This window comes from Hibiscus syriacus, unplaced genomic scaffold (genome assembly GCF_006381635.1).
Source record: "Hibiscus syriacus cultivar Baekdansim isolate YM2019G1 unplaced genomic scaffold, ASM638163v2 tig00117005_pilon, whole genome shotgun sequence".
In the NCBI taxonomy this organism is placed as follows: domain Eukaryota; kingdom Viridiplantae; phylum Streptophyta; class Magnoliopsida; order Malvales; family Malvaceae; genus Hibiscus; species Hibiscus syriacus.
In genome coordinates this window covers 2,708,237-2,769,184 of record NW_024063519.1, presented here as the reverse complement: position 1 = coordinate 2,769,184, position 60,948 = coordinate 2,708,237, and the positions used below count along the sequence as shown (strand labels likewise).

Here is a 60,948-nt window from a genome sequence, read left to right as displayed (position 1 = left end):
CCACTTCGAGCTCAAACATGTCATGTTTAATATGCTGAACTCCATAGAGAAATTTGGGGGCATACCAAATGAAGATGCCAGACAGCACATTTGTAACTTCTTGGAGGTGTGCGATTCCTTTCGCCAATAAGGAGTGCACGAAGATGTTTTGAAACTAAAGTTATTTCCTTATTCTCTGCGTGACCGAGCAAGGGCTTGGTTGAGTGGCGTTCCAGCGGGTTCAATGTAGTCGTGGAATGTTTTGTGCAAAAAAATTTTGCTGCGATATAATCCTCCGAACATGAACACCCAACTGAGGAGCGACATAGTTTCTTTTCGTCAAGCTGATGACTAATCAATGTATGAGTGCTGGGATCGATACAAAGCATTGCTTTGCAAATGTTCAAATCATGGTTTTGAAGATTGGACGCAAGTGGTGATGTTCTATAATTGAGTAAATGCACCTACGAGGATGATGCTAGATGCCTCGGCAAACGGGACGTTACTTGACAAATCACTAGCAGAAGCATTTGACATTCTGGACAGGATTGCCACCAACAATTATCAGTTCCCATCCACAAGGCTTGGACTTGGGCGCAAATCACATGGAGCTTTCGAGCTAGACTCTAAAGATAACGTGTCCGCCCAACTTTTTGCTATCACCAACATGTTGAAGAATCTGCAAAGGCCAAGTGAGGTGAGAGAAGTGAAGGTAGCCATTTCAACATGTTTATTATGCCACGATAATCATAATGAGAGTGACTGCCCGACCAATCAAGAATCCATCAATTATGTAGGCAACTTCAACCGAGGCAACAACAACCCCTATTCTAACATATATAACCAAACTTTTCGTGGGGAAACCAAGGAACCAACAATGCTCATCAACCAGTTCGGTAGCAGAATTTCAATGACTCCCAAGGTTTTCAAGCGAATATGCCATGGTATAATTCTAATAAGGGAGGTCCATCTTCATCCAACACATGTTCTTTGGAAGCTACGATGCAAGAGTTCATAGCAACAACGAAGACAATATTGCAAGACCATGCAACCTCCATAAAAAACCAAGGGGCTTTGCGTCAGAGCCACAGTTCGTCGCTGAGGGCATTGGAGAATCAGGTTGGTTAAATTACCGCGGCATTACAAGAACGACGACCAAGACATTTGTCGAGTGACACTGAAGTCACAAAACCTCATGGCAAAGAGCACTGTAGTGTGCTAACTCTATGAAGTGGTATACGAATTAATGTCGAAGACAAGTTTAGGGGAAGATCGAAGCATAATTCACCCCCAGAGACTATACAAGCTGATCAAGAAGTGCTAGAAGAAGTACCAGAGGAAGAGGATAAGGATGAGAGTTCATCAAGTAAAATAATTGAGGGATCAAACAAAAATACCAAGGCAAATTCTGTTTCTACCCCGTCAGTATAGGAAGCCAGACCCCCACCTCGTTTTTCGTAAAGACTGAAAAAACATAACGAGGATATTCAATTCAGAAAGTTTGTTGACATTCTGAGTCCACTTCAAATCAATGTTCCTTTTCTGGAGGCTATGGAACAAATTGCCACCGAAGAGACATGATCCGGGCAGTTTTATCATCCCATGTTCGATAGGAGACAAATTTATTGGGAAGATACTATGTGACATTGGCTCAAGTGTGAACTTGATGCCTACGTCAATTTTCGTAAAGCTTGGGATAGGAAATGCGAGATCCACATCCGTCATGTTGCAATTAGCCGATCATTCACATGTGTGTCCTGAAGGGCGAATTGAAGATGTCATCGTGCGGGTTGACAAGTTCATTTTTCCTGTTGATTTTTTTATTCTGGACTGTGAGGTCAATACCACAACACCGATAATCTTGGGGAGACCCTTTCTAGCTACCGGTCGTATTCTCATCGACTGCGAAAGGGGCGAGCTGACCATGAGAGTGGCTGACAAATCTGTTACTATGAATGTTTTTCGATCTCTCAAGTATATAGATGATTCTGAAGAATGCCAGAGCATTTTAGAAGTGGATACAGTAATCGCAAGAGAAGCAGATTAATTTTGCCATGACAACTTCATTCAGCTAAGTCTTGATGAGAGGCTATTCGATAACTTAAAGGCTGAAGAGCCTAATGATTTTTCTATCGAGGAATAACAAGCTAGCTTTCTCAAAGCTAACCTAGGTACGCGTTTTGAACCTTTGAATTTTGATGAATTTGTTCCTCCCAAGCCCTCATTACATCATGCTCCTACCCTAGAACTTAAGAATTTTTCACAGCATAAGAATCTAGTTTGCTAAGTGTTTTGTCATAGCATAAGAAAGCGTTAGGATGGACGATGACATATTTGAAGGGAATAAGTCCAATTATTTGCATGCACAAAATCCTGCTGGAGAAATGTCATGGCAAATCCATAGAGCCACAATGAAGATTGAACCCAATCATGAGGCAAGTTGTGATGAAAGAGATTCTCAAATGCCTTGATGCTGGAGTGATTTACCCCATTTCGGATAGCTCTTGGGTGAGTCCCATCCAATGTGTACCAAAGAAAGGAGGCACGATCGTGGTGACAAGCGAAAATAACGAGTTGTTACCTACACGCACAGTCATCGGGTGGCGAATTTGCATGGACTACCGCAACCTCAACAAGGCCACCAAGAAGTATCATTTTCCTTTGTCATTCATTGATCAAATGCTGGATCGACTTGCTGGCAAGGTATTTTATTGTTTCTTGGACGGATATTCGGGGTATAATCAAATTTCCATCACACCGAAGGACCAAGAGAAGACAACATTTACGTGTCCTTATGGCACGTATGCTTTTCGAAGAATGCATTTTGGACTCTGTAATGCCCCGATAACTTTTCAGCGCTGCATGCAAGCCATAGTTTCTGACATGGTTGAGGATTTCCTAGAAATTTTCATGGATAATTTTTCTGTTTCTGGAGATGATTTTCAAAAATACCTCGGTAATTTGGCAAAGGTACTGAAACAATGTTAGGAGGCTGATCTCGTGCTGATTGGAAAAAAATGCCACTTTATCGTGACCGAAGACATTGTTCTAGGCCAAAAGATTTCTGCAAAGGGCATTGAGGTAGACAAGGCCAAGATCGAGGTGATCGAGAAGCTACCGCCACCAACTTTTGTCAAGGGCATTCAGAGTTTCCTTGGACACGCTGGATTTTATAGACGATTCATCAAGGACTTCTCCACAATATCTAAGCCCTTGTGCACCTTGCTGCAACATAACCAACCGTTTGTATTCGATCAGAAATGCCATGGCGCATTCGAAGAGCTGAAGAAAAGACTTATCTCTGCACCAATCGTAGTTCCCCCAGATTGGACGGTACCGTTCGAACTAATGTGTGATGCAAGTGATTTTGTCGTGGGAGCTGTGCTTGGGTAACATAGAGGTAAAATCTTTCATGTTATATATTATGTTAGTCGTACCTTAAATGAGGCACAATTAAACTATACCACCACTGAGAAAGAATTAATTGTCGTGGTATTTGCATTTGACAAGTTTAGGCCATACTTGATAGGCACCAAAGTCATAGTTCACACCGATCACTCAACTATAAAATACTTAGTGAAGAAGAAAGATGCCAATCCTAGTCTCATTAGGTGGATATTATTATTGCAAGAGTTTGACTTAGAGGTAGTTGATAGGAAAGGTACAGAGAACCAGGTTGTAGGCCATTTATCTAGGCTAGAAAACATTTCTTAATGCCATGACATTTTTGATATTAAAGAAGAATTCCCTGACGAGAAAATTTTATATGCCACAGCAATTTCGTGGTACGCTGACCTCATTTATTTTCTTGTTAGTGGTGTTTTTCCATATGAATTGAATAGCCAGGGCAAAAAGAGGTTTCTGCATGATGTCAAGTTCTATTTTTGGTACTAGCCGTACTTGTTCAAGCAATATGCCGATCAAATGATTCGACGGTGTATCCCTGAAGAAGAGCAACGTAATATCTTACACCATTGCCACACAACACCCTGTGGTGGGCATTTTGGAGGTGAGAGGACTGCTGCCAATGTCCTGCAATCAGGCTTCTATTGGCCATCGCTATTTAAGGATGCCTACGAAGTTTGCAAGGCCTGTGATAGATGCCAGCGTACTGGGAACATTTCCAGACGACACGAAATGTCATTGTAAAATATTTTGGTGATACAACTATTCGATGTTTGGGGCATCGATTTTATGGGACCGTTCCCATATTCTTTTGGAAACTTATACATTTTACTCGCGGTGGACTACGTATCCAACAGGTTGAAGCGATTGCAACACCAAGGAATGACTCGAAGACAGTGCTCAAGTTCTTTCACAAGAACATTTTCACTCGATTTGGAGCACCAAGAGCCCCATTATCAGTGAAGAGGGCATCCACTTTGACAACAAGCTAATTGCAAAGGCATTATAGAAATACGGAGTGCACCATAAAATTGTCACGGCATATCACCCACAAACAAATGGGCAAGCTGAAGTGTTCAACTGTGAAGTCAAGCAGATTCTCGAGAAGGTGGTGAACCCCCGAAGGAAAAACTAGTCCCAAAAACTCGATGAAGCGCTCTGGGCATACCGGGTCGGCATTTAAAACACCTTTGGGAATGTCGCCCTTCAATATGGTATTTAGAAAAGCCTGCCACCTGTTAGTTGAGCTAGAACATAAGGCATATCGGGCAATCAAGAAGCTGAACTTGGACCCAACTCTAGCTGGGGAGAAACGGCTTCTCGATCTGAATGAGATGGAAGAGTTTCAAGCACAAGTATATGAAAATGTCAAGCTCTACAAGGAAAATAACGAAGAAGTGGCATGAAAAAATTATTTTGCCACGATATTTTTATGTTGGAAAGAAAGTGCTCCTGTTTAACTCTAGGCTCAAACTCTTCCCTGGCAAACTGAGGTCACGATGTTCAGGACCATTCGAAGTCCACCATGTTTACCCGTATGGCGTTGTGGATATCAAGAACATGGACGATGGTTTTGTATTTAAAGTCAATGGCCATCGCCTGAAGGCATACCAATGAGTCTCACCATTGCGTGACAAGACTGCACTTTTCTTGCATAAAGTTGATACTGGCCCAACATCTTAAGGATGTCGTGACATTTTAAAATTACTCATGTGCATAAATAAATGTTTATTTCGCTTCTTTTTATTTGACTATTTTATTTTTCTTTGTAAGGTTAGGGTACATACAACTTTCAACCGTACCAGCATCAGATTCTGAACACTCCAGCCTCACACAATTTTGGAAGCGCACACGTCGCACGATCACCACACCACCACAAGCGTAAAGTCAATGTACCTTGCATTGCATTTCATAGCATTTAGTTTAGTTTTACTTAGTTTTTAGTAAGCATTGAGGATAATGATTCTCTCAAGTTTGGGGGAGGTAGGGTTCTTAAATCATTGCATGATAGTATTGGTAGAATGAATATGCTATGACATTAGTAAGTGGTTGAATTTGTTTTCTGGAATAAATTAATGATGCCCGATGATGATGAATTATTGATGGCTAGAATTGAATGTACATGACTGTTGAGGATGATAGAACCAACTCTAGGACTTGTTTCTTTGAAACCTTGAATACACGATTGTATGCTTTCCATGCTTACATAACTTAGAAATTTTTTATAAGAGAATTCTTTCATGTTTTGGCATAAATGATGAAAACCCCACTTTTAAAAAAAATGAGAATGTGAATAAATGCTATGACATAACTGTAGAGGGACACTCCGTTATGCCATGGCATTTCCTGTAAACTGTAAATAAATAAATGGTAGCTATGATATATGAGTGAATGCAAGTAGTCACGGGATGACTCTACCTGACTAGCTCGGGGATGGAATGTATGCTCCCTTTCACTTAGAGTGTGGGATAGTAGGTCTGATGGGCTGACTCCCTTCGTAACAGAATAAAAAAAATGTGGGAGTAAAATTCATAAATGTCGTGGCAAAACAAGAAAACTTACTTAGAAAATTATTAGGTTTGTTAAGTATGGACTGGATACAAACATGCACACACCCACACAAAGAATCTTGCCCTAGGGGACAATACTTGATTTCTCAAACCAGTCTAGCATGTTGAAGCCAAATGTTCTGAGGGCTGAAATTCTATCCCATATAACTATTCTGTTTCTAAACTTGCCATGATATTTTTATTTTGCTTAAATACTATCAATTGCTTGAGGACAAACAGTAGCTTAAGTTTATGGATGTGATAACTCCGTAAAAAGGTCATATTTTGGGACCTTTTCACTTAAGTTATTGAATGTTTAAGAGCTCATTTAGGACCACATAGATGCATTTAGGAGCATATAGTTGCATGTGGTGGAATTAGGTTTGTCGCGGTATTTTAATTTGTCATAAGTGTTGCCTTATATGGAATGTGTTTGCTTAATTATGTGCAGGATTTGAGAGCAAGGAAAAGATAAAGGAAAATGCCGTGGCATAAGGAGATTGTTGAGCAGAATGAAAATGCCGAGTTGGATTGGCATTTTGAGAGTGAAGAAAATGAAAGAATATATTTTTGAAGCCAGTTGTCCCTATTTTCACAGGATCTTTAACTATGACCGAGAAATCCGCCTGAATCAGTGATGTCTGTTGGGTGCTCAGTCAACCATCCAGGCTGGACCATTGCCAGCTGCCTAGCAGCACCACTGCCAGCTCTGTCCGGTCCTCATGTGAATTAAGCATGATTTGGGGTATCTTTGGAATTTTGACACAAATCTTTAGGATTTTTCTCCCCTATAAATAGAGGATGAAGCCACAATGTTATACACTTTGGTTCAACCCAGATTTTAGCTTAAAAAGTTGAGAGATAATGTCTCATCTTTCTCCTTCAATCCTACTTGTCGTGGCATTTCTCCTTGACAAGCCTGAGGGAGTGGCGTCCTGAGCATCCGAGAGGAGCTAGTTTGCTAGGAGCAGTTCTTGGTGGCCGAGGGAAGCATTGGACAGTGCACGTCGAAGGCTTTCTCTCCTCCCATTAGTTATTTGCTTTCATATTTTGTTATTGGGTTGTAGGGAATGAATGAAACTTGCTTTGTGCTTGTTTATTTCGAACCCCACCATGAACTAATCCTATTTGGTGGGAGTTTACTTAGATGCTTAAGTTTTTATTTCAATGAATGGTTGTTTTTCTATGCTTCACTCTGTTTTGTTTATGAGACTTAATGCCTTAAGGTTGTAGGAGCTACCAGAGTAACCTTTCCTTAGGAGGTCTTGAGGGTTCGAGAGAATGCCTTGGCAAAATATCCTTAGTATTCGAGAGAAACTAGGGAAGAACTACATAAACAAGGGGTTTTAGGTAGTAACTAGGCCTAATCCACATTAGAGATAAGGTTAGGATTTCATTCGACTAAAAGGAGTTGTGCAAGAACGATAGGTTAGATGTTAATGTTGCCGCAAAAAGGTATTGCCGAGATATATCCTGTTATCTGAACCAATAGGATCACTGCAGGGGTTTACTCCAATCGGTTTGGCCAGGGTATCTTTAATCTGTCGAGTCCCTTGCTAGAGATAGCATAGGGCACCTCAATAGACTCTGTTGGGCAGGCTAGGCATAGAAGAAATATCATTAAGAGAAATAGACGTAGATTTTCCTAGTGACTCCTATCACTCATTCTCATAGTTGTTTTTCGTGTGAGAAAACTAAAGTCCTATATTTTAAATCCAGTATTTACATTTTAATTTGCCTTGACATTTTCATTTGTTTGCACTTATCACAATTAAACTTGCCACGACATGTCATCCAACTTGCCACGACATATTCAATTGCGACCACACTATCACTATTCCATTTTCACATCAATCATTTCATTTTGCCACAACATTCTCATTTGTACATACCATCTCTAACTTTACTTAGGTGACAAAGTAAAGTTCCTTGACAAACTTATTTGATTTCCCCAATTCCTTGTGGAGATGATACTCAACTTATCATTGTATTACTTGTTTGATTGTGTATACTTGCACATATATCTGCACTCATTCACAAATAGCGGACACTAACAAAAATGAGTCAACAAAATTATAATTATTTACTAACCGCAACACCAATGGCGATAAATAGCAACTCAAAGGGTCCATCTCTATCTGTTTTGATATGAGTTACCGACCCAGGATTTTTCAGCTTTAAATTGTGACAATAAGCCGGCAGTTGGGCAAACGATGCTTCTGGTGACCCCCTCAACAATTCCAATGCATAACATTTGGCTCTCCAAGATTGAGAATATGAGATACTAATCTTGAACCGAGCATTCATGTCAGTCATAATTTCATGTCCCCGATATACCCTTCTATTCAAAAACATTAACTCAGCCAGAAAACCACCTAACATATTTTTGTTTGCCTGTTTATATTGAGGAAAAACTTGGGTTCTTGAACATGTATGTTTATCAATAAAAGTCCTAACTTGAAACATTTCGCAATCTTTTATCCTCTTTGCAATCATACGTCACGTACAGTTTTTGTCAATTCTACACTTTGTTTCAAAACGATCTTTGCTTGATTTGTTAACTTTTAGATGATAGTCATCTTCCACACATTTTGTATAAAAAGCTATCTTCAAGTCTTCCTTTGTATCAAAACAATCATCTTTCTTGATACAAATAACTTTGTGTTACAATCAACTGCTATCTTTACCAACTCTTCTTCTGGTATCGAAAGTAATTCTGGCATTTTCCAGTTATACTCCCGTGGCTCTTTTTTAACAACCTTTATATTGCCATGAATTTTCTTTTTCTTTTCTTCGGGGACTTTTTTTTCTTGTTTAGAGTTATATGAATTACAGAATGGATGTTCAACATGTTCTTTCACAGCCGTAACTTCCTCCTCATTATCATCAACAACATCTTCCTCGACAACGGCTGTTTCATCTTCTTCTTGACTTTTACCCCAAATCTGATATGAATCATCATCAAAATCAAGGTATTGACCAATATCAAAATCATTATTATAATAAGCATGGTATGTTTCTTCTTCTTTACTTTTACCCCAAATCTGATCTGAAACATCATCAAAATTTGAGTATTGACCAAGATCAAAGTCCGGGTATTTACCAAGATCAAATTTCGAATACTGACTAGTGCTCACATTTTTATCTGTTGGCTCATCATCGTCTAACTGGTCAATACGAAAACCTGAATTTGGGTCTGTAAATTGATTGAGATTTGGATTAGGGAAAAGTTGTGGATTTTGAGATTGTGTTTGATATTGTGTTTGGTATTGGAAATGTGGTGAAATAAAAGTTTCTTGGTGATGAAATTATGGTAGAACCATGAATTTTTTAGGTTGATAACAACGTTGTACATTGTGAGCACCATAAACTGGGGCTGAAGAACTTAGTTGATTACTACCCGTTACTGACCCAACTTCACTACTTCTTGGTTCAACGACATACAATGCAACATCATCTTGCGAAACACTAATGCAAGCAATGAATCGTTCAACATCTTCATTGTCGGTTAACAAATAAACTTTACACTTTCTCTGATAAGATTGCCTAAATCCACTTAGAGGCTCTAAACTCAATTTCTTTGAAACACGTAACATTAGATTTTCATAAGTTAACTTTTTTAATGACAGTTTTAGTTGAAGATTCATAGGTAAAAGCATATATTGTACAACACCATTAACATTCTCCCATGGCACTCCATAACACAAATCTATCCAAACATGATCAACATTAGATGATTTTATTCTACAAATTGTAAATAAAGTAATTTACTAAATAAACGAGCTATAAACTAGATATCATCACTAACTTAGAGAAAAATATACATTTATTAAGTTGATACTAGATAATTTGGGAGAGAAATCATTGAAAAATTATATAGAAATAAAATTATGTTGAAAAGATTAGAGATGGGGATGAATTTTGTCAGAATTGAGACTGATGTCGTCGGAGAAAGTGAGAGATGGAGATGAACTGAGTTGTGATTTAGGGGTTTAAGTTATGATTTGTTGTTGCTGCGTAGTTTATATACCCAAAATATTTACGTTGCGAAATTAAAAGCTAAGTTACGAAATTTAAATTCGCATTGCGAATTCGAAGAATCGAGTTGCGAAAACAAAATTCGTGTTGCGAAATTTAACCCCGCGTTGTGAATTAGAAAATCTTGTTGCGAAAAGGAAACTCGTGTTGTGAATTTAAAAATCGATTTGCGAAAAAGAAATTCGTGTTGCGAAATTGTCAAATTCGAGTTACGAATTTGGAAACGGTGTTGCAAAATTGGCTTTCGTGTTGCGAATTCGAAATTGAGTTGTGAATTCATTGGTTATTTTTGTAAATCCAAAAAATGTTGGTTAAAATCGTATATTATAAGACATTTTGGGTCACTCAAGTTATTTTCTCTTTATATAATATGTTAATTTGACCAAGCTTTGGATGCCTGAATGGCCAGCCTAATCCAGGGATAGAAGCAACTTAGGTCACATTTTTTATTCTTCTTTTCAAATTTATACTTCTTAAATTTAATTTTAATTCTAATTCACTTAGATTTAGAATTATATTTTGTATGATTTTATTTTAAATCATACAATTTATATTAATTAAAAATTATTATTATTATTTCCATGTGCTATAATGATTTATAGTATAAAAATTATTATTATTTAGGTTTAAATATATAATTACACCTTGAATTATATTTTTTTACCGATTTGTCTCATAAAGTATTTTTCGAGACATTTTATCATTTCAACTATAAATTTTTAACCAGTTAACCCCAAATAATTAACACCATTAAAGAAAAAAGTCATAACTAATCAAAACAAGACACGTCACAACTTCATTTTAATTTTTTTTTCAAACTGAATAAATAAAAATAAATTAAATAAATAATATTTTAATTATTAAAATAATATCAAACATTTCTCTCACCACTCCCTCTCCCTCACATGTTACCTTCGCCGCTTGCTCTCCTCCATCACCGGCCAACTCCGCCCAATGCTTATTTGAATGCACTCAAACAACGTTGTCCGTTCTTTGTGAGTACTTAATATGGGTGCAGATATGTGTGCAAGTATACACAATCGAACAAGTAATAAAGTGATAAGTATAGTATCGTCTCCACAGGGAATTGGGGAAATCAAATAGGTTTGTCAAGGCACTTTACTTTGTCACCTAAGTAAAGTTAATGATGGTACATGCAAATGATAATGTTGTGGCAAAATGAAATGACTGATGTGGAAATGGGATAATGGCAGTTTGGTAAAAAATGGATATGTCGTGGCAAATTGAATTGTGAAACATGCAAGCAGATGAAAATGTCAAGGCAAAATACAATGTAAATACTGGATTTAATTTATAGGACTTTAGTTTTCTCACACGACAAGCAACAATGGGAGTGATGAGAGTCACTAGGAAAATCTAAGTCTATTTCTCCGAATGGTATTTCCTCTATACTTAACCTGCCCGACAGAGTCTACTGAAGTGCCCTAAGCTATCTCTAGTAAGGGACTCGACAGATTAAAAATGCCCTGGCAAATCTGATTGGCGTAAACCCTTGCAGTGATCCTATTAGTTCAGACAACAGGATATGTCTCGGCAATACCTTTTTGTGGCAACATTAACATCTAACCTATCAGTTATGCTCTACTCCTTTTAGTGGAATGAAATCCTATCATTATCTCTAAGGTGAATTAGGCCTAGTTACTACCTAGTACCTGTTGTTTATGTAATTCCTCCCTAGCTTCTCTCGAAGACTAAAGATAAACTACCTAGGCATTCTCTCGAACCCTAAGCACCTTCTAAGGAAAGGCTACTCTCGTAGCTCCTACAACCTCAAAGCATTAAGTTTCATAAACAAAACAAATTAAAGCATAATAAAACAACCATTCATTGAAAATAAAACTTATACATCCAAGAGAACTCCCACCAAATAGGATTAGTTCATGGTGGGGTTCGAAATAAACAAGTTCAAGACAAGTTTCATTCGTTCCTTACAACCCAATAACAAAATATGAAAGAAAAGAACAAAGGGGAGGAGAGTAAGCCTTCGACGTGCACTGCCCAATGCTCTTCTCGGCCACCAAGAACTGCTCCCAGCGGACTGGCTCCTCTCGGATACTTAGAACGCCACTCCCTCAGGCTTGTCAAGGAGAAATGCCACGGTAAGTAGGATTGACGGAGAAAGATGAGACTTTCTCTCTATAACTTTTTAAGCTCAAATCTATGTGGAACTAAAGTCTCTAAAAATATGGCTTCATCATCTATTTATAGGGGAAAATTAACCCTTGAACTAAGAGTTGACTTTCCCAAACCATGGTTAATTTTGCTTGGGAGTCGGGCAAGACAGGTGATGATACAACCTGGGTAGCTGGCATGAGTGATCGACATAATCCCGTTGTAGGCGCCCAAGGGCAGATATGATATACAGGGTTAGGCGGCGTCATCAGCAGAACCGGCGGTTGCAGTGCCGATCCCTCTAGGCGTATCTTCGAGGTGGATTTCTCGGGCAGAGCTCTCAGACAGTTGGATATAACTGACTTCAAAAATATCTTTAAGCACTTTCGAAATGTCGGTTGAACTTGGAAAATTCATTTTTCTCAGCAATCTCCTTATGTCACGAAATTTTCTTTCCTCTTTTCCTTGCTCTCAATACCTGCACATCATCAGACAAGTACCTTTCCCATAAAGCAACACCACTGTAAAAATAAAATGCCTCGACAAACCGAAATCCACCACATGTAACTAAATGCTTCTAAATGCCTCTACATGGTTCTAAATGAGCCTTTAGACATTCAATAACTTAAGTTAAAAGGTCCCAAAATGTGGCCTTTTACAGAGTTATCACACCCCCAAACTTAAGCTATTGTTTGTCCTTAAGCAATGGATTGTAATAAGTAAAACAAAAATACCATGACAAGTTCATAAACCATATATTTTCATGGAATAAAATTTCAGCCCTCAGCACATATGGCTTCAACATGCTAGACTAGGTCAAGAAATCTAGTATTGTCCCATAGGGCAAGATTCTTTTTGTGTGCGTGTGCGTTTTTGTATCTAATCCATGCTTAGTAAACTTAAAAATTTTCTAAGCAAGATTTCTTACTTTGCCATGACATTTTCAAAATCTACTCCCACCTTGCCTTTCTTTTCTTTTATTAGTTCTGCTACGAAGGGAGTCAGCCCATCACTCTATCATCCCACACTCTAGGTGAAAGGGAGCATACATTCCACCCCAGAGCTAGTCAGATGGAGTCATCCCGTGACATCTTTCATTCACTCATATGCCATGGCATAGCGGAGTATCCCTCTACAGATATGCCTAGGCATTTATTCAAAACTTCAAACTTCTTTTCTTTTTTTAAGCATAGAAACGGGGCGTTCAACAGTCAAAGTTTTATGCCACGACATTTTAAGAATTCTCTTATAAAAGATTTATAAGTTTCTCAAGCATGGAAAACATACAATCGTGTAATCAAGGGTTTCAAAGAAGCAAGTCCTAGAGTTGGTTCTATCATCCTTAACCAGACATGTACATTCTATCCTAGCCATCAAACTCATCATCATCTGGCATCCTTAATTAATTCCAGAAAACTATTCAGGCAATTACTAATGTCATGACATATGTATTTTACTACTACTATCATGAAGTGATGCGAGAACCCTACTTACCCCAAACTTGAGAGAAGCATTGTCATAAATGCTTACTAAAACTAAGGAAAACGAAACTACAACTATGAATGCAATGCTAATGCAAGGTACATTGACTTTAAGCGGGTGGTGGTGTAGCGGCTGTGCGACGAGTGCACTTTCTCAGCTTGGCGGGGCTAGAATGCTCAGAGTCAGACACAGGTGCGGCTGGAGGAGTGCTGGGTCCTTCTGGAACGGCTGGGAGCGGGGGCTCCTGATGCTGAGATGCCTTCCTAAGGCGACGTCGACTCCTACGCAAAGGAGCTTACTGTGGCATATCGAATTGTGGCTCATCGGTTGACTCGGTAGGGAATAGTACTTCAGGGTTCTCTTCTTTTATTGGTGCAGCAAGTTGCGGTATATCAGGGTGTTTTGCCGTCAAGGATTCAACATGTTGGGGAGATTTTGGATAATGAGCGAGTTGGAGGTTGACTTCTTGATCGGCATCGGGTGGTATAACATGGACAAGATCAGGGTCTTTGGGCTCTTCAACGTCAGCAGGCTCTTCAGGTTTAGCAGGCTGGGGACTCTCTATACCATGCGATTAAGGGGCATCGGTATTGGCATGACGAGGTGCTTCTGCATATGCCTCGGCGTCCTCATTCTGTGGCACGAGTATGCCAGGGAAGACATGAATGGTGAAGTTTGTGTGCGGGAGGAATTCCATCAAGGCGCTGGTGAGAAATTCATCTCGACGTTTGGCATAGGCGAAATATGTCATCAGTTTGTCAGACAACTGCCCGACATGCTCTTGAGTGCACTGGATTGCCTGCTCTAGGGCATCTGAATTTGCCTTGGCATGTGGAGATGGTAAAACGCGAGATGTGAAACCCTCTTTTTCCTTCCCCTTTGATTCCTTCAATCCCAACAACAAAAGGATCTTCACTTTGGTAATTCCAGCAATACCCGGTAAAATCTCATCAAACACTTCTTCATGAACCTTCTTCTTTCGGCATAAGGCGGTGATGAGATTCGAAAATACCAAGGCACTCGCAGGTCGCTTCAGGCACAGATGAGCCTATTCCACGATAATTTTCCCTACATCAATGGCTCGTCCGAATATGATTGAATGCAACAAGAGCATCCACTGGCAGGACACGGTAATGTTGTAGGACGTGGGTAAAAGTTTGTGCTTCATGAAATGATTCCACAACTTCACTTGCGGGAGCAGCCTCTCATGGTCCATGGTCTTACGGCTCATTTGCTGACCGTTCTATTGAGAATCGGGAAAACAAAGGTCTTCCAGGATGCCTTGGTATGTTTCATTGTCAGCTTCTTGAGCGAAACTGGCATGGTGGTCTTCAGCAACCTGCAGTTTAAAATAACGATTAATGGCAGAAGGAGTAAACGAATAGAAATGCCGCGAACCGTCACAGTATGCTGGTTTGGCTCGGATATATTGGAGTAAAACTCTTTCACTGGCATGGTGATCACTCTGGTATAGCACATCGCTTGGTCAACACCTGCTGAGTAGAGCACCGACGACCAATAAACAAAAACCGTAGGCAAACGCATACTCCGCCATTGTTGTCAACAAAGTCTTCACTGTTAACTTCTCTTCTCCATCTGTAATGGGATCATTCTTCTTCTTCTTCTCTTCATCATCATCATCATCTCTTTCCTTGATTCCTATCATTTTTCTATCTCCGGGGCTTCTTTTTCTGAATTTATCTACCCAAACTTCACTGCTTCACACTTCATTTTCATTGAAAACAATGGATCCTTCTTGTTCTCCCGTAACGGAACATTCAAAGCTTCCATCTAAAATCCAAAAACTCAGGAAACCAACTTTTACTTATGCATCATACACGTTGAATCCAACACCATCATCTGGTCAGCCAATCGTGATTCTTCCGTCTCTAGCTCCGGTGAAAGGATTTTTCTGTGACAGGAATTAGCGTTACTAATTCAGATGATGATCTTAAATGGTCAACCCCACTGTTACAAGCTACAGTTTGTGCATTAACGTTGACTGATATGGGAAATCTTGTTTTGCTCGATCAATCCAATGGTTCTTTATAGAAAGCTTCCATTATCCTAGGGATACGATTGTGTTCGAACAACGGCTCTCGGTCGGTACGAATCTGTCAAGTGTTATCTCTGTAAGTAACTTGTCGACCGACGAATACAAATTAGTTGTGACTGGTTTTGATGCAATATTGTGTTACAAAATACGACTATCAGATAAAGCAAAATCACAACTGATAATTTGGAAAAATAAAAATGAAGATAAAAGAGACACAAATTTTACATGGAAAACCCCTAAATAATATAGGGTAAAAACCACAGGCAACGGTAAAAGAATTTCACTATGAGAAAATAGGAATTACAATTTCTCTCGATCTACCAAGGAGAAAACAATAGCAATTCTCTCTTGATAAAAAGGAGAAAACAACTCTCAAGAAACCCTCTAAATTCTCTAGTATTGGGAGAAAGCTAGAATGATTTGGGATGATTTTGAAGCTAAATGAGCTAGGGTATTTATAGTTGAAGCTTAAGGACTAATCTTATAAATATCTTAAAGTCTAGGGACTAAAGTTTATGATTATCTTATTTAATTTTATTCAACAAAATCAAGCTCTTTTTGACTATACATCATTCGGTGCCTAATTGTTGAAAAATTGCCATACCTTTTTTTTCAAAGTTGCACTTTCGGTGCAACTTATATTTTCAACAATCTCCCACTTGAAGCTTTGATTGGAACAATCTGCTATGTTGTCTTTGGTATGGATCTTCTACATATCTTCCGTCCCTTCTTCCAGCTTTTCACGAATGAAATGGTATTGAACTCATATGTGCTTTCTCCTTGAATGAAATATTGGATTCATTGCTAGATGTAAGACACTTTGACTGTTACAAAATAAAGAGACATACTCTTAATTGTGTCCAAGCTCCTCCAATAACATCTTCAACTAGATTACTTCTTTACTGGCTTGTGTAGCTGCTACATATTTTGTCTCTGTTGTGGATGTAGCCATAACTGACTGCAATTTTGAAACCCAGCTTACAGCTCCACTAGCAACTTTGAACACATATCATGTAGTAGATTTGCTTTTATCCAAATCTTCTGCATAGTCAGAATCGACATACCATTTGATAAGTAAGTTTGATCCTCCGTAACATAATGTAACATTTGAGGTCCCTTTGATGTATCTCAGGATCCTCTTTACTGTATATCAATGCTCTTTGCCTGGATTCGCCATGTACCGACTAACCACTCTCACTGCTTGTGCAATGTCTGGTCTTGTGCATATCATAGCGAACATTAAACTTCCCACTGCCGATGTATACATCACTCGAGACATCTCCATCCTCTCTTCTTCACTGCTAGGACTCATACTGGAGGATAATTTGAAGTTAATAAGAAGAGGGGTAGAAATTGGCTTACAATCTTGCATGTTGAATCGTGACAAGATTTTCTTCAAGCAATTCTTTTGTGAAAGCTAAATCTTCCTATTACTTCTGTCTCGGTGTATTTGCATACCTACAATCTTGTTTGCTGATCCCAAGTCCTTCATTTCAAATTCCCTAGCCAGTTGTGCCTTCAATTCTTCAATATGATCTTTGTTGGGTCCTGCAACCAATATGTCATCCACATATAACAGCAATATAACAAAATCGTTATCACCAAACCTCTTGAAATAGGTATGCATTAAGTCATCCAAGGCACATAATGAAGGAATCAAATCTTATAACCTTGGCACCTATACTATACAGAGATTTGTTCAACTTGTAAACCAAGTTCTTCTTTTCTTTTTCTTTAAAACCTTTAGGCTGGAGCATGTAAATCTCTTCTTCAAGATTTCCATGAAGAAAAGTTGTTTTAGCATCTAGCTGCTCTAGATATAAATTCAATTTAGCATACATTGCCAAGACTACTCGAACTGTTGTTAGTCGAACAACAGGAGAAAAGATTTCATTGAAATATATACCTTCTTTTTTAGCATATCCTTTGACCACCAGTCTTGCACGATATATCTCCACTTGATCGTCCATTTCGCTTGATTTTGAAGACCCATTTATTTCCAATTGGCTTCCTTCCTTGTGGTAGTGGCACAAGGTCACATGTATTATTTTTATGAAGAGCTTCAATTTCTTCTTGCATCGCCATCATCCACAGTGAAGCATCTGAGTTGTTTATTGCCTCCTGGTATGTTGATGACTCACCGTTCTTGTTATAAGGCATTATGCAATATTACCTTCTATAACATAATCTGAGTGCCAATTGGGAAGTTTTCTCACACTATCTGATTGACGAGTTTGGAGCTTCAGAACTCTCTGGTTCTTGTTCATCATGTGCTGGTTCTGCTTCAGAATAATCTCCTTGTTCAACCTCCTTTTCCACATTATGTGTAGTCTCTGACTTTTCAACGTTATCATCATCTTCTTTTCTTTGTAGTTTATCTTCTACAAAGATAACATCCCTGTTGATGATCACTTTGCGGACAGTGGGATCCCACAAGCGATACCCCTTTACATCATCAGCATACCCCAAGAATTTGCATTTCCTGGATTTTGGATCTAGCTTTGAAATTTCTTGGAGTGTATATCACGTACACAATACTTCCAAATACATGGAGGTTTAAATAATCAGTTGGTTTACCAGTCCACATCTCCATTGGTGTCTTCAGCTCTATTGCAGTTGATGGAGCTCGATTCACCAAATAACAGGCGGTATTGACTGTTTCTGCCCATAATGATTTTTCTAGGCATGCATCCCTCAACATTGCTCTTGTTATTTCTAAAAAGGTTATGTTCATCCGCTCTGTCACTCCATTTTGTTGAGGAGTGTTCGCCACTATGAACTGTCTTTTGATGACTTCTTTCCTGCAAAAGTCATCAAATTCTTCACTTATGTATTCTCTCTATTATTTTTTCTGAAACACTTGATCTTATTTCCAGAATCAAGTTCCACCCACGTTTTGAAGTTTTTGAAAGTTGAAAACACGTCTGACTTTTTCTTAATAGGGTACACCCAACATCTCTTGGAGTAGTCATCAATAAATGAGACAAAATATTTTGCTCCGCCTAAGGATGTAACTGGTGCTTGCCATATGTCAGAGTGAACCAATTCTAGAACACTTTTGCCTCTAGAATTTGATGTGTTGAATTTCAATCGGTGTTGCTTACTTGTTATGTAATGCTCACACAAAGTAAGTGATACCTTTGTTAAGCCTGGAAGTAGCTTTTTCTCCACAAGGACTTTCATTCCTTGTTCTGAAATGTGTCTAAGTTTCTGATGCCATAGCATTGCAGAATCTGAGCTACATGAGGCAACAGAGACTTCTGCTTCTAGCAAAGTCTCTCTCTTCAGCATATACAAGTTTGCTGCTATCTTTTCGCCTTTCATCACCACAAGCGCTCCACGAAACACCTTCATGATTCCTTTCCGTATTTCAATCTTTCTTGCATTATTATCCAACAATCCGTAGGATAATAAATTTTTCTTCAGGCCTTTCATGTGCCACACATCTCGAACAACTTTAATTGTTCCATCATACATCTTCAATTTGATGGTTATCACGCCAACGATCTCTAAGGCATGATCATTGTAACTATACACAGATCCTCCTGAGACAGGTTCATAATGATGGAACCATTCTCTTCTTGAGGTCATGTGATATGTTGCTCCTGAATCAATTAGCCATATATCTACAAAATTTTTTCTACCTTCCACGGTGGTTGACGCTTCACAACATAACATCTCCATCATCTGAAGTGTTTGCGGTATTACCTTGTGGATTGAAGTTTTTATTTAGACTCCAACAATCATTCTTCAAGTGACCATTCTTTTCACAGTTGTAGATATTACACACTCAAATCTGGCTCGGATACCAATTGTTGCGGAATACGACTATCAAATAGAGCAAAATCGCAACTGATAATTTGGAAAAAAAAATGAAGATAAAAGAGACACAAATTTTACGTGAAAACCCCTAAATAATATAGGGTAAAAACCACGGGCAACGGTAGAAGAATTTTACTATAAGAAATAAGAATTACAACTTCTCTAGATCTACCAAGGAGAAAACAATAACAATTCTCTTGATAAAAAGGAGAAAACAACTCTCAAGAAACTCTCTAAATTCTCTAGTATTGGGAGAAAGCTAGAATGGTTTGGGATGATTTTGAAGCTAAATGAGCTAGGGTATTTATAGTTGAAGCTTAATTACTAATCTTATAAATACCCTAAAGTCTAGGGACTAAAGTTTATGATTATCCCATTTAATTTTTTCAACAAAATCAAGCTCTCTTTACTATGTACCATTCGGTGCCTAATTGTTGAAAAATTGCCATACCTTTCTTTTCTTTCAAAGTTGTACTTTCGGTGCAACTTATATTTTCAACATATTGTAGTGGCATCAACAGAGGTATTAGCAACTGTCGATGGATACCAGTGCTTATATTAACTTGAACTATGTTGTTGAGTACATGGCAATAAACGAAACAAGACTTTATCTCCTGGGTCGGAACGGATCGGTTGTTGCAATCTGGGTTAACTTATCGACGACCCACTTTCTGATTTCCAAGTTAGGTATTTCAGGTCAGTTTTATGTAAGCAGTTTTTCTAGTGGCAAATGGGTTCAGGAATTTTTTTGGCCCCATTGATGGTTGTCAAATTCGACCAGTTGTCATAAAATGGGATTATGCACCTCTACTTCAACCTCGATTGCCCCCGATATTCATGTCCCTTGGTTTTCATCCAAGCTTCACAAAATATTAATGGTTGTTTTCCAAATAATCTCTCTTATTCTTTGCTAACTGCATGTGATTCAACCAATAATGTCACTGTTACCAAGTCAAATTCCTCAGATATTTCATATATGAAACTAGGCTCTGGCATGGAGTATTTTTCTATTATTTTCTCTCACCCTGAAATATACGGTGTAAACTATTCTATTTGTCAAGATTTATGCTCGGGGAACTGTGCATGCTTGGGAATTTTCTACAAAAATTCTTCCATTCTTGTTATGTGCTTGAAAATGAATTAGGCTCTGTTATATTAAGCAATACCGTTGAAGATGATCTTCAAGGGTATATTAAAGTAGTCGTTGGAGTTGGACTACAACAATGATAGCAATCGAAGCTAAAACTTCCCCATGGCTGCCATTGTGCTCTTACCTTTCACTGGCATTTTCCTCTTAGCTGCTCTGATTTTCCTCTGGTGGAAAGTTGGAGATTCAACAAGTCTGAAGAGATAAAATTAGGCCACCAAAACTCGTTTGATTCAGATGATCTGGATGGCTTCAGCATTCCAGCTTGCCCCAGAAGTTCAATTACAAAGAACTCGAATTAGCCACCGAGAATTTCAAGACCCAAATAGGAGCAGATGGCTTCAGTGTTGTATACAAAGGCACACTCCCTGATAAAACTATATTTGCAGTAATAGGGAACATTCACCATGTCAATTTGGTTAAACTAAGAGGATTTTGTACCCACGGAAGACAAAGGTTTTTGGTGTATGAGTATATGGACCGAGGCTCATTGGATCGACCCCTCTTCGAAAATGGTTCGGCCTTGGAATGGTAAGAAAAACTCGATATAGCACTCGGGACCGCTCGTGGGCTCGCCTACTTGCACGGCGGTTGCGAGCATAAGATCATTCATTGCAATGTTAAACCAGAAAACATTCTTTTACATGATCATTTCCAAGCGAAGATCTCTGATTTCGGCCTCTCAAAGCTTCTAACACCGGAACAATCCAGTCTCTTCACAATAATGAGAGGCACTCGAGGCTATCTTGCACCCGAATGGCTTACAAAGTCCGCCATTTCCAAGAAAATCGACGTTTATAGCTTCGGGATGGTTCTGCTTGAACTGATGAGCGGTAGGAAAAACTGCTCCTTGAGATCAAACAACCTACAAGCAATGGAATCAACAGCGGTGGAGCCAACAACTCCTCATCATCATCGGTAATAGGATTGGTTTATTTTCCGCTATTTGCACTGGAGATGCATGGACAAGGTAGATACTTGGAGCTCGCAGATCCCAGACTCGAGGGGCGAGTAAACAATAAAGAAGTGGAGAAATTAGTGCAGATTGCTTTGTGTTGCGTTCATAAAGAGCCTGTACTCCGGCCGAGTATGGCCACTGTCGTAGGGATGTCAGAAGGTGGACTTCCTTTAACTCAGCCGATAGTTGAATCATTGATATTTTGAGGTTTTATGGCCGCAGATTTACAAAGGCTTCCAAGGTGGGCGAGGAAAATAGGCAAAGTGATGACCAGTTGATGATATATCAACAACAAAATGGTACCCGTAGTAGCATTGTTACAACTGCTTCAGATACTTTTCTTTTATGTCTTCACAGCAAATCTCAAGCCCCATATAATCTATGAATGGTTTTCAAACTTTAATTGTTGTTGTATAAACAATATTTTGTATGTTTGAAAAAGAAAAGAAAATCATACACTAGGGGGGCTGGTTGTATTTGATTCGGCTTTTTGTAAAAGTATTTGTTGGAGAAGTTATTAGGAAATTATTTTAATAAATTTCAAATTAAATATTATTATTATTATTATTATTATTATATTTATAAAAATATGATATATTATACGTTCAAAGATAACAATAATTTATCTTCACTAAGATAATATCTGATGTTTGAACCCGAGTTTCAAAAATAATAATAATTCTTTAATAAATAAGGTGTTTGGTTTGTATAATTAGATATTATTTTAAATAAAATTTTCGGTTAGTTTATGAATTCAGTTAAGACACGTTCAAGATTAGACCCATAATTTAGGACATTTCATTTAAAACCATGAATGATTTTCCATAGGTATATCGAATCATAGCTAAACACGTATACATTAAACGACCACCAGCCAATCAAAATTAAGTCTTTCTACGGAACGTTAAAAGACAATAAACATTTAAAATTCCCCGATCAGACACCGTATTCATCTTCATAATTTTCCTGTTTCTGGAGAAAAGACCTTGAAATTTTCCTCATGGCTTACGTCGAAGGAGGTTTGGTTCCTTTCTCTATTCTTCTCAAATTTCATTTTTATAAAATGGTTTCTGTGATGAGTTCTTGTTGTTTCAATTCGAAATTTGTTGCCGATCTTTACTATTTTCTTCTTCTTCTTATGATAATAGGATTCTTTTTGGTTATTGAAATTTAACATTGTAGGAATCCTAATTAGCTACGGAGAAGTAAAAGGAATGAATTTGGCATATTTATGTTACTGGGTGATTTTGGTCGTTATCTGTTGTGAGTTTATGCAAATTGGGTTCTAGTCTGTGGATCGGCGATGTTTTTTTTATGGGGATTCTTTTTGTCTGAAACAATATCGAATTTATAACCCTTTTAATTTATGAATTCGAACGAGTTATTCTTCTCTTTACGCGGCCATGAAACAGCTATTCTTGAGCCTAGTTTGGCATTGTCGTAGGGTTCGTGGGGAACACCGGTGGAAGAAGTCCCTTTTTAAGCTGACATTTAAAATTAATTTCGATTAGAAATATGAACCTATTTGACATTATGGTTGCAGTCCAGGTGAACTTGAAACCACAGGTTTTTACCAAATCTACTCATTGGAATCAGCATAGTTCATTTCCAAAAAACATTGTATGTTTTTTGCAAAAATCCTCGCTTTGACATCCCTATCATTGTTTTCATTTGAAGTTTCAACTCTTTAATCTTGTAGAGCTTGTCTCACTTGCCTTTCTCCGGCTTGTGCATTTTTGTCTCTAATGGTTGGTACCAATTATTGCTGTGATATCTGCAGCCAGTTATTTCCTAATTTCTATTTCTATTTCAAATTGCAAAGTAGTTCTGTATGTTCTTCCATATGTAGCCCATGAGTATATATGCGTGTCTTTGTGTCATAAATCCGAAAGAGGATGTAGTTGTGTTTAATACCTGTCTTTGCTTGATTGATTGAGGGGTTACTGGTGATATTCTTAACTTTGCATAGAGTTTACGGATGACAACAATTGTGTCAAATTCCTAGATAAATAATTAATACAGCATATTGCCTTTGTGAAAATATGGCATTTTCATTACTTCGGTATATTGCTTTTTGTCCTGGAGACTTATCCTCTCTAATAATTGGGGATCATTTCGTAATGCATGGTTGTTTAGGCGTTGTGAAATCACAGCGGTCAATGTGGCGACTGAGACTATCACTGATTTTTTCTGGGCGATCATCAATTTCATTGGAGTGTTCTTCTCAACCATGTTCTCAGTAAGATTTTTTTTTTTGGTCGTTGGCCATTAGGGCTTCTCTTTTCATTTTCATTATTTTGTTAATCTGCATCAATCAACCGGGAACTTGAATGTTGGGTGTCCATCAGATGGAAAAGTCGGATGCCTATAGAAAAGGCTCTGGTTCAAGCAAGAAATGGGATGGTGGTCCAGGTGGACCTGGAAGTGGACCATATGGTGGCGGCGGCGGCCCACGACGACCACCACGTGGACTAGACAATGTTCGGGGTATTGACCATAGTAAGTGGTTATATGTTGTTCGTCATCTCAGCTTTCCTCTATAAATTTAATCGTCCGCTAAAGGATTTTTCTTCCTGATACTACATTTCAGGTTCCCTTCCTGCCTGTGGCTCTTGCTGCGGTGGCTAAATGCAGCAGCATATTTCTTCTGCATACACGGTTATTATCTGACGACCTCTTATTTGAGCAAGGACATTATATGTTTTCTAATGTTAATAAATTGCCTGTTAAACAGACAATTTTAATCCTCTATGATACCAGAGATGCTTGTATGTTCTTTCAAACTTATAACCTTGAAATAATGCATGTTTCATGATGATTTGGCTTGTTTTATTATTTATCACAATTACTTGTAAGTATCCATAACCGGCCTGTAAATAATGATTTTGTTGCTTCATTAAAGCCACAAACTAAATGAAGCGTCCAATAAATAATGACAAGAATATGGTGGATCTTTGGCATAGGAGCAAGTAATGTTATATTTTAAGTTTAAGGGTCGTGTGGATCACGGAATGTAAATTTACTTTTGATTATGCGACTATTGGAATGTTACATTACTTAATATATTACCGGAAAAGTTGTCTTACCTTATTTAAAATGTATGTTTTATCAAATTGTTCTTGAGATATATATATTTTTTAACAAATTGAATTTTTAGTATTAAAGTCAAAATATTTACATGAAAGTTCATAGAAAAATATTATTTTATTTCTAACTTTTATATTTTTTAATAAAATTTGTACACAAATAATTAAAATCTATTTTTTTTTATTTTTAATCATTTATTTCTTTGAAAATATTGAATATTCACCCCAATATAATTATGTGTTTATTTTTAGGTACCAAGATTTTAGATATGTATATACGTACATAGGTGTATATATGTGTTTATGTTTAGGTACCCAGATATCGAGATATATACATACTTATACCAGTGTAAATATGTGTTTATTTTTAGGTGCCAAGATATTTAAAAATATACATACTTACATCGGTACAAGTATGAGTTAATTACTATACTTTTTTCTTTATGCTACATGTAAGATTTGTACAACGAAATATCATATCAAATTATATGACAATATAATAGAGAAATACTAAAAAAATAATATGAAAACTTTTTATGAAGACCAATTCTAAAAAATAAACATAATAAAATATATACCAAAAATAAAGCTTAAATCGAACACATACATAGAAATAATCAAAATAAAATAAAATTTTGATATATCTTAAATTTACTTTTTATGTTATATGCATCATATAATTTTATAATAAGTATTAGAAAACACTAAACTGTTAAAAAATAGATTTATACTTGTATAATTACATAAAAAAGAATCATTTTGAAATAAATATATTATTTCAAGGGTATTATTGTTTAAAGGGGATAAAATTATCTAATACCTAAGAGAAGAGAGTGAATGACATTCTCGGGAAAGACTCAAAAATTGCTAATGTTGGAAATATTTCATTACTTCTGGGAAGGAATGCTCTTGAAACAAATGTATGTGATTTCGGAAAAGATTATTCTCCTGAAAAATGATCTTTTTACCCCTAAAGGTATTGTTTTTTTCTTTAGTAAAAATGAAAAGAAGAAGAAGAAGAATAAAAGAAACCAATTAAGTTAATATTTTCTCGCATCCAATCAAGTCGTTTAAAGAATCAATTAGATTCTTTGGTTAACGTTGTCCATTACTCTAGTGATAAGGTTGACATTCTCTTCACAGTTATGCATAAATCCATGCATGCAATTGCTAGTAGTTGAAAATCGACTTTCCATGCTTTAACTTACTATTTTGCATAATTTTTGTAGGGACGAATCCTTCAATTGGTCTGTTCACAAATTTAATACAGGGAGTATTCTTATTGCACTGCCCAATTTGGTACTTTGATTTCATATTAAATCTCTTCATTATTTAGCCATCTAGAAAAGTGGCATGCAATTCAACCTAGCTTATTCATTGATATAAGCTATGAGAAAATGTATAAATTGTAAAGTCCAAAAGTATGTGATATGAGAGTTAAAGGTATAATTGGCATGCCAACAGTTGAGGGTTCTATGCGGTCCTACGGGATAATTCTACGTGGTCCTTCGAGACATTTCTAAGCGGTCCTTCGAGACATTTCTATGTGATCCTTTGGGACAATTTTACGTTGCACTTCGGTGCAATTCTACGCAGCACTTCGGTGCAATTCTATATGCAGTTTCGACTGCAATCCAGTGCACAACCTCAATGTACTTACATACCTTAAGTTCTCAGTGATGTAAATGGGCTATTAAAAGAAATTATATGAATGAATAGTGCATGGTAATATATGTTTTTGTTTTGTGAAATGTAATATGATTTCTTTATTCTATGATTTTATTTTATAAAAGCTAAGTGTAAGCCTAAATGTTTTAATGTTTTATTATGCATATTATACCTCACTAAGTCAAAGACTTAGCGTGTGAGTGTTTCACACGTAAGTTCAAAGAAGCTGGAAAAACAAAGCTAGGACAAGTTTGAGTTTTTGATATTTACTTTCAGGAAAGGGTTCCACTATTTTAATACAAATAAATGTTTAAATTTTCAACTAATTTTAAAAGTCAATGATTTGAAAAGTTAATTTGACACATCGGATAAGTATTCGGGTCGGATACGGATTGGGGTGTTACATTAAGTATTGACAATTTATGTTTCTTTTTTAGAAAAAAAATATGGGTTATTTCATGCAAGCTCTGATATTAATTTATGATTCAATTTAATGTTTTTTAATAATTCGGGGGAAGAACATTCTTTTACAAGATAAGAAATAAATGTGATAGCTTTCCCGATGGAGGATTACGAATCTCGAGATTTCTTTTCAAGTTAAAGAATTTTTCCTAATAATTAATTCAAAATAAATTATTTAATGTTCAATAAAAAGATCATACTTTAAATCTTGATACGAATTCACGATTTCTACCATTTACGACAATGTGTAAGCGACTAAATATTAATTTTGGGCGGTATGAGGATGCTTATCCTTCCCCACGCATAATCGATTCCTGAATCCTTAAAAATAAATTTATGGTAAACACATACTAACTTTTTGTCTTTTAAATGATTTTTTAATTGTTTTAAAAGACGTTTTTAGGTATTCGATCTACCTAATCCAAAGGTCGATGACGACTCCAATTCATATAATTAATTCAAAAATCCCAATTCTTTCAATAAAATCATAATTTTTTTAAAATATAATTTTTTTAAAAATGGTTATGATAATGTGAGTAAATCGTCAAAGGTTTAACGAATTGTTACCCTTCAGTGATCACATCTTAATTAAAACGAAACAAAAGTGACCAAATCTTATGTTTTTCCCCAAACTCAGAGGGGAAAAGTTTATAAAACTCAAACGAAAGTGATCATTTCTATAGTTTACCCAATAATATATTTAAATATACTTAAAATGTATAATTTTTATATGTTATAATATAACTATATTAACCGAATTAAATTAAAACTTATACAGTTAATAAAAGGGTGAATTGAGGGTTAAAGTTTTGTTTGGTTGCTATTGCGTATTATTTTTGTGAGAGTTAGGGGTGTAAATGAACGGAGCGTTTAGTGAACCGTTTGTATAATGTTAATTTATGTTTGTTTATTAAGTTAAAAAAACAAGTATGAACAAAATTTTTATGTTCATTTATTAAACGAGCGAACACAAACAGAGATGTATTCTGTTCATTTATTTTTCACGAACAAACTCGTTTATAAGCTTTTTAATTTTTTTGTATTTTAAATATTGGTGAAAGTACATAGTAAATTGAATATATGATGAAATTTGGAGTTTAAACTATGAATCCTAAGAAGTTTAAGCACTAGTTGTGTAGTTTTACCATTTTCCCTATTATAACACAAAAAAACCTTTTCCGTCTCTATCTTTTCCCTTTTATTCTAAATGAACATATTCACATACGATAAACGAACGCTAAATGAACATGTTCACGAACGTTAAATGAATGCTAAATGAACACATTCATGAACGCTAAACGAACATGTTCACGAACGTTAAATAAACAAACATGAAACCATTCAAAAATATATAAACGAACATGAACACAATACTAAAACATTAAACTAACACAAACCGAATATGAACACAAACCGAATATAAATACCTTAAAAACAAACAAACAAACACTAACATAACCTTATTTACATTTACGCCCCTGGTCAAAGTTCTCAATAAATGTCATTTAATAAAACATATCAATTTGGTATTGTACCAATCTTTCTTCACTGTTAATTAATTTTATGGGAGATGTATCCACTCCTATATAATTGTAAACTTAGACCACGCTAAGTGTGAAGCTATCTTAAAGATCCAACCGAGTGGAAATTAAAGCAGAGAGAAAAAAATGGAGGTGGAGAGAGTGCAAGACATTGCTAATTTGTCGAAAGAAACAATCCCGGAAGAGTTCATTAGGTCGATCAACGAGCAGCCGGCGCTGACGAGAGTTATCGGGACGGTGCTCAAGGTTCCGATCATCGATCTAAGAGACCCAAATGAAGAAAACTTGGTAAAGGCCATAGTGGAACCCAGCAGCAATTGGGGAATGTTCCAAGTCGTGAACCATGGCATACCTGATGAAACCATACGGAGGCTGAAAGAGGTTGGCCAGGCTTTCTTTGAGATCCCACAAGAAGAAAAAGAAGCTTACACCAAGCCACCGGGTTCTCAAACCATTGAAGGCTATGGAACAAAGCTTAAAAAAGAAGTAGAAGGCAAAAGATATTGGGTTGATCATCTTTTCAATAAGATCTGGCCTCCTTCAGAAATTAACTACCAGCTATGTTGTACTGATACGGATATTGGGCTGGATACGGGGACAAGGACAAAGACGGTGACGATAAATGACAATTTCTAAAATTATAGGGTACAGGAAAGACAATGATACGTCATATAAAAAAATTTAAAATTATAAATAGATGTAAGAAATCATAAATAAAATCGATAATTCATAGAAAATTGGTGTAACACTTTAATTAAAATCCTAACATTTTATGATTAAAACAAAAGTCTAACATTTGAGAATTTTTTCCAAATCCCTAAATTAATTTTAGTGTCCAATTTTAAAATAATGTAAATTTTGTTTCCATATTAGAAATACTTAGAAAGATCAGGGATCAATTGATAATTATACCAAAAACTCTTTAAATCCTTCTAACTCTTCTTTCTCCCCCGCAGCCGCTTCTTCTTCCTTTTTATTTCTTTTCTTTCTTTTCACAAACCTTGAAAGAACCGATTGGAGGCAATTCCGGTGAAGGGATTGTGGAAGTTTTTCCGATAGGCAGGGGGGAGATGCTTTAATGGAGAGCTTGTGAGAGCCTTGGTATGTTTTGAGAGAGCCATTGTTGAAAGCAAAGTAGAAGAAACCAGGGCGAGAATGGTGCCACTGCAAATGGTGTAAGCAAAAACGACACTGCTTTAAACCAAAATTACCCCTGGGGACGTCCCCCGAAACCTTCCCAGATAAGCATTGACCCTCCCCAAAATCGGTCAGCCGTACTCTGCCACCGTGGCACGTCCTCGGTATGTACCCCAGCCGTCCCCGTACCGTCCACTTGCCGGAAATGTATCGGGTACTTGCAATGGGACTCCTTTGCCGTCCCCGTGCTTCATAGACTACCATTTTTGGCCTAAAAACCCACCTTCCTACAGGTTCGAACTCCATACTTTCCATCACATGAATGCATGGACCGACGTATGTAAGTAATTTTTCAATTTTTTTTTAATAATGGCAGAGAGAAACGAGGAATACGCCAAGCACATGCATGGGGTGGCGGAAAAGTTGTTCAGATGCCTGTCGTTAGGCTTAGGGTTGGAAGGGGATGAGATGAAGGCAGTTCTGGGTGGGGACGACATGGTTTACCTTCTGAATATCAACTACTATCTTCCGTGCCCTCAACCGGACCTCGCTCTCGGAGTGCCGGCTCACACGGACATGAGTACATTCACCGTACTAGTGCCCAATGATGTGCAGGGCCTCGAAGCTTGTAGAGATGACCATTGGTATGATGTTGAGTACATCCCTAATGCACTCATTGTTCACATTGGAGACCAAATCGAGGTTTGTTTTGCTACATTCTTCAATTTCCTTAATCCTTTCTGTTGGGGGAAATCATTAAAATTGTCCCATATTTTTTTATGCAGATTGTGAGCAATGGAAAGTGCAAGAGTGTGCTTCACAGGACCACGGTGAACAAGGAGAGGACAAGAATTCATGGCCGGTGTTTCTGGAGCCACCGTCGAACTTAAAAGTAGGGACTCACCCTAAGCTCATCAATGAAGCAAATCTACCCAAATTCGAATCCAAATGTACTCTGACTATTGTGCCTTCAAGCTCAACAAGACCCCTTAATAAGTTTACTTTTTAAATCATAAATAAAGCTGCACCTTGAAGCAACCTTCCATGAAGGAGAATAAGAATTGAGAGATGTGCGTGAAATAAAGTGATTTTCAATGTTGATTAGATTCTATGGAGTGGTTTTGTTTCTAATATCCTGTTGTTGAACACTGTTGTATCTTTATTTGGGTGTTATTCCTTTTTTCTACATTGGAGGAGTTGATATGGCTAAGAGGGATATGAGTTTTATTTCTCTATGTTAAATAAAATGATTCATCTTTTCTGGTGTAAGTTGATAATCACTACTTCTCGATCCAAATTTACATTAAAAATATTCTTTTTACTCTTGAAGAATTATATTAAACATTTAAAAATATTATATTATATATACATTATTCTTAAAAAATTGGATTCGAATTACCACAAACTCATTATGTTTATTAATTTACCTTTTAAGCTGAACTTATTGGATTATCTATATGGTTGATCACTAAATCATTAGGAGATGGGTCAATATGTACTGAGGCCTATATATGGATGAGTATTGGATCAAATTGAATTGATTTAAAAAGTTTTGAATTATTTAAATTGACAAGTCTTATTTTAGGATTCAAATTTTATTCGGAATCTCTTCAAATCAAGTTGAATTCTTGAGTTTGTATTCACTAAGAAAAATCAGGAGGTGGAGCTGAATTGAGTTAGAAAATTTAAATTGAATATATAAAGTTTAAATTTAATTAATTTAATTCGTTTAAATCAAATTAAATTTATAAAATGTAAATATAATCAAATCAATTTTTTAAATGTAAGAAAATTATTTTCCTTTTTTCTTTTGTTAAGTAAAGCTTTATTCATCCAAAACAGAAAACAAAATTACTTACAGACCAAACAATCTCGGCAGTCTATACCAAGCCCCACCTCTCAAGCAAAGTTATAGAAGTAGGAAAATAATCCCCACACCCCAGCAATCTATTCCTAACAGTACATTTAATCAAATAAAAAATTCCTTGAACATTCATAGTAGGGCTGTAAATGAGACGAGACAGATCGCGAGCTACTCGAGATTGACTCGATCTTGGCTCGATAAATACTCGGATCGAATGGACTCGACTCGAGCTCAAACTCGACTCGAGTTCTTAACGAGCCGAAACGAACTACTCGATACTCGACTCGAAAGCTCGTGAGCAGCTAGAAAAAATGTTATATTATAATTTTAGATTTTTTAAAATTACATTATTAAAAATATATTAAAAATACATTATTGATGAATAAATATTCTTGAATTGAAAATGGTTAAAAATTATTTTTGAATAAATTTTCTTATATTTATTTTAAATTAATAAAAAAATTATTTATCTAATGACAAATATTTAATATATTCTAATGATAATATTTGTAATAACTCAAATTTTAATTGTTGTTATATTTTGAAGTTTCGAGTTAAATATCATAATATCAAGGGTTTGAGCATTTAATATCAAAATATTATATTGCACTTACCTCATAACTAATTTTTTATTTGATAATAAATATAATATAAAAAATGATTCAATTTAAATATTAATAATTTAAAAAAAATATCAAAACAAGTATACTCTCTCTCCTTTCACTAAGTCATCTCATTCCTTCTAATTATGTGTTAATGTTAAGGGTTTAGGGTTTATCTGATAAGATTTAAGGTTTAGATATTAAGGTTTAGGGTTTATGAGTTAGAGTTTAAAGTTTAAAGTTTAAGGTTTAGAGTTTATGTGATATGATTTAAGGTTTATAGTTTAGGGTTTAAGGTTTAAGTTATGCACATGAAGGTAACATACAAATTATGCAAAATGATGTTATGTGACTCTTAAATAAATCATTCGCATACTTATACATAAACATATCAACATGCAAAATAAATATACACAACTAATTAAAGAAAATAATCCTAAACAGGGATTAAAATAAATATACAAAATTGGAATTAAACCAATGACTTAAATACAAAATGTGCATAAACTATAGGGTCTTACATGCAATTGATCCTATTCGGTTTAAGCTAAAATAATAAGGAAAATAACATAAATGACACCTGAACATTTAAAACAAATAAGAAAATTTAAACAAATGTGATTGAAATACAAAAATTAAAATATAACATACCAAACTATAAATTTATTAAACAAGCATATACATATTAAACTAATGACTAAATTTAAATAAACGTAAAATTCAACATATAAAATAATAATTAAATTAGGGATTTACAAAACAATAAATTGGGGGACTATAACTTAATTTACCAAAAAATTAATATGAAGCTGCAGATAATTAGGTCCAAGGCGGTGCCTCTGAGTGTCGGAGTAGGAGAAGATTCTAGTTTGGAGCAACTTATCATCCGAGTAATAAATCTCAGGGACAATGATAGAAGGACAGAAGGCTAACTGCTCGTTCTCAGCAAAGAAGTTATCAATGTTTTTGTTCAAAAGCATTCACCCCACCGGCTGCAAAGGGAAGATATCCTCTGGCCAGGTCTTGGTCACATCAAGTGGGTCGAAATCGAACCTATCCTCATCAGCAGGATCCATTATCTGAATGAACAACTTCCACTCTGGATAGCTCCATCCTGCAATGGAGTTAAAGAGATCTTGTGTGGCATGACTGTGATTAGCTCCTCCAACTCTCACGGCCTCATCCTCCAACAGGTTTTTGACACCACAAGTTGGTTTCCAGTGGAATTTCACATAGTGTGCCTTCCCAGGCTTGTTGATGAGTCTATAGGTATGAACACCAGAGCCATCCATGTGCCTGTAATCCTGGGGAATGCCTATGTCGTCGAATAGGAAGGTGAACATGTGCAAGCTTTCAGGATGGTGTGAGAAGAAGTCCAGGATCCTTGAGTTGGTCATGTGAGTTATATCTCACGTCGGTGGTTCTTGGGGAATAATGGGTAAAGTGAAGTGTATAAAAGGGGAGATGAGTTTCAACAAATTAAAATAAAACCCTTCGAGCTTGAATTGAGCTAAAAAACGAGCTTGAATCGAGCTCTTGAATTTTTTTGAGTTCGAGTCGAGTTTTGATATTATATTTCGAGTTCGAGTCGAGCTTGAAAAATTTAAGCTCGCGAGTTTTCGAGTCAAGTTTACATTTAAAGTTTTTGAGTTCGAGTCGAGCTCGACAATACTCGAGCTCGACTCGGCTCGTTTACACCCCTAATCCCTACTACTAACATGTACCATATAAAGTAAAACAAGACAAATATATATGCATTACTAGATTATACTCTGAAAAAAAGAAAGTAATAATTGCAGAGTTGGAAAATCAAAACAGTAAATAAAGAGAAGACTGAGAAGAGAAGAGGAGCAGAAATCAAAAAGACTGAAGTTTCTTATTAGATTTTTATTTTTCAGAAAGCAAAAGAAAAACAAGTCTACTATCTCTCCTTTCACTAAGTCATCTCATTCATTCTAATTATGTGATAGAGTTTATGGTATAGGATTTAAAATTTAGGGTTTAAGGTTTAATATTTAAGATTTAGGGTTTATATTTTAGTATTTAGAATTTAGGGTTTAAGTTTAAAGTTAACAAATTTAATTAAGAACTAAATTTAAATAAAGTGAAAATTAAACACATAAATCAAGAATTAAAATAGGATTTAAAATAAAGAGTACGCATTAATATAAGGGACTTAAACTTAAAAAACTCAAAAATAACAACTAAAACTAAAATTGGGAAAATAATAAAATCGGGACAAATATAAATGGATAAATTATAAAAACATCCTTACAAGTGACTAAAGTATAAATTTTTGGCTAAGTCTAGGGGTATGAGAGTTATTTACCCTACATTTAATATATAAAAACCTAATTATAAGCTAAACCTAATATGAACTAAAACTATCATCTTCAGCCGTTTTGCTCTCTTCCCTCTATTCTATTCTTCTTCTTCTCACAACCGAGAGCCTCAAAGGCTAACCACATCGCCACTCGCACCATCGGCCACCATGACCGACGCATGACCGACGCTTGACCACCGCCTCAATGGCCTCTACACCGTTTCTATCCTCTCTAATCCGGTGAAGATCCAAACACAACAAAGGTAAATAGATCTCTCTCTCGTTTTATTTGTTTTTATTTTAGAATCTGAACCGATGAACTAACCCTAACTCCTATGCAAGGTTTCCCGAGCAACCTTCAATGCTTCGGCCTCAAACCTGGTGGCTCAAATCGGTAACCTCCTAATCCCTATTTATTTATGTTTTTATACTTGAAATCTCGATGGATGAAGACTAAACCAAAAAATCGATGTGCAAGAATTCCAAAAAAAACTCACACCATAGCTTTCTATTGATACCCCTTGAAGGGGAAATGGCACTTCTAGGGTTCGATAATCTCTCGGTTACAAGTTAGAAGTCTGTTCTGTCGACTTGAGTCGGTCGCTACGTCTTTTTTTCTTGTATTCATCCTTTTAATTTATCAAAGCTACCATTCATCCGGTGAAAACATGATCGTTTATCTATGTTATGGAATATGAATATTGTTTGCAGAAGCAATGACCCTGATCTCAAGCGATGACACTGGTCTGTGTCCTGTTTCATGTTATTTTTCCGTATCATGTATTATGTTATCGAAGGATTGCGAGTTCTATTATCTTTACCAATATTTCATGAGAATTCATTAAAAAATAATAATAAATATTTATAATATTTTTCAAGCCCCGCCAAAAACAGATGTCTACAAGTAATACGTTCTTTTGCACTTTGATGAATCCTTGAAAAGAAGACTGTGATGTATTTTCTGGGTTTTATGACTTGATTCATAAGTATAACTTAGTATACGGTAATACGAATGCTAGCCAAATTCAGTTTTCATATGTTTCTTTCTTATATATAATTTCTACCAGCAGGATCCAGCTGTGAGAGGGAAGGCATCTGGCCAGTCTAAAATTGGAGGCCTATTTTCGAAGGTAAAGGAAACCCATGTTTACATAGTTTCTACTTTCTAGGGAATATGTCAAGGATTTGCAGTCTATGTTGTTGAAGGTAAATTCTATAGTAGGATTGTGGTGATCAACCTAGAAACATAATTTCTACTGCAATATTTGCATTTATATTTCCATGATATAGAATTGCATGTCTGTTATAAAAGTTAAGTGTTTGAATAATTGTTTTGTCATTTTCGACTTCGAGTTTCAGTTTGTTCTAATGATATTTGGTTGTCTTGCAGTCCACATTCTATTCACAGAGCACATGCTGGAGAAAGTGAGAATTTTGCGGGAAGCTTTTTCAGAGACATCTTTGCATGCTAGTTCAGGAAAACCATCAGTTATTTTCATTGATGAAATAGATGCTCTCTTCCCTCGTCATGGTTCAAGGCTGGAATGAATGATTTTTCCTTCTTTTGGTAATTGTATTTGGATGTGGTTGAACAACAAGTTGAGAATTCATGGGATTCAAGATGTAACAAATGTATGATAGTTGATCGCTTATATTTGGATATTGTGTGAAGCAGAATAGTTCTAATGCCATTTCCTTTATCTACATCTTCCTATACATTTCTTCCTATGGCTCTCATGGCGAGGAAAAAAAAGAAATCATATTTTGATAATGATTGCAAAGATCGATACATGATAGTGTCCGTCGGAATATATATTTATATATGCATTGCAGTTTGCATGTAACCAACTGATGCTTTTCTGAAGTATCATGGAACTAACTATGTTTCTATTTCAGACGGGAGCAAGATGTTCGTCTAACTTCTCAGCTCCTTACACTGATGGACTCCAATAAACCCTCACCAAGTTCTTTACTTCAAGTTGTTGTGGTTGCATCAACTAATAGGTTGGTTTCTCTAACTCAAGATACAAGACTCCGTTCTACGTGTATTTGTTATGGTCAGCCTTGTTTATATGGAACTTAGTGTTGAGCTTTGGGAGATTTTTATATAATGATTCACATTACTTGTCTTCCCATGTTTATGTTAGAGCCTCATAGTAATGCATTATGCTTACTAGTCTCCAGTTTCCACTACTTTAAATAAACATTTCTCCGAGTGGCTTATTAAGGATTTTCATCATTCATTTGTTGTGGGATTTGATGCTATATTTATAAATTTAAATGCATTGGGCTTTATAAATTTTGTATCTAGTTATCTTCTTATTTTAATTCATGATTTTGCTAAAAGAACCAGGCTATAATGCCTTAACTGATGTTCTGGCGGTTAAGTCATAGGTATTTTTCTCCATCAAGAGTGGATGCAATCAACCCAGCTCTAAGAAGGTCAGGGCGTTTTGATGATGAACTTGAAGTTACCACACCTAATGAAGAAGAAAGGTTTCAAATTCTCAAGGTAAGACTGGTTATCTTGCATTTATTATGTTCCTTGTATGTGTTGCTTTGCTTACTTTAATCAATCAGACGCTTTAAATGTATGGAAAGTTGTAAGCACCAGTTGTAACCGTACTAGTTGCTTGATTGGCATCCCGTTTTAGGGTGCTTCAGGTCTAAAAGCCTTGTTGTCATTTTTTTCCAGCTTTATACGGAAGGTTCCTTTGGATCCCAGTGTTGACTTACAACTTACAAGCTGTAGCTGTTGAGTGGCCTATCAATGGGGAGACAATCTCGGAGAAGGTGTGTCTACTGCTGCTGACTTCATTTGGTCTGATTCTCCTCTTGAAATCCTTGGTTCGGTTACTACCATAACCTTTGAGGATCCAGCTTCATTGCCTATTAAGGATCACAGTTCTACCTCAGAAGAGGTGACTATCTTTTCAATATTTCTAGTCTTTCCTGCCTTGAAACTTGTCGTTACTTACTTTGCTAGTGTCTTGATAGGTCAAAGCTCTTTGTGATGATTTGTGTGTTCTACAAAAGCAGGATTTCAAGTATCTTTTGAAGTAAGAAACATAATTGTTTTCAGTTTTTCCCTTTTGAGATTTTTAAGTCTAAACAATTTGTGATAATAAGAAAATATGTGAGTAAAGCTATAATCAGAGCACTAGGTACATACTAATGTGAGTGGGAACTTAATTTGACATGTTTCAATCTTTTGTAAGTAAACTTGACATGTTGCAATCTTTTGTAAGTAAACTTGACATGTTGCTGCCATCTTTTGTAAGTAAGCTTAACTGGTTGATATCATTTTTTGTATTATTTTTTTAAGTAAACATGCAACTATCATGATATTGTTATCTTTTGTAAGGAAAATAGTGTCATCTTGTATAAATTTGGATATATTGTCATATTTGTCATCTTTTTATAAATTTAGATGTGTTGTCATATTTTGTAAACTTTCAATACATTTGAAGTTTTAAAAACTTCAAAGCTTATATTAATTATCCTAAATTTCTTGTAATTGTATTTTTATTTTTTAGATTATTTATAGTTCATACATTCATATTATAATGTATTGGTGATGGTTGATTAAAGAGAAAATTATTTATATATTTTAAATGTAATATAAGATTATTGTAGGTTCAAATTCGAGTTAGAGTTCGAGCTCAAAAATCGAGCTTGAATCGAGCTCGAGTCTCGAGCTTCAATCGAGCTCTTGAATTTTTTTTGAGTTCGAGCTATTTCGAGTTCGAGTCGAGTATCAATAATATATTTCGAGTTCGAGCTAAGTTTCATAATTTTTAGCTCGCGAGTTTTCGAGTCGAGTCGAGCCTACGTTTAAAGTTTTTGAGTTCTAGTTCAGCAATACTCGAGGTCGACTCGGCTCGGCTCGTTTACACCCCTAATTCTTAGGATTCCTCCCATGCAATCTACCATTCCGAATGGGAACCAGAGGTATAACATATCTACCCTCCGATTTACGGATGAATCCATATTTTCAATCATTTCTAAAAACATGCAAACTGTAAAAGAGTATTTCAATAGATTAAAAAGGTACTCACTAGGTATGGATAAATGGTGTACTGACACCGTAACTTATAGGTGGTAAACAAGTCATTCGGACTGGGTTTGAGTCGGGTCATTTATGGTTAGGTTATTTCGGATCTAGATTATATTCGGTTTAATTTTGTTCGGGTTGGATCGGACTTGATTCGGATCTAATTCGAGTGCAGGTTAATCAGATTGGGTTGGGTATCGGGTCATGTTAATTTTCGGGTCGGATGATTATCGGGCCGATTGTTTTTCGGTTCGGATCAAAATCATATCAGTTGATTTTTGGGTTAGGTCAATATCAGATTGGTTACATTTCGGGTCGGGTTAATATCGGGTCGATTCAATATCGGATCGATTGATTTTTGGTTTAGGTCAACCTTTAGATCAGGTCAATTCGAGTTGAATTGGTTCTGAGTCTAATCAAGTATATGTAGAATTATTGATATATTCTTGTAAAAAATGTCTTATTGTTTGTTAATCTTATCATTTAGGCCTAATTTCAAATTCTTAATCGTTCAATATTTTAAATTAAACTATCATTTAGAGATGATAATCGATAATTTGACACAAATACGATCCTATAATGCGTGTTAGAATTTGTTATTAAAATTTTATATTAATCTTGTATGAAAAGTTTATAATAAGAACTATTCTAACTATAAATTTAAAATTTTTATTAAATTTTTAAAAATAATACATAACTTTATTTGTTAAGTTTTAGTCGTAACATAAGTAAATTTTATATTATTTTTATTATAAATCTAATATTATTTCCTTTGTTTTAGTTGTTTTTTATTATTTTTTATTATAAATCTAATATTTTTATTACAAGTAAGATAAGTAAACTTTATTTATTATTGTTTTAAATCTTACAATTAGATTCTTACTTTTATATTCCTCTTATGTAATAACATAGGTAAACTTTTTATTATTTTTATTATAAATCTAATATTTTTAATAAATTATCAATTTTATTTAAATTAATTTATTATTCTGTTCGTATTAATTTTTGTTCGGGTTGCTTTCAGGTCGAGTTAAATTCGGTTCGGATTGTTTTCAGATCGGTTAAAATTCGATTCAGGTTTTTTTCGATTTGAGTTAATTTCGGTTCGGTTTAAGTTAATTTCGATTTGGGTTACTTTTGATTTTGCTAAATTTCGGGTCGAGTATAGATCGGGTATCAGATCAATTTTGATTATCAGATTCGAGTTAATTTTAAGTATTGGGTCAAGTAAATCAATTCGGATAATCGGATTTGAGTCAAATTTGTCAGTTATACCATAACTTACCTCAACCCTGCTCCATAAAACCTCTTATGATTCAGTAAATTATTATTTTAAATACTGTGATTATTATATAAAATCTATTTATAAATTAAATTCGTAAATAATATTTGTTACACGTCGCCAAAGGTCCTTCATTTTGGCCTCCATACACACCACTTTTGTATCTCACCGTTATCCAAGGATCCCAAAGTATACCAAAGTATACCAAAGTATATCTATCCCTCTGACAGCAAGAGAACTCTGTAGACATAAAGAAAATGTATTCAGATAAGGGTTTTTGGGAGCTAAATCTCACGTCAGATTCATGTTATTTATTAGAGTTAAAATTACTCTCATTTAACTATATATGTTTAGTCTGTTAATATATGGATAGTCGTTAAGATCTTACGGTTGATATATGTACCACCAAGTCTCGATGTAACATTTAGAGTATGAACAAGAGATAATATACGATCTTAATAAAATAATTTCACCGCTATTTATTTCTATTCTATCTCCTCATGGAGAAAGGGTTTACAAAATACCGATTAATTGTAATTTTATAATCGATTACGATTTTCTATCTAAATCAAAAGTGATGAATCGCTAATAACCATCACAATCTGTTTAATGTTAATAATAATTAAATTTATATCAAGTAGTAATACATAAAAACATAATGAATAAGAATTTAACCCGTAAAACCAAAACTTGAAAAGATTGTGACAATAAATGTGTGGTCCTTCTGCTCCTATGATTGGACAAGCTTTGGGCTTACTTAATAACGTCAGTTGGGAGGATTGACTGAACAGTAGCTTCGGTCTGCAATTTAGAAGACTGGCTGTTATATAACTGCCAAACAATTATTTAAGAACACTAGTCCTTTTGTCGTTATATCTGCTGATACGAATTATCTTTTTCTGTTGAAGTCCAAATTACGGGCTGGTTATCAGAGAGGGTACGAAAGCCTTCGGAAAGAATAGAGGTCTGGTGGACGAAAAGGACGTCGCCTCCGCAGCGGTGGTCTCAGCCATTGCCTCGGAGAATATTCCAGAAAATGGCTAAAGTAAAGAAGTTCCTCCCCGGGCGCCTTATTTTTCGTTGTGGTGGTCTTATGGGTGCGCCAATGGCAATAATATTGAGGACGGGCTTTTTTCATATGTGCTGCGAGATAAAGATCGGAGGGTGGAGAAGAGGGTTTGGATTGGATCTGACGGTTTGAAAATTTTGGTGGCTTATCCGTTTGACTGGCGTCGCTTAAAAATGAATGGATTAGCCCATGCCCCTTTTCATTTTGTGGAAAATGGAGAAGAAAACTATAAGCTTATAGAATATTATATGGAATTGGATATATTTAATCATCAAATGATATTTCTATTATTATTAGATCTAATGATATTTTTAAAAATGTATTTCAATTCTTAAATTTTTGTATTTTTTGTTATTTTTCATCAAATGAAACTAATTGATAAATTTTCTAATTATTTTTATAGTGATAATGTGTTGATGAAACCGTAGGTGTGGATATCGTGGCAATTAGGATTGGAAGCTGTATAAACTTGCGGGAAAGGATTAGGAAAAGAATCGTGTAGCCTCTAATCATGGAATTACCTTTCCTCCCTACTCTCCCCTTTGCACTCATTCTTCACCCCCATTTTGCTTTTATATCTGCATCCCCGCTACAAATGACTCACTGTGATCTTAATCTCCTAACCCATGGATCTGTTTTCACCTCTTCTATTCACACTGCTATTGCTTTCATCAGGTAATTCTCCCCTCTTCTTTACATAATACATCGCTTTAGGGGTTTTTTGGGATTTAAATTGTGCTTTTCGGCAGGGATACAACTCTATGAATGTGCAAGAACTTTCACCATGATAAACAACTGCAAGGAAACTATCTGGCCTGGGATTACCCCTGGTGAAAGCTTTAATGGTGGAGGTATTGAATTGAAACCACACCAATCTGTTATCTTCAACGCCCCGGTTGGCTGGAGTGGTCGCATATGGGGTCGAACCGGTTGCAAGTTCGACAGCAATGGAAAGGGTCCATGCCAGACAGGGGACTGTGGCGAAACCCTCAAGTGCGGGGCGCCGGCAAAACCCCGGCATCGCTCGCTGAGTATACGCTCGCTGCCGTTGATTTTTACGATGTCAGTCTCGTCGATGGATTTAATGTGCCCATGTCTGTCACACCGTTAAAAGGTAAGGGAAATTGCTCCACTGCTGGATGCAACTCCGATCTGAGGCGAAATTGCCCTTCCGAGCTTGCTGTCAAGGCCAACGGGAAGGTTATCGCTTGCCGAAGCGCATGCGATGTGTTCAACACAGATGAGTATTGTTGCAGAGGGACCTATGGAAACCCTTCCACCTGTCAACCTACGTATTATTCCAAGACGTTCAAGTCTGCATGCCCTACTTCTTATAGTTATGCATATGATGATCCCACCAGTATTTTCACCTGTTCTGAAGCAGATTATGTCATCACCTTCTGCTCAACCAGGTTCGTATTTTTTTCCTGGAATTTAGTCGAAGCTTTTGGAGAATGAAGTCAATGAAATGATTATAGTGTAATCTCCTTTTGATCGATCAATTGTGAATATTATAATGTGTAATCTTCTTTTGATTGATCAATTGTGAATTCAGGGCTTTGTTGTTGTTGATTTCAGGAATCAGCCAGTATGCAGTTACCATGATCACAAGCTGGTTTGCAAGAACAAAGCAAGTGGTTTAAACCCATTGGTAGGAAGATGGTGGGCAGCTTTACTTCTACTGCTCTTCATCACTAATCTGTGGAGCAGTTTATAAAGGGGAACGAAGATCAATCTATGTTTTAGATGAGACAATGTGTTTTTTCCATCTCTAACGTGGCAAAGGATGTATGATTGCATTGTATCCTGATATTTTGCCATTTTAATATTCGAAAAATGGTTGAAATTGTAAATATAACTCATTCTTTAATCATCTTCAACTTAACCGCGATTGTTAATTTTTGGCATATATAATTGTTATTATTATTATTATTATTTTGCAATATAATCGATTGTAGTCAAACTTAAAGATTAATCTTCAAAAAATATATCATTTTTTTAATTAAACATCAAAATTAAACTCACCTATTATTTATCGAAATAGTATCCTTTAGTACTGCATATAAATATCATTGAAAAATAAAAATTCAAAAAAACATTATTTCAACTTTATCTAGAAAAACACAAGCAATACACGTAAGATATTGAGGTAGCAAACGGGTCATTCGGATCGGATTTGTATCAAGTCATTTCGGGTCGGGTTATTTCTAATCTATATTATGTTCAGTTTAATTTTATTCGGTCAGGTCGGATCGGATTTAGTTCAGGTGTACGGTAAATCAATCGAGTCAGGTATCAGGTCAGGTCAATTTTCGGGTCGGGTGATTATCGGATCAGTTGTTTTTTCCGGTTTGGATCAATATCATATTGGATGATTTTTGGGTTTGGTCAATATCAAACCGGTTAGATTTTGGGTCGAGTCAATATCGGGTCGAGTCAATATCGGGTCGAGTCAATATCGGATCGATTGATTTTCGGTTTAGTTCTAATAATTTAATATATTTTTAAGAACTCGTCATGTCAATGTGACGAGTCCCAATAAAATATATATATTTTTTTAAAAAATCAGCCAATTATTTTTTAATTTAAAATAATTAAAAAGATAGTGAGACTCGTCCTGTCGAATTGATAAATTTCAAGTGCATTTAAAAAAATTGTTTACGAACGGATAACTTTTGAAATTTTAAAAAATACAGATGTTGGAGCGTCCAATTTCTTTTAAAAAAATCAAAATAATTTATTACAAACTAATTTATTACATAATAATAATAAAATTGTTTTAAACTAATACAAACACCAAAAAAATTACTTATATTTTCGTAATTTTTAACGATGCGGAAGAGTGATTGAATGATAATGGTGTGGGGATCGTCGTTTTCGTCGTGGCTATCTACCTTGATCATGTTCATCTTCGTTTGCTTCTTCTTCAACAGGAGGTGTACTGAACAACTTTAAGTTCCATCTTCAAAGTACGACGATGGAGTATTTAAGGTATTTAACGCCATTAGTGACGTCATTGACTCGAATTATCCACCGAAACCAGTACCTTGTTAACCATATATCTGATCACATTCATCCACAGGTTCTGTCAAAGATGGTTGAGCACCTTGCATTGCATCCCATAAACATCTAACCCAATTCGACTAGCTCTCCATTGAAGCATGATGTGAATGATAAAAGCCATAGCTAGTTTGAGATGCAAAATATTATGCAGAAGGAGCAGAAGAATAAGAATATGATGATGATGATGATGATTTCTTTCCATTTTCGTATTTAACCTTCATTTCTTCTCATTTGGCCCTATCTCCTAGTGTTGTTAAATATGGTTCCTCGTTTGCTTCAAAATTTTGAAGGTAGGGAGATATTTCAAAATCAAGATCAGTAGTTGTAATCTCGAAACACATAGGTACATATAGATGTCGCTCATTCCATTGTTGATTGTATACAACATGCTTTCTAGATTAATTCTCTTTATGCTTTCCACGTGTATTAATTTTATGGAGCTCGTCCATCTGAAATATTTGTTTAGGAATTGATTGATGGGATGCAAACTGTCGTACCACTCTATCTGCGACATACATCTCAGCAATCGAAAAATGAAGCAAAGACATTACGACACACCACAACTATGAGTCTTCAAAAAAATCTCGGTGACAGTAACAATATATCTCCAGCTCACAATATGGAATCTAACAAAATTGTAAACATTAATTAAATTATAAAAATTAGTATAAATTATAAATAAATAAAAATTTAAATAATTTACTAAAATAATATTCATCGCAACAATCGGAAAATGAAGCAAAAGCATTACGACACACCACAACTCCAAGCCTTCAAAAAAATCCCGGTGACAGTAACCGTAGATCTCTGGCTCACAAAACAGAATCCAACAAAATTGTAAAAATTAATTAAATTATAAAAATTAGTATAAATTATAAATAACTAAAAATTTAAATAATTTACTAAAATAATATTCATCGCATGTCTGTCAATATCAATCTTCATTCATATATCAACTTTTGTTGTACACGACAACTTTATCTCAGTAGTTTCATGTCGACATCTAAACAATATAATAAATAAAAATTAAAAAATAAGGATGAAAATAAATTTAAAAATTTAGTAAAAAAATAAAGTTAAAAAAGTATCTTCCAACCATAAGAAACTCAATCAGGACTGATGTAATTGGCGTCAACAACGGGAATCAATACCATGCCCAGGACTGTAGGAAGACTACACAACCCGCAACATCGACTTTTTGGCCCCTTTAAACGATTGTAGCCTTACAGAGTTCATGGTATAAAAATGCGAAAATCAATGAACCCAATCTAGTGTTACAACACTCAATGAAATTATTTAATATCAGAAAAGACTGAGTGTGTGTGTGCCAAATTCCCCATTTTATCCAGTAACAATATCACTCCAATCAATTGGAGAAGATACGATCAGGCTACAAATTTAACGTCATCCTCGATATAGTCTTCATTCACTTGAAACTCAGACTCCAACCAAGTTATATGTATATGCACCTCGTCTATTACATCTGGTGGTGGCCTTTTTCCCAAAACTTCCTCAACAGTATCGAATCGGTTGTAATTGTTATGTAACACCCCCAACCCGTATCCGACCCGGATACGAGTCCGAAGTGTCACATTGACTTTTCAAACCTTGACTCTTAAGAAAAATCCCGAGAAATTTAAAACTTTATTTAAAACAAAATACAGACTTTATCAGAGTGCTCGTACTTAATGACTTATTACATGCCAACACTTTATACATAACCAAAAACATACTTTGTCAAATATTTCTGATCTGATCTTTTGGTAAGGAAAACTGACCTGTCTTGCTCCGCATCACTCCTTACTCTTCTCGAAACCTACGTGTGAAACAATCACACGCTAAGTCGAAGACTTAGTGAGGCATAACAACTTAATGCACTTGAAAACCTATATTGATACATGCATGTTCTGTTCTATCATGTTACAGCAACTTCATGCATTTTTCATAACGTATAAAATCATATCAGATTAATTGCAGTAAATACATGCATACACATAGTTCATCATTAACAGTTTATCATATAATCACATACTATTTCAATCAAACACTATACACACACAACATCATATCATTTCTATAGCATTTATCATACCACTAACTTATATTTGTTCATATTTCTGGATTAGCCCATGTATATATGTGAGAACTATCGATATGTGAGTCTATAGAGGTTGTGCACTATGCTGTCACCACAGCTCGTATAAATGCACCGAAGTGCCCCGTAGAATTACACCGAAGTGCCCGTAGAATTGCACCGAAGTGCCCGTAGAATTGCACCGTAGTGCCATATAATGATGTCCATAAGGACCACGTAGAATTCCTTAAGAATCATATACATATGCTAGGGATCAAGTATGTGTCTTTCGAGACTTCACACATGTTCCAAAGAATATACATATGTCCTAAAGAACCGAATAGACCCTCGACTCTTGGCATGCCAACTATACCCCTAGCTCTCATGACACATAACATGGGCGTTATCATTTATTTCATTTCAAATATTCACATAAACTTGTAATTCACTTTCACATATCACGTATCACATAGCTTCTTTTCATATGATCACATAGTCCCGTAGTTCACTTGCACGTAGATCATTTCCATATAATTCACATGTCATATATGTCATGTTTTCATATAATTTCTATCATTTCTCACCCAATCACCTTTATTCATATAAACATACTTATCATATCTTGTTCACATAAGATCATATACTTCATATAATATATCGAAAACCTAGAACACTTTCACGTAGCTTATAGTCATAAGTCTTATCTCATAACATATACTTGTTTTCACATATATATATATTTCATAGCATTTCTTATACCATCACATAATTCCTTTAACATACATAACATATCATGTAACATTATAATAGCAATACTTATAAGTCATATTGCTTATATCTTAATCTTATGCCTTCTCTTAAACATATATATATATATATATATATATATATATATATATATATATATATTCACATGTTCAGGTAATTCACCATTTCATCACATAATTGTGTATTCATATAACTCATTTCATTTCATTTCATATCTATCTATATATATCTATATCCTCAAGATTATCCTAATATAAATCATATAGCACTCTTATATTTCGTATTCATCTAGGGCAGACTTATAAACATATCTCACTTCTATTATTTCTATATATAATCTAATCTGTTACTTAATTCAATTTCATATCACTCTTATAATCTTCTCATATAACTTCACAAATTTCTATCATTCAACCCATGTGTTCTAGTTTTATTTAAACCTATGAATCTTTCCCATCTAGCTTATCTTATACGTTCATCTTATCATTATGTTCAAATCCCCTAGTTAGTGTACTATTTTCACTTCATCCTATAGATCAATATTATCCAGCTTATTTCACTTATCATATAATAATATAATTATATTTTACTATGATCACATAGTTTATATCTCATACTTTGCTTTCTCATGTTCACCTATATCATGTCATATGGCTCATATCTTTCTCATGTAGTCACATAGTTCAGTTTCACATATGTATATATATACATTATATAGCACATACTTCTCATAACATTACATTCAAAAGCATGTCAACATATATTCATGCATACATACAATTCATGTCATTCATATACGTATAATCATATATTCATGCATTCTAACATAGGAAATAGACTTGTCGCAAGTCTTGTTTCCATTTAGCACCATAAACTAACTAATATGCACTCACCTGGCCTCACTAGCCAATTCCAATCTCTTATCTTTCCCTTGATCGATCTTACTTGCCAAACGTTCCGGAATTGCTTTATGCGTAGAATCTACATAAATGTACATTTCGAGACCATCATTAGGTACCTACACCTTGTAATTGGATACTAGCAACTTAAACTAACTTATTAAACCCATATTCCCAATTTTCCTTTAGGGGGAATCGGTTCCCCCCTATGGGGGTATCGGTTCCCCATGACATACTGGAAATTCTTGTTCGTTTGAAGGGTTATCGGTTCCCCTTGAATGGGTACCGATTCCCCTTGCCCAGAAATCATATTTTGAGCTCGAAAATCCTTCATTTTCAGCTCAACACATCATACTTCATTCCCTTTAATATTCCTAACTTTCATACACATACTTAAACTCATTTCTACTCCATAATCACTTCTTTAAACTCAAAATTCTATCTTCCATATAAGATTCAAAATCATACCAAATTTTCAATGTGTTCTAATTCCCATTCTATCACTTCATATCTCTTAATTTAATCCTTGACAAGTCAAATTCAACTTCACAATCTATTAACTCCTTCCATATCAAAAATTCACTTAAAAACTCATTTTTCTTAATTTCTCATAACTTGTTAATCTTTGAGGTTTAAGCCACTTAAAGCTTTCCTTAATCTTTCTTAATATCCCAAGAATCAAAACAAGCTTTAAAACGAAAGAATTAACCAACTAAAGACCCACTTACCTTATACCAAGCTTCACGGTTGAGAGGAGGAAGAAGACTGAAGAATGCTCTGGACTCTTCTTCCTCCGTGCTTATTACCCTTTAAAAAAAATTATAAAAAATCTTTCTGGTCAAATGACCATAATACCCTTAATTTCCTTTAATAAATACCAAATAACCTTCATATATATATATTCAAATAATCATTGAATTCTTTCATTCTTCTACTTTAGTCACCAAATTCTGAAACTTTACAATTTGGTCACTAACCCGATATTGCGGATGTTACAAATCTCCCCTCCTTTTAAGAAAATTCGTCCTCGAATTTTTTTTTTCACTGAACATCTTAGTAAGAACATATATTCAAATGTTCTTATGTTGCTTCCTTTACTTATTCTTTCTTGTCATCATGAGAAACTTACTTTTCAATCCTTAAGTTCCAACTATTTTTTTTTTTTCGTTTATACATTCCTCTTCTGTTGCTTATCATATAACCAATAGCATCAGTTCTTATCACTCAAAATCCTTAATCAATCAAATTCTTTATCAATCTTTAATTACCTTATAACCATACCAAACTTGTATTTCGTCATCATTTGACCAAAACACAACTTTAAATCTTCTTCAATGTGATTAAATCTATACTTTAAGGAGTCAAACAATATTTTCACATCACTTTGCACACTTGTCTTATTTCTATATCAAAATTGTCCTCGATACTTCCATAGTCATCGTATCTGATCCTTTAAATCAATCCCTTTCATTTCTTTTATTCCCTATTCCTTATACATAAATCATATATTTCCTTTCATGTTCACATACTCTTGTCTTATTACTTATACTCATCTTTATGTACCAATCTTCATTGCATCCTCATTACTTTAATAACCCATTTCTTATACATAACTCCATTCTTTATCATTCTTATACTTGTATTTTTCTTCCTGAATGTTCCATGCAAATACTTATCTCAGTTTCTACATCATAGCTATCTGCTCAGAGTATACAACCATATTCAAATTCACATCGTAATCAATTAACTCAACTTTATCTTTTCCTTCAATCTTATTATTCTATCCCTTTTACTCTGACAGCTAGTCAATAATATATGTTCAATCTAGGGTACAAACCCTAATCAACCAACACATACATCCTGTCAAATCGAAATTATCTTAAAAATTCACTTACTCAACTTATCAATTTCACCTCTATTCTCATATATCCCGAAATTTCTTTTATTCATACTCAACATTCTGACTTCCTGTGTCCTATAATCTGATTATCGATATACATATTCTCAAACTCTTCTTATCAATCCTCAGCGTTATTTAAATATACCAATTCTTACTTCCTTTTCCTTTACTATACCACATTACTATGATCCAAATATGCAACTGTATCCAGATCCATTGCAGATCTGGTTATTATATCCTGAAAATATCTTATAATCTTATAATTCCAGTACATTTTTATCACATACTCTAGGTAGCCAATGCTAACTCTTTCCATCTTAACTGCAAACCCTTATCATAAACATACTCTTGTTTATGCGCAATATTATCACTTCGTTCCAAACTCATAAGCTCTGACATATACATCTTATACGCTTGTCACTGATGCACTTATCCTTGAGTTCTTCTATACGTAATCATCACGTCATTAGATCTTTTTAACATTCTTATGGTGACACCCGTTCACCATATTCTATCTTATTCACATAATAGCAAAACTACTCTACATCGTTTTTCCGATTCCAAACGATGAAAATTTTCTATCATTATTCAGATATGATTTCAGCTTTCGGAAATCAACTTTTGATCTTACTAGGCATTTCCTGAGGTGTCCGCTCTTCATCCTGCCTGGCCAGGGCAAGTGAATAGCTATCACTATCAGGAATATCACCTTTCACTTACTTCTAAATTATCACGATCGGATTTCTACTGTATTAAACTATTCTTATTTTATTAGCAAGACAACGTATTCCTTACACTATCAGATCAGAAATTTTTCAATCTATGTTGGCATGTACACCTTTTATGACACTTTGGACTTCGGTTTATGCCGTGAATCGGCTAAACCATAGCTCTGATACCATTAAATGTAACACCCCCAACCCGTATCCGACCCGGATACGAGTCCGAAGTGTCACATTGACTTTTCAAACCTTGACTCTTAAGAAAAATCCCGGGAAATTTAAAACTTTATTTAAAACAAAATACAGACTTTATCAGAGTGCTCGTACTTAATGACTTATTACATGCCAACAATTTATACATAACCAAAAACATACTTTGTCAAATATTTCTGATCTGATCTTTTGGTAAGGAAAACTGACCTGTCTTGCTCCGCATCACTCCTTACTCTTCTCGAAACTTACGTGTGAAACAATCACACGCTAAGTCGAAGACTTAGTGAGGCATAACAACTTAATGCACTTGAAAACCTATATTGATACATGCATGTTCTGTTCTATCATGTTACAGCAACTTCATGCATTTTTCATATCGTATAAAATCATATCAGATTAATTGCAGTAAATACATGCATACACATAGTTCATCATTAACAGTTTATCATATAATCACATACTATTTCAATCAAACACTATACACACACAACATCATATCATTTCTATAGCATTTATCATACCACTAACTTATATTTGTTCATATTTCTGGATTAGCCCATGTATATATGTGAGAACTATCAATATGTGAGTCTATAGAGGTTGTGCACTATGCTGTCACCACAGCTCGTATAAATGCACCGAAGTGCCCCGTAGAATTGCACCGAAGTGCCCGTAGAATTGCACCGAAGTGCCCGTAGAATTGCACCGTAGTGCCATATAATGATGTCCATAAGGACCACGTAGAATTCCTTAAGAATCATATACATATGCTAGGGATCAAGTATGTGTCTTTCGAGACTTCACACATGTTCCAAAGAATATACATATGTCCTAAAGAACCGAATAGACCCTCGACTCTTGGCATGCCAACTATACCCCTAGCTCTCATGACACATAACATGGGCGTTATCATTTATTTCATTTCAAATATTCACATAAACTTGTAATTCACTTCACATATCACGTATCACATAGCTTCTTTTCATATGATCACATAGTCCCGTAGTTCACTTGCACGTAGATCATTTCCATATAATTCACATGTCACATATGTCATGTTTTCATATAATTTCTATCATTTCTCACCCAATCACCTTATTCATATAAACATACTTATCATATCTTGTTCACATAAGATCATATACTTCATATAATATATCGAAACACCTAGAACACTTTCACGTAGCTTATAGTCATAAGTCTTATCTCATAACATATACTTGTTTTCACATATATATATTTCATAGCATTTCTTATACCATCACATAATTCCTTTAACATACATAACATATCATGTAACATTATAATAGCAATACTTATAAGTCATATTGCTTATATCTTAATCTTATGCCTTCTCTTAAACATATATATATATATATATATATATATATATTCACATGTTTAGGTAATTCACCATTTCATCACATAATTGTGTATTCATATAACTCATTTCATTTCATTTCATATCTATCTATATATCTATATCCTCAAGATTATCCTAATATAAATCATATAGCACTCTTATATTTCGTATTCATCTAGGGCAGACTTATAAACATATCTCACTTCTATTATTTCTATATATATAATCTAATCTGTTACTTAATTCAATTTCATATCACTCTTATAATCTTCTCATATAACTTCACAAATTTCTATCATTCAACCCATGTGTTCTAGTTTTATTTAAACCTATGAATCTTTCCCATCTAGCTTATCTTATACGTTCATCTTATCATTTATGTTCAAATCCCCTAGTTAGTGTACTATTTTCACTTCATCCTATAGATCAATATTATCCAGCTTATTTCACTTATCATATAATAATATAATTATATTTTACTATGATCACATAGTTTATATCTCATACTTTGCTTTCTCATGTTCACCTATATCATGTCATATGGCTCATATCTTTCTCATGCAGTCACATAGTTCAGTTTCACATATGTATATATATACATTATATAGCACATACTTCTCATAACATTACATTCAAAAGCATGTCAACACATATATTCATGCATACATACAATTCATGTCATTCATATACGTATAATCATATATTCATGCATTCTAACATAGGAAATAGACTTGTCGCAAGTCTTGTTTCCATTTAGCACCATAAACTAACTAATATGCACTCACCTGGCCTCACTAGCCAATTCCAATCTCTTATCTTTCCCTTGATCGATCTTACTTGCCAAACGTTCCGGAATTGCTTTATGCGTAGAATCTACATAAATGTACATTTCGAGACCATCATTAGGTACCTACACCTTGTAATTGGATACTAGCAACTTAAACTAACTTATTAAACCCATATTCCCAATTTTCCTTTAGGGGGAATCGGTTCCCCCCTATGGGGGTATCGATTCCCCCATGACATACTGGAAATTCTTGTTCGTTTGAAGGGGTATCGGTTCCCCTTGAATGGGTACCGATTCCCCTTGCCCAGAAATCATATTTTGAGCTCGAAAATCCTTCATTTTCAGCTCAACACATCATACTTCATTCCCTTTAATATTCCTAACTTTCATACACATACTTAAACTCATTTCTACTCCATAATCACTTCTTTAAACTCAAAATTCTATCTTCCATATAAGATTCAAAAATCATACCAAATTTTCAATGTGTTCTAATTCCCATTCTATCACTTCATATCTCTTAATTTAATCCTTGACAAGTCAAATTCAACTTCACAATCTATTAACTCCTTCCATATCAAAAATTCACTTAAAAACTCATTTTTCTTAATTTCTCATAACTTGTTAATCTTTGAGGTTTAAGCCACTTAAAGCTTTCCTTAATCTTTCTTAATATCCCAAGAATCAAAACAAGCTTTAAAACGAAAGAATTAACCAACTAAAGACCCACTTAACCTTATACCAAGCTTCACGGTTGAGAGGAGGAAGAAGACTGAAGAATGCTCTGGACTCTTCTTCCTCCGTGCTTATTACCCTTTAAAAAAAATTATAAAAAATCTTTCTGGTCAAATGACCATAATACCCTTAATTTCCTTTAATAAATACCAAATAACCTTCAATATATATATTCAAATAATCATTGAATTCTTTCATTCTTCTACTTTAGTCACCAAATTCTGAAACTTTACAATTTGGTCACTAACCCGGTATTGCGGATGTTACATGTTATGTCTCACTAGTGCTGCACAATTAATTGGAACACCGAGTTGGTAAGTGGCATATTTCAACGTAATCGTTGCTTCACCACTCGAAAAATGAAAAGTTTAATCCGCTCATGTTGAAATCAGTGTTGGGTTCACCTTAAAACCATGAAGAAATGTGGTTGGATGCAACTCGAATTATTGTAGATATGTAATAATCCGCTCATGTGGATCTTTAAGTGTCATTCCTCGTTGATGAATGCCATGTTCTTCTTCCGAAATGAGTTCAAGAGAGGAAATATAGACATCAAGGCGTAACATTTCATCTCGGTAGACATTTTCAAGAATTTTTAAAAAAAATTCTTAATGATATTTTCTTCTTCTTCTTAACAATATACAATAAAAATCCTAAACTCAAAATCCCTATTTATAACCCCAAACCCAACGGCTATAAACAACTAAATTTTTAAAAAAATCCAGTGGAACTCGTCATTTCGACGTAACGAGTTCCGATATGACTATTGTTTTTTACTGTTGCTTCTGTCCATTGCCCAACGACTATAAACGACTAGTTAATTTTAAATTTTATCATCGTAGATTTTTTTTTAAATTTATTATAATTTAAAAATTGATTACTAAATTTTCAAAAAAAAAAGTCAATAGATTCGTAACGTCGACGTGACAAGTTTAAGAAAATATATTATAATATTAGACCTTACGAGACCCACTTACCTGAGACCATTTAAAAAATTATTTGGGTAAACTTGTCACATCAGTAGGACGAGTTTGCCCTTCACTGTAATATTTATCATAGATCCGAAATAAAATTGTGACCTAATGGGCCAATTAAATATACCACCTGACAATAATGGGCCAATTTTGTCGTCATTACCCACCCCCTTAGGAATCACTGCAGGAGGTGGGTTCAATTCAAGAGGGCAGCTGGGCTTTCGTGACAAGTAGGAAAATGTAAATCAGACTTGCATAATGGTAATGCAGCAGTGAATGTATTGGCCTTATATAAGAAAAAGTAGGCCCAAGCAGTTCCCCAACCACCCTTCTTTTAGTCGGCAGAGAAACTTCATACATAACCCCACTTCAAATTTAATGGCTCTCATCTAGGCTTTGTCCTACAATTATCGTCTTTTCTTTAAAAAAATAAATATTATTATAGATTAAATTGATAAATAATTTTTTCTGGATAATTTAAATGATTATAAAATAATATTTATTTAAAATTTTAAAATTAAATTCAGATATTTATGAATAGAGGGGAAGTGAATTACACACCATTAGTAAAGAAGGTATCCAGAAAAGAGGGGCTATAATCCTCAATAGCATCAAAGCCCCGTTGTATTTGAATCGGTTCATCCTCATCATCTGCAATATTCAAAGATGACATATTAAGTTTTATATTGTGCCACGAAACTAAGATGCCGAAACCATACTAAGTAGCAGACGAAAATGTGTTAATAAATTTATTTATTTTTAATTAGGAAGATAAAATATTAATATGAACCATATAAAGTATAAACTACTATGAACTATGACGCACTAAAAAAGAATTTCAGTTTGAATTGACGGAAATGGCCTTAAAAGGTCAACAGACATCCTCAAATGTTGGGGTAAATGAGTAAAGGTAGTCCAGGCCAGTTACAGACCGTGCGATGTGATCCCAAGAAGGTGAACAAAACTAAGCGCAAGTCTGGGAGAGTTTTCGGCTCCTCCTTTTCACGTCTTTTTATTTTACACATTATTCCATGTGATGGCTCCACGTGGCATTTTAGGTTTTTAGGGAACAAATTTCTTACAAATTTGATATATAGATATCCGATACAATAGCGCATCTTTAGTGAGTAGATATAACGGCTGAATCACAATTTAATTTGTAGTTTTTCAAGAAATTCTCTCATTATTAGTATCGACTAAACTAATATTCTTTTTCCTATTTGTAAGAAGCCTAAAGAACTAGGCTATCACTGAATCATAGTGGCAGTGTACATCAAGCTAGCATCCAAGGAGCACAACGGTAAAGCTTCCAGGGAGGGGAGTCCACGACAGTGAGATTAAAGCAGTGGGGGGGAGCCAACTTGGCCAGGTAATCAGCAGCCTTATTGCAGTCTCGAGGGATCCATTTGAAGGAAATATTCCATGCACGCTTACTCAAAACAGATATGGTACGAACCAGGGAAAGAGGGTTGAGATCACGGTCATAAGCGGTCAACATCTTGATGGCTTGTTTGCTATCAGATTGAACTATCAACTTGGAGATACCGGAGTCCCAAGCAATAAGAAGGCCTTCATGAATACTCCAAAGTTCGGCTTGGAGGACGGAGCTTACGCCAATGTTTTTGTAGAAACCCGTAACCCATGCACCAGTCGGGTCGCGAATTACACCACCAATCGAGCTGGTTTGGTTGGTTGTTGAAACTGCATCGTCTGTATTGAGACACATCCATCCCGAGGGCAGGGTAGACCAATGCGATTGTTGTTCCATGTGAGTAGACGTTCTACCTGCAATATGAGGAGAGGAATAAAAATATCTTGCCCAGCTAAGGCTTTGTAGCAAGATTCTTTCAGTTTAAGCTTAACATTGTTGAAGATAAAGGTGTTCCGAGACTTCCATATTTGCCAAGAGATAGAGGCAAAATAAACAACCCAAGGGGGGTCACCATCAGTCAAGGGTTTACAAGTCATGAGATTAAACTTTAGCGAAGAAAACTCTTTTTGCATAGAGGTGGGGATAATCTAGTTCCAAATGCATCGGGCATGAGAGCAGTCTCGGAGTGTATGGGAGATGGTCTACAGGGCAGCATCGTAAAGTGGACAAGTAGGATCATCGGTCAGACAGCGCTACGCTCGTTCTTCGTTGGTCATAAGATTTTCTTTGAGAACTAACTAAAAGAAGGTTCTAATTCGTTGTAGAACATGGAGCGACCAGACAAGAGACCAACAACTATTTCAGGGATCCCATTGGTCATCAAGAAGCTTGGTATAGGCGAACCAAACAATAAAGCTCAGATTGTTAGACCATGGCCAAATGGAAAGGTCACCAATATCAAAGCTATTAGGGGTTGGACATTGATAATGTGGCGAAGAGCATGTGGTGGGAGACATTGTGCGAGCGCCTCCTCATTCCATTGTCTAGAAGCAATTAAAAAGTTGTGGAAATTCAAATTGTCATGTCCATGGCTAGCAACAAGAGCAGGATTGCACAAGTGACCAAGGGATGGAATCCAATTATCTTCCCAAAATCGAACCACAGACCCATTACCAACCGACCATTCGAGCAAAGAGGTAAGTGTGGGCTAGATTTTAGAAATTCCATGCCAAAAGTGAGAGCAGAGGGGTCGAGTGATCATACTGGGGTAGGCATCGTGAAACCGATATTTTTGCTTAAGCAAAAAGACCCAGTAAATGTCATTTTTGGTGAGAAGGGTGAACCCCAACTTCATAAGAATAACCTTGTTTTGTACGAGAGGAAAAAGAATGTCGAGACCATCCTGATCCAATGGTTGGCAGACCACGTCCCAACGAACCAAGGAAACCTTTGTGTTATCTGTCGAGGAGCCCCAGATGAAACGTCTTATATGACGTTCAATTTCGGCACAAACTTTCAAAGGAAAGTCCGCAACTTGCATAAAATAGATCGGCAAAATGGATAAAATGGACTTCGCCAAGGTGATTCTTCCTGCCAACGAAAGTGTATGAGCTGTCCATCCATTTAGCTTTCCATGGAATTTGTTAATGATAAAATTGAAATGAGCAGCGCCTACACGACCCATGAACATTGGGGCTCCAAGATATGTATCAAAACTCTCAACTTCTTGGATTCCAAGGGTGGAGCAAATAGAGTTTCTCACATCCGCAGGGGTATTCAGAGAGAAGTACACATGAGATTTCCTTTTGTTTACTTTATGCCCCGAGTAATACCCAAACTCTTTGAGGACATTATCGATGACTGTTGCATGGAAGAGGTCTACTGTAGCATAGAGCATTAAATTATCTGCAAAAAAGAGAGGAAATCTGAGTTCCATTTCGTGCTAAACTGAACCCCTTCCACAATTTTGAGTTAACATAGCATTGAAAACTATGTCCCAGACGTTCCATAGCTAGAACGAAAAGATACGGCGAGAGGGGTCGCCCTGACGTACACCTCGTTCAGGCCGGAAGGAGGTGGAGGTTGTACTATTCCATTGAATCTGAACAGAAGAAGAGGTGAGATAGTGCATGATAATCCGGATGATGTTGCGAGGAAGGCCAACTTTATTTATAAATACGATTATAACTAAAATTAACCAAACACTAAAATGGTTTCAAATTGCTATTTCAGACCCTTTTTAATATAAATCTGATAAAGTAACTCAACGGATATAATGTACATTCCACTAATAAGTCAAAGTTAGGATGTCTTACTGATACTGTCGGTAGGTTTGATTTCCATAAGATGCTAGCAAGCTCCTCACTTAACGTCCTCTACTTTATTCAAACTCACGCATGAAAATCATCACGCACTAAGTAAAACTTAGTGAGGCAAAAATATAACTAAAATATAAATTCCATAAAATATAGGCAATAAACTGTAATTTAAATAAAAACATTAAAACTTCAAACTGGCCTAGTCAAGTCGTTCCCTTCTGAAAACCTGAAAATCATCATCTTGTAATTTTATCAAAAATCATATAAGGCATCATCAAATATCATAAATAATTTTTATTCTTTTCATTCGAACATATTTTAGAACTTTCTTTTCAATTCTATATTCATTTCTTTCATATATTGTCATAACTTTCACATTTACTGTTATATCCCAGTGCATATATAAGAGAATACAATGTACGTGAGTATAAGGTGCGCACTAGGCACAACACGGTGCCAATCATAATTGAAACTGAGATATGATGCACTTCAATGCAATCATAACCTGTGCACCAACGATGTTGATCATAGGGTACACGAATGTACCATAGCTGAACTGAAACTGAGATATGATGCACTTCAGTGCAATCGTAACCTGAAAAGTACTCAATTTAATGGCATGCCAAATATACATATGTGTAACACCCCCAACTCGTATCCGACCCAGATACGAATCCAATGTGTCACATTAACTATTTAAAACATGTACTTTTATAAAACCATAGAAAATTTAAAATTCCATTCTATAAAGTTATTCTTTTACATAAACATGTTCAAAACATTATCAAACTCCATCAGAACGTACATTCTTAATAACTTTGTTTATATGCTAACATACTAATTTACATAACAGAACATAGTTTACAAAATATTTCTGATCCGATCTTCGAGTAGAGATATGTTGTTTTGCTGGTACTAAGCTTTATCCTCTTGCTTACCAACACATACGTTTAAGACACTTACACGCTAAGTCATAGACTTAGTGAGACATGTAAATACATAAAGTAAACTAACAAATGCATGAACAAATCATGTAATACACATCATACTTATATACCTATTTAACCATCATTAACATGCTTATCATTACTTATTTTATTATCATTAATTCACTTCTATCATATGTGCATATATTTGACATAAACATATAATATAAACTCCAAAACACAATAATACATGAATAATTACTACTATCATATCATACACAATCACATATCATCTCATATCACAGATACACATATGCACTTATTATTATTATCCTCATTCTTTTTATCATATGATTCTGAACTTATCATCTATACATGTCATATAGCACAAATACCATTTCACAAAGAACACATATATTATCATAACAAGTTATTTATTATCTTTAAAGCCCATGTATACTTTTGAGAACTTAAGGTATGTGAGTACATAAAGGTTGTGCATATATGCTGTCACCACAGCTCGTATAAATCTCACTAGGGGCGCGTAGAATTTGTCCCGAAAGACCACTATGTCTCGAAGGACCATTTAGAACACATATGTCCCGTAGGACCACGTAGACCCTCGACTCCTGGCATGTCAACTATACCTATAGCTCTCATAACACATGACATGGGCATTATCTTTTATATCATTTCACATATTCATGTAGGCACATAGTTTACTTTCACATAGCATATTTTCATGTAATTCACATTCTCCTGTCACATAGCTTCTCACATTTACTTGTATTCTTTTTCACATAGCTCATAGTTATGGGTCTTATCTCATAACATATATTCACATATACATGCTCTCATATAATTCATATCATTTCTAATACAATTACTTCATTCAATTATAACATTTAACATAGCTTATTACACTGGCATGTATTCACATCACTCATTTAACATACATAGCATATCATGTAACATTCTAATAGAAACACATATGAGTCATATCACTTTCACATATCTTTTATCATATATATTATCTCTTATGATCATATAACCTATTATCACACATACATGCATTTACATAGTTCATATAAAGATGTATTCAACAATTAGACATATGCATTTACTCATACACATCTAGCACCATATCACTACATGTTTATGCTCCGTTACTCATATTACCTAACATCAGAATTAGACTCTTCGCAAGTCTTAATACCCTAAACATAACGTACAATTAATAATATATACTCACTTGGTCTTACTTGATATTACCAAGCTCTTGATCTCTTACGAATTTTACTCTAACAATCTATCCGAACTTTGCTTCCGATCGATATCTACATGAATACAAAATTTTATGAATACTGGGATTCGAATTACTTGATACGATTCATATCAATGCAAACTAACTAAAAACTCAAATTCCAACTTTCCAACTTAAGTGGAATCGGTACCACCCTCAAGGTACCGATACCTCTATGCTAGGGTACCGATACCAAATTTAGCTTCAAAGTTCCGTGGGTATCGATACCCTCCTCCACATGGTATCGATATTGTTCATACATGTGTATATACCCCATGCATCAGTTCCTCATAAATGGCCTTTTGGTATCGGTACCTACTCAACAGGTACCAATACCCCTTGCCCAGATTTCCATTTTTAAGCCTAAAAATTTAACACTTTGCCCCCAAATTCTATTTGTTAACCTCTCCAAATGCCTTAAAACTTATCTATACATATATACACATTCTTTAAACACTATAACACTTCTTTATCCTCCATATCTCACTATAATTCTTGAATCAAAGAATTTCATTAAATTTTCCATATGTTCTAATTTCAATTATAATGCTTTAAACTTCTTAATCCTTCTTATGACAAGTCAAAAATCTCATCAAAACTCTAAAAACCAAACCATATAAAAAATTCATCTTAAAACTCATTTTACAAATCCATCCTAACTCAGTCATCTTATTATTTAAATCCCATATAAGCTTTCCTTATGCTTATTTAACTCCCAAAGAACCAAAACCCACTTGGAAATTCAAGAAATCAAAAATAAAAATCCAACTTACCTTATAGCTAAAGCCCACGTGAAGAAGAGGAAAGCAAGAAGAATATGAGCTTCCAGATAATTCTCCCCCACGTGTTTCACTCTTATATAAGGGGAAAATAT

The 60,948-nt window shown here is 35.3% G+C and overlaps 1 protein-coding gene, 1 long non-coding RNA gene and 4 pseudogenes across 2 annotated transcripts; 5 read left to right on the top strand and 1 right to left on the bottom strand.

The window, feature by feature from the left end:
• Positions 1 to 15,381: 15,381 nt before the first annotated feature.
• LOC120195072 lies at positions 15,382 to 21,947 on the top strand (annotated as a pseudogene).
• Positions 21,948 to 22,554: 607 nt separating this feature from the next.
• Positions 22,555 to 24,345, top strand: LOC120194933 (annotated as a pseudogene).
• Positions 24,346 to 28,418: 4,073 nt separating this feature from the next.
• On the top strand, positions 28,419 to 30,456 carry LOC120195071 (annotated as a pseudogene).
• Positions 30,457 to 32,747: 2,291 nt separating this feature from the next.
• LOC120195070 (catalase isozyme 2-like) lies at positions 32,748 to 33,326 on the bottom strand. Its single transcript, XM_039197189.1, has one exon. It carries the CDS (start codon positions 33,324 to 33,326, stop codon positions 32,910 to 32,912), a length of 417 nt encoding a protein of 138 aa, XP_039053120.1. The 3' UTR covers positions 32,748 to 32,909.
• Positions 33,327 to 34,430: 1,104 nt separating this feature from the next.
• Positions 34,431 to 36,782, top strand: LOC120195095. The gene is made up of 6 exons (XR_005523029.1): positions 34,431 to 34,515; positions 34,595 to 34,646; positions 35,320 to 35,382; positions 35,643 to 35,884; positions 36,149 to 36,256; positions 36,665 to 36,782. It is a non-coding gene; the product is annotated as an uncharacterized LOC120195095 (long non-coding RNA).
• A 4,359-nt stretch (positions 36,783 to 41,141) lies between these two features.
• LOC120194911 lies at positions 41,142 to 42,417 on the top strand (annotated as a pseudogene).
• The last annotated feature ends 18,531 nt before the right edge of the window (positions 42,418 to 60,948 follow it).

Coding starts and splice junctions, on each gene's coding strand:
- LOC120195070 (XM_039197189.1), bottom strand. CDS start 33,326: ATGACCAACTCAAGGATCCTGGACTTCTTCTCACACCATCCTGAAAGC.